Here is a 72,089-nt window from a genome sequence, read left to right as displayed (position 1 = left end):
TCTTAAACCAAAACAAAACCCTATAAATCTATGGAAATTGATTCTTGAAAGGGGGATATCTTTGGGATTTTGGGGGGATCCGACACTTTTTATATTTTCGTTATTATTCTAAATCTGGGTTTATTCGGATTCTGTTTTGTCAGAGTTTGATTCAGCCACCTTAATCCCTCTTGAAATATTCATATTGCTATCACTACATCGGAAAACACTCATTTGAAGTGTTAAATTATTCATCTTTTATAAATTCGGCTTTCACTTCGAGTTCGAGTGAAGATTCGAGACGTCGACACCCCGTTCGCTGCACCCACAAAAGGTAATCCTCTTTCTTTCGCCTTTATTATAGCATTTAATGATGTTTAAGTGTCTTTGTGTTAATTATGTGTTTTAGTTTCCTGTTTGCATGTGATTATGAGATTAAATTTGTTATTAGGATGATAAGTAGTATAATTGGCGGATATGTTTCCTGTTGGTTTATAACTATGTAATTAGTGCAAGACTTTATTAAGCATGAGGTTAGTTTATAATCATGTTCTAGTTAGTTAATCCTGTCTTAATCAAAATCATGCCACTTTTGTTTGTCATGTTTAGTTAGCATCCCATATCTATCTGCATTTTAGACCTGTTAAACATACTTAGTCTGATTAGCTATGACTGTTAGTGTGAAATGTTGGGTCTGAGTAATTGCTTAACTATACATATCTGAAATGGAGGTTGTTCGTTGAATCTTTTTTTTTTTTTTCTGCAAAATGCTTAGCTACATGTTTAGGCCATTTGTTTGTAAATATTATCTTTATTTATGGTTATTCGAGTCCACACTAGCTTGTGAGGGTCTTTTGTCATTAATTATATATCTAGGCTGCTTAAGAGTAAAATGTATGTTGTATGTGTGTAATGTCTAACCAGACCTATTTAAGGACTACAACTAGGTTACCTATGTGGATTATTCGTTCTCGGGGTAAAATATGAACTATCTACTTATGCTGTTTGAGAATGATTTTGAGTTTGTCATAGAAGGATATCACATTAGTGTGGTTTCTGTCCATTTCACTCTCTTTAAAGCTGTTTGTTTCTATGCTTGTATTATTAGTAGTATGTTTTGTAATCTGATAGGATTGTGCATGCTCTAATATGTCTGTTTTGATTAAGGTCCCTTGTTATAGTGGTTTAGCAATATGTTCTGTTTGAAGTGGTGTTGTAGATAAGAACTTAAGATGTGCTTTACCTGCCACCTGAACTAGGTTAAGAATGATATCTGATCATACTATTTGACCAAGGGCATATTAGTTTATGGGTTGCTAGGCTATGTAAATAAAGACTGCTGAAGTAAAAAAGGCTCAATACTTGTTTGTCTATTGTGAAGAACACTTATAAACACCAATAAGGCCCAGGTCAACCTGCATTCTTAACATGAACTTAGCTTTGCGTTATTTTAGTTTGGTTTGCCACTGGGTTGTATTCTTTGTTCAGTTACAGAGTGAACTTTTTTGTGTTCTATGTCTATTTTAACTACCTAATAGCCTTCTTCTTCGTAAACTGTAAATCTTTGTTTAACTCTTGTGTTGGGATTGTCTACTTTAAGGTTGGAATTCATTTAAACATGATCTTGTTTGATTGGCTAAGCTTGAGCTCACGCTGAACCTAAAATGTTCATTCTTTGCATCTTTACAGCATGAAACCCATCCCATTTAACGTTACATTGCATGATTGGGTTAATTACCAACTTGATTTGCTTTTGACTATCCCTGAAGATGCCATATTATAGCCATCATCCTGTTGCATCCATTTGCCTGCTAATTGGACTGTTTTAGAAAGCATGTTGACACTTCCACTGTCTTGAGCTCAACCTTTGTTAGTTGATACACCTATCTGGATATATTGCATATATTGGACTGTTTTAGAAAGCCTGCTATCTGTCTCATTTGCATATATTGATACACCTATCTGGATTTAACTACCTTTTGCTTAATAATTAAGGTTATTGTGTCAGTGCTACATGAGATGTTCCATTTGAAACTGAACCAGAGTATTGAACCTTAGGCTTTAAAGCCTTTTTCATTGTCCATTATGCTTGCTGATTGCCCATGTGCATCCCACATCCATGCCTCATTCTTTCCATTTACCATTACTTTGTCTAATATGCTTCCATTATGGCTTTCACTCTACTTGGCATAGTGAGTATTTGAGTTGCATTTGATCTGTCTCTTGTGCTGATAAACAGTCCACATCTTCGTTTTCTTCTTCACTTGCAGCCACTGCTATGCAGATGCTGTTCACTTTAGTATCTTATATAATTTCTTCTTGTAATGTGCACTGCTGCTACTGGGCAGATTGTGTTTCCTTAAATGTTATAAATGCTCTAATATTATTAAGGTACTGAGGTTGTATACCTACGTATACATAAGGTATATTTCAAATATACCAAAATATACGCAGCATGTATACAGTCTGTTGATCTGTTCGAGTTTATACCTCACATGTTTAACGTTATCCATTGATTGTCTACTAATTCTTTCTTTTTCATTTTTTATGCATGAACATCGCATACGAGTCCAAGGGGACTCGTCTTCTTCCGTATTCGACGTTGGGCTAAAAACCCAACGAAACTCTCCTCCTGTGTCAGCCCCGCCCGCAGCATAAATAGGAAACAAAATCTGGGCTGGAGCCCAATAGCATGAACAGTTCGCAGCATTCGGGTCTCAATAAATGGGCCTAACCCATTCACTCTTTACTCTCTTCCTTACTTTTATTGCTATGTATTTTATTTGCTTTGTATGACTAACATTTTATTTTGCCCCACTAGACTAGATGAACCGCAGTGAAGTTAGCGAAATTAATGAGTTTGATTTTAGTAAAATGGGTAGGAAGAACCAATGATTAATTTCATAAATTTCATTTTCCTCTTTTATGGTAAAACTACTTATAGCATCTATACTGTTATATTTTCTACTATTGGAATAATTGATTTGCAAAATGGCATGACGATATATTTTAAATCACGGGAATCATTTTATTCTCATAAACTTTCAAGACGTCATTAATGCATAAATATTAATCCGAGTGTATTTTTATAAACATTTTCAAGATTTATCCAATTATACATATTTTTAGCCGAAATTGGTTAAATAAAGAGTGACAAAAAAATAGAAAGAAATTCATGGACTTTTCATCGCATTTTCTATACCATCATATTCATGCAATATTATTTTTATCTAAAGATCACATTTGTCAAATCACCTTTTAAAAGGCTATTGGCAAATTACCCTATTTCTGCAAATATTATTTTAAACAACATTATCATACTTTCGTTTAAAACCTTAACAACATTTACAAGTCGTATTTTCAAAAATAGCATTAGAAATACTCTTTTATATAAATTATCATTTTTTGATAAGTCATATTTTGAATAGCATTCTTACATGTCTATTTATAACTTTAGCAATATTCACAAAGCTGCTTTCTTTTCTATAACGCTATATTTTACACTTAGCTTAATTAATTATAAGTCCGGTCGGTTAACCATTGTTAATGGGTCTTAAAGGGTGCCTAATACCTTCCCTTTAGACTAATTGAACCCTTATCCAGAATCTTAAGTTTCGCAGACCTTAAACACAGTTAACTTTAAACATAACTTTTAATAAACTTTAGGTGTCCTAATTCACCCTAAATAATTAGGTGGCGACTCCTTAACAAACCAACAAAAAAAGGAATCTCCAATATGTCGTACTTCTATTTTTAACCCTCCGCGGTTAAAAAGGGGTGTGACAATCCGTACCAGAGAGGATAAGTGCCACTATAAAGGACGGTCCGTAACTCATGTTACGGGCCGTAACGTGTACCGTAAGGTGAGGAAAAATTTCAGAAAGTTGCCTAAGTAGTGTCACAGGTTACGCCCAGAAAGACGGTTCGTAACTTAGGTTACGGGGCGTAACGTCATGGCGTAACGCATTGGCCACTGAAGACTGAGGCCATGATACGCTGGAAGATACAGACCGTAACCTGTGTTACGGTCCGTCGCAAGAAGCTGTGACAGTTGACCTAATCAAGCTGATAAAGTACGAAATCGAAGGACGAACCGTAACCTGTGTTACGGTCCGTAACGATGCCACGTAAGGGTGTTTTTGTCCAGAAACTTGGCACGATTTTTGGCCCTATAAATACTTAAAGATAGGGTTTTAATTGAGAATTCTGATTTTCTTTGGAGCATTAACTTTAGTCTTGAATTTTTGAAGTGGTTGGAGCATTTAAAGCACCAACTTCACTTCCATTCCATATTGTATTAGCATCGTAAGTATATTATGTTAACTTTTAAGCTTTCTTTGTTCACCAAAATGATGAGTAGCTAATTTTAATTCTAAGGTTGTGGATCCCATGATGGGTATTATGTGAATGGGTTTCTACTATTGATATATGCATAATGGTTGTTAGTATTTATTCTATCTTTGTGCGTTAGCGTCGGGTAATGATTGCAAGCATTAGCCTAAGCCATTATACTAACTTTTCTTGGGAAAGAGAGTCAGTATTGGTAAGATTGAATAACAATGACTCGGGGCATTAACCCTCGTTTAATAGACTAACTTAGGGATAAAAACAAGTCTAAATTGGCATTATTGGTCGCTCTTCGATTTCAACTCTTTTACATTTGGAAAAATCATAAAGAGGAAATACGGCCTAACTGTTGGGAAACATTAGGAAGACCTTAAGAGATCAAGTGCATACTCTTAGAACAACCATTAGAAATATATCACATTGAAACCTGAAGCATAATATCTAATCAAAATGGGGAACACAACCTTAGTCTCTCTCTTGCATTAAGTACAATTCAAGTCAAAGTATTCAATTACATTAATCAACAATTATTTCAAACTGTTCGGAATAGGATTAAAGCCTTTAAAGACTAGTATCGCATACAATTAGTACCCTTTTCTCTCCTTATTCCCTGTGGGATTCGACCCCAACCTTGTTTGGGTTACTATATTTGACAACGTCCGCTTTACGCCATTAATAGGTGTAATTTGAGCGTATCAGGTGTGCACTTCAATATTTTCAACTTGATCTAACTATCACTACTAAAAAAACTGTATTTTCCGACCTCAAAAAACCGAACTCAGTTGAGGTCGAAAAATAAAGTCGTAATATTTATTTTTCGATATTTTTAAAAATAAAACGACCTCATGAGGTCGGTAATATTGTACCAAAATTTCAAAAAATAAAGTACCGACCTCTGTACGTCAGAAATTCATTTGATGCTAAATAGTATAATTTTATTTTTAATTTAAAAGAATACCGACCTCACGAGGTCGGTTTATTAAAAATAAATTTTAAATAATTTTTAATAAACCGACCTCATGAGGTAGGTATTCTTTTAAATTAAAAATAAAATTAAAAAATAATATACATACTGACCTCATGAGGTCGGTATAATTAGTCAAATAAAATAAAATACGTACAGACCCTTCATCGATCTTTCCCCTTTGTCTCTCTTTTCCTCTCACCTTCTCTCTCCCCTCTCTCTCTCTAACCCTAATAACGACGCTGCCAGTCACGGTCGTCACCTGCCAGTCACGGTCGCCGCCGTCTGCCATTGTCGTCGCCGTCTACGGCCTTTTCCCTTTCTCTCTCTTTTGATCTCACGTTTTCTCTCCCCCTCTCTCTAACCCTAATAACGCCGCCTGCTAGTCACCGTCGCCACTCGCCAGTCACCGTCGCCGCCGTATGCCGTCGCCGGACTATCTGACAATTTGAGGTATGCTTTCTTTGTTTTCTTCTTCAAAATTGCAGGTCAGATTTTGAACGACTATTCTTCTTCCTTGTTTCTCGGTTCTTTTGGTTACCCAGATCCTTATTCTTGTCTTTTTGGAATAAAATTGAGTTGTTGCGAGATACCATATAAAATATTTGTAATCGACTACAAGGGTAGTTATTATAGTGGAGAGTGATTAAAACATTACATTGTCTTTTAGGTATATTTGGTTAATCTTATTTCGCGATTCTCTGCTTTTCTTGGGGTATCTATATTTTTGTTCTTTATTTTTACATTTCTATATGCAGAAGAGCTAGTAGGGAGATGAAGTAGATTTTGTTGAGAATCAACCATTATAGTATGATATGATTAGATATCAAGTGGGTTGCTACTTTTGTTGTTCTGTTATTTTTTACTTAGGTCTTTTGGCTTTATGAGATTATGTAGTTAAGTATATTTTTTTGCGTCTTTAGAAACTTTTTTCCTAATTTAATTGGTGATTATCAGGTTGGGTTTGCTCAAGTTTGTTGTTGATTTGCTATAGCTAGTTTCCTGAAATTTATGATTGGTTGGTTAAAAAATAATTGATCTTTTGCTCAATTTTTTGCAGCTGTATATGAACAATTTGCATTTGGTAGAATGTATGTTCATTTGGTTTGACAGAGATCAAGTGTCATTGTACACACATGTATAGCATACTAGTTGCCTATTGTGGAAGTGCACTAAAATGCTTTTAATGTTCAATTTTGGTGTTTGTTGGGGGGTGAAGCTGTTGGTGCAATGTATATCAAGTGTTTTTTGTCTGAGTTATTGTTTGAATGGGGATGAGTATTTTGCATTTGATTGAATGTATGTTCATTTGGTTTTACAGAATGTGTCATTGTACAAAGATGTCTATTATGGAAGTGCACTAAGATGCTTTTAATGTTCCAACATTGTAAAATTTTGGTGTTACTCTTGAGAATTGACTGAATATATAGTATCAGTGGCGTATGAATGTACATGTTGGTAATTTGTTTCTTTCATCGATGAACAAAATTTAGAAGTTGAATGACTAGAAGATAGTCCTAGCGATATCATGTTCCCATCTATGTAGTATTACTTGGGGTACAAAATATTTCCAATTTCTAACCATCCTATCATTTTCTCTGAAGTATAAGTATGCATTATGGAGGAAGTAGAGTAGGTAAAGAGTCTGGACACACCTCAGTGCATATCTTTGCTACTTTTAGAATGACTATATAATTAGATATGAGCTCACCTAATATTCCCATTGAAGCAGGAGAAGGATCCAAGGCAACAACACATGGAGCTGATATAGGACTATCCTTATTTAACTCCAACAAAATCTAATATTGTTCTATAAGTTTACTTCGTTTGATCTGCCTCTTAGTCTTATTCTTCTTAACCATAGGACATTCTGGGTTTCAAATGTTCTTATTCATTAGTATCCATAACCTCCCTTTCAATCCAAAAGTAGAGCTTCAAAAAGAATTTGGAGAAGATCAAATTGGCATACTTTAAACTACACAATGCTATCCAAATTCCAAAGCCACCATATAGCTATAATCCCAAAATACAGTGCCTAATGTATATACTAGTTAATACTGAATACCCAACAAAAAATCATAACTAGAATAAGGTTAATTTCAGTGATCTATATTTCATTCATTCAATCACTAAATCCATTTAACCAATGATAACTCAAAAAATAAAATTTAACCAATGATAATATAATTGCCCTGGTTCTCTTCTACAAAAGCAGAGACAACTGCATAGAAGAGGACAAAAAAAGGAAAGAGTACCCCAATATTTCAGAAATTTAACAAAGGACGTGCCCTAGAGTACCAGAGAAACTTCAAAGTACCAACATACTTGAGCTGAAAAGTTGTCCTGGTTTTCAATTAAACTAAAAGATGACTCATTTGTTCTGTATAATTGTTTGTTATACAGAGGAAACATCTCTATTTGCTCTCTTTCCAACTGGCCTTGAACAATAAAGAAGTTAATTGTATGAGTTAAAGTGATGAAAACGAAATATCCAAGAACCCACAGTATCTTCACATAAATTCATGTTGCACCAAGATATTACTTGCGCGTATAGAGAAGTCTTAGAACGGTTTGATTTTTTCATATTAAAAAAATCAAACCATTCTATGATTTTTCAATACGCTTAAGTAATATGTTGGTGCCACATGCATTTATGTGAAGATACTGTGTGTTTCTTGGTTTGATCTCTAAGACACATATTACAGAATGGCTAATGGATTTTTTTTTTAGACTGGTAACATATGGCTAATGGAACTTTTTGAAAGAGAAGAAGTGGTTAGCTCTTTTTTTTTTTTTTTTTTGTTGTATAATTGCGCCAACACATTACTTGCACTACTAGTTTTGATCTTTTCCTAGCTTGAAGTTTTTTTTACTTGGGTTCTAGTTTAGAATATGGTATACCGGATAGATTTGAATATGAGGTTCTTTAAGCAGCCAAATGTTTTGAACACAATTTCGCCCCTAAACTCAATGTTTCTAGATACATTGTGTTTTGGGATTTTCCATCGTACACACAAAACACTTTTACAGAAATGCAGCCACAATGGAGAAAGAGGAACAAAAGAAACCAAGTAAACACAGGATATCACTTTCTTCCATCTCCATTTTCGGTTTGACTACTAGAAAATAAGCTCAAACTTAGTAAGATGGGTACTTCAAAAAAATCAACCAGAGAACTGAAAGGTCCTCACATTTCAATTCTGCCTAATATAATCTCAAAGCATTAACGATAGACAGATAACCATTAGAAGCAGTAAGAGTATAATTAACAATCAGCTTCCTTCGTAGTCAATAGCAAAATAACTATTCCTCAATCCCAAACAAGTTAGGATCGATTATATGAATCCTCAATGACCATATTTCTTCCATAGTCAATATTTAGCTTAAAGTTGTAACCTTAAATATCAGCTTACAACAATGCATAAATTATTTATTTGAAGCATTTTGAGCTCCCTCATCAGTGAGTTTTCTTCCTGGTACAATTTACACTAATTAATATCTCAAAACTTCATCTAATTAGTGATTCATCTAAGTGACCCTAATTATATTCGATTTACTAACTTTAAGAAAGCATTGTGCTACTAGATTAAGATTAAATTAGTTCAACCATAATCTCTAATGCCTACTGATAAGTATTGTTATTGATGACGTTTTGAGCTCTGAACAAATAATTGTTTTAGGTTCTCTTTCTTAAATGCAACAGGTTTTCAAGAGAGTTCATTCTAATTTTCAGTTCATTATTTTTTTCATACATAATTCATGTTTCACTATCTAACCAAACAGAATAACCTAGTTAGCTAGTTAATCTTGTTATAAACATTCGAGACAAGATATTTAAACTAAAATTTTTCAGAATTTGATAGTTTTTTCTATTGAATACGAAATTTAAGTTGGTTGCTAATTTTACCTTTTTATTTCAGAATCAATATCAACATTCAAAGGCGGATGATGATGGGACTCACGTGTCAAACACACAAAGGCATGTTTGAATGTTAATGTTGTGGTGGATTTGTAGATTGTGTAAGTGTTTTATGGATTTTACGAGGGGTGAAGTAGTCTAATGTTGTAGACTAACTTAGTGTAGACTAGTTTAATGTTTTGTGGATGTTTACAAATGTTGAAGTAGTTTAATGTTGTTTTGATGTTTGCGAGGGGTGAAGTAGTCTAATGTTGTAGACTAACTTAATGTAGACTAGTTTAATGTTTTATGGATGTTTACAAATGTTGAAGTAATTTAATGTTGTTTTGATGTTTGCGAAGGTTGAAGTAGCTTAAGTCTCTTGTGAATGTTTGATTGATGTTTTTATTCAACTTTGAAGTAGTTTCAAATTAAATTTGATGTATTGGTGGTTGTAGTATATGTGTTGTAATAATAGTTTAATGTTTTATGTATTTATAGTAGTTTGGTGTATTGTTGGCAGCTATTTGAGCTGGTTTTAGTTGAAAGTAAAATTATTTTCATCTTAACAGGCGAGCAACTGGAAAAACAGCTAGGTGCTGCCATTTTTCTTGCAGGGTACCGACCTCATGAGGTCGGTTTTGGGGCCAGACACATATAAAATACAGACCTCATGAGGTCGGTTTTCTGCAAAATATTTCCAGAAATTGCAAATTACCGACCTCATGAGATCGGTTTTCTGCAAAAAATTTCAGGGAATTGCATGAGGTCGGTTTTCTGCAAAATTTTCCAGGGAATTGCAAATTACCGACCTAATGAGGTCGGTTTTTTGCAAAATATTTCTAGAAATTGCAAATTACCGACCTCATGAGGTCGGGTTTCTGCAAATATTTTGCAGAAACTGAGAAATACCGATCTCACGACGACTGAAATCTAAAACAATAAATTATATATTCATATAACTTACCGACCTCAGGAGGTCGGTAAACTAATATCATTATATTATTAATATAATTTACCGACATAATGAGGTCGGTATTTTATATAATTACTATCCGACTAAAAAAATATTACCGACCTCATGAGGTCGGTTTTTGGCGAACTCATGAGGTCGGTAATATTTCCGACCCACTCTTTTCCGAGATAATTTTGAGGTCGTTTTTTAGGTCGGTTTTTGCCCAAACCGACCTCATGAGGTCGGAAATGGCCCTTTTTTCAGGTCAGAAAATACAGTTTTTTTAGTAGTGTATATATACATGGGCTTCTAATTGATAATTATCCGTGATAAGGGTGAAGTTAAATATTTTGAATTCAAACTCAGATTATTTGAATAAGGCTTTTGCTATTTTCAAGTGGCAAAGACTCCTATATGGCTTGTGTTGTAGTTTTCCAGCTTTTTATTTGAATTTCAGAAGCTATTTTCAAGTGGGTAAGACTCCTAGCCTTACCAACTTTACTTATTTGAATTTTGTTCTTTTACTCTTTATTAAAAGGTATACAGAAAACAAATAAGTATAAACAAATTTTTTTCCAGTTTCATGTATATATGTTCCTTGTTTTTTTTAAACATTATGTTAGAACTCAAATCCAAAATATTTAATAGATGGAATCAAATTAGAAAATTTTATCTTTCAATATAATTTTAAGAAAACATGCTCTATGTTTTTATCTCAATTTGAAAAATATTTATCTTTCATTTAAATTCAAATATTTTTAATCTTAGTTCTATTATGTTTATCTATTAACTCAATTTTTTTTAATCCAAATTCAAAAAGTTTATTACAATTTTATTGAGTTTTTCCTAATTTTTGAAAATAAAAATTCTCATTAATTTACTTTTTAAAATACATTTCACCCTCACGGGTAAATATTTTTTAATGCTTAGGTTCAAATTTTCAAATCACGTAAGCTCAAATAACAACATAAATAACTTTTATACTTCCTAAGATACTTACCTTCAAATTCAATTTAGTTTGAAAACTTATTTTATTTCTTTCTATTCAACCTAAATACATGTTCTTAGTGCTTATCTCCTAATTCAAATTTAAAACATTAGCTTTTAGCTTTGTCCTAATTCTCATTAACTTTGTCTTAAATTTGCCAAGTGGCTTGTTATTAGCTTGCCACATTGCTTATACCTCTCCTATTTTATATACTAGTATTCGTACCCGCGCGATACGCGGCGGGTATCAAATGAAACTAATCATAGAAAATTATTATCTTATTTGTTTGACATAATAAAAAAATTATTATATATCATTAACATATTTAAATAAATTTGTGAAATATTAAATTAGAATTTTACTTATTTGAACATATTAGATTATATTAATTTAACAAAACTCCAAATCTTTTTATGTTAACCTTGTTCATCATACAATCCAGATTAATTATTGATTTATGACATATAAAAGTTCATATCATTACAAAAGAATATAATTTTTAATGTGGTAATCGAATTTATTTATATCCAATATTTTTAATTTTGGTTCTCTATTGAAAATATAATTTAAGATATTTTTAATTTCAAATGCTAATGAATCTTACACTCTAATAAGTTACTTCTTAAAAGTACTAAGGCAAACATTTTGAGTGAATTATGGCAATAATTTATTTCCTCATTTTTTTTTACCATTTTCTCAATAAATAACATCATCTAATCACCTCCAATTTGCATGATCTCCCAACGTTTCGGTACTATTTCACTTATTCTATTACAACAATGGACCAACAAATAGTAGTGTATTTTATTTTATATCACTTCCCCAGATAAATGACCGTAATTTTTTACCCAAATATATAGCTTGACATTGCTTTCCATTTTACTTTCAATATGAATGTTTATTTTAATTAATTAAAATCTCATATGTATTTAATTATATTTTAAAATTTTACTCTATTACTTGGAATTGTTTCATTATTCAATTCAATAAGTTCTATAATAATTCTATATTTTTACACTAAGTTATTAATTTTTTCCTACATCTGTAAGTTTTGGAACTTTCAAGTCTAAACTATGCATAATTATCTAATGATTCTTTCTTACTGTAGTCTAAAGTATTATCGAACACTTCTAAGGATCCAAAAAGTCTGCATCAAAGTTTAACAAAAAATAGAAGATTATGACCTGTACACTGAAATGGAATATTATTATCAATGTTTATTTTTTTTTCCACCAGTGTAACAGGAAAAATAACTAAGCAATATGACTTGCATTGTAAATTGAAATAGAAGATTCACAAAGAAGAGAACTTACTATATGATTTATCTGGAGATATCTATGAAAAGTTCAAGACGGTTAATTAACCTATGTAACAAAATGGTGGAGAAAATAACACAAATTAGAGCAAAAAATATTACATCACATGAGATAGCCACATTCAATCATTCATTTGTACAGGAACTATACAAAATTCTTCATTCGACTCTCACAAAAAGTGATGTCTCTGTCCTTTGTCATGACATTTTTATAACATGAAATACGATGAAAACCAAAAAATAACTTGAAACAAATGGTGACTCTTTCAACCAATGTACAGATAAATTGATAGATACTTCTATTCTATTAAAAAGGAAAGAGTGAACAACAAAAATCAACTTAAACCCCATTTATTTAATTTCTAGCAGATACCAACTATTTTTATGAGTGTTAACCACATAGTAAATCTTGCTTAACCACATAGTAAATCTTGCATTTGGATAAATTCTTTGTATGCTTAAAATTATTTATTCTTAAAAATATTAAGTATGTAACCTCCTTTCAAGTTATTCTCGTACATATCACAATTGATTTTATTTGTTTTTAAACCATATAATAATACACATCTCTAGTATATACTTACTAATTACTTAGTTTTGTTAAATTATAGCATATTACTGCAGAGTAGGAGAATTTAAAGTTGAACTCTCATACTCTTTAGTTGAATACTAATTATAGTTCATGATACATTTATGCGTGCACTTTAATTATTTTAAAAATATTATACTTCAAACATATCTATTTAAAAAAAAAAAACTATGAGTCAGTAATCTATATTAAAGGAACTTTTATAGGAAAAAAAGGGTTTATTAATAAAAAAACACGAACACGAATGAAAGAACGGAGAATATATCATTTTGAAGCATATATCCAGCTTCAGTATGTGCTTGTGCATATTGTTGCTTGGTAGCAAAAAAAATACCAAAAATGAAGTCTAAACATAAAAGGATTTTAATTGGGTATTCAATTTGCTGTAAGAATTGTCATCTAATTAATGAAACCACTAAAGTGCAGGACAATGATAAAGAATTAAAAAGGATATTTATCTTCAATTTAATTAATAGATAATTTATTTATTTAAGTAAAATCAAATTGCTTATAAGTAGGATAATGGTACAGAGTTTTAAAAAATAGTTATCATCAATTTAAATTCATATAAGATTTAATATTCAACAGATATTAAAATTGTTGATAAGTACGATGATTATAATGAAACAAAACGTATTTATCTTCAATTTAACTCATAAATATATTTTTTTTAACTCAATTCTAATTGCAAAAAAGTAAAATAATGATAAAAAGACTTCAAAAAAAATTATATTCAATTTAAGTTCATAAAAGGTTTATTTTAAATTCGATTTCAAATTGCAGATAAATATGATAATGAGAGAGAATTAGAAATATATTTATCTTCAACTTAAAGTCTCAAAAATTATTTTTCAGCTCAAATTGCGGATAAGTTTTAAGTACAGCAAGCATGATATGTTCTGTTATTCATTCATAAGTCATTCATTATTTCTGTCTTAATTCTATGAGAATTCTAATTAATTTAATACGTTGTAAATATCTAATTTAATATAAACTGAAATGTGTGCTAAATTTCCATATATCTATATCGGATAAGATTAGCAAGTATACACAAATCCAGAAAAATAAATTTAATGAAAAAAATGGGTGAAGTATTCCACTTTAACATGGAATTAAGAGGCTAGCACAGTTTTTTTTTTTTTTTGTGTCGATTACTACCTTTTAATATCTAATTAAATTGTATATTTTAATAAATAAAGATAATATAAAAATCTCTTTTTTATTTTGAGTTATTTATTTTTAAATATCGTATTGTGGATTTTTTTAGTATTTTAAAACTATATTCTTAGTCTTATAAAAAGTATAAGGTTTCATTAATTTTTAAATTTATTCTTAATCTTATCTTTATCATTTTAATCGTCTAAAATGTAGGTAATCCAACTTATTGTCATGTTAATATCGTATCAAGATTTTGAATTAAAGAGTTGAAGTAATGACTAAAAATTTCGTGATCCAAGAAAGGAAATTTTGATGTTGCTATATTCAAAGATTTTGAAAAACAAATAATACTGCAAAAAGACCGTATGTACGAAAAGTTAGAAGTTAACCTGATCTGCTTGACTTCTTCCCCTAAGAAGGAGATAAGAGTCAAAATTCTCGATTTGTTTCATACTGTCACGACCCAACCCCGTAGGCCGTGACTGGCGCCCTAGTTGGGCACCCTGACGTACTTATTCAATCGAATCACACACACAAATAGCATATACGGCCATAAATACTATATGCCGTCTAAAACCATATCAAACTGTTCAAACACATCTCAACGCAACCGTATGCGGATATATATATATATATATATATATATATATATATATATATATATATATATATATATATATATATATATATATATGTCAAAAAGTCGGCAAGGCTATCAAATGTATCAAAAGCCGACAAGGCTAACGGATGGCGCAACGGCCCAAAACATATACAAAGTGCACGCCGACAAGGCTGCCATGACGAATAGGGTCACACGAACACATCTGTACAGAAGTAGGCACACACACACACACAAATACGTCTACAGACCTCTAAACAGACCAGTCAAAACATATGGCGGGACAGGGCCCCGCCGTACCCCTAATCAAATATATACATACACAGCGAACAAAATATATATACCAAAATGTAGGCTCTGGAATGAGAAGAGCACTCCAAATAGCAGAAGAGGGTGTCCTAGACTGGTGGATCACCAAACTGTGCGTCTGTACCTGCGGGCATGAAACGCAGCCCCCGAAGAGAGGGGGTCAGTACGAAATATGTACTGAGTATGCAAAGCAGAATATACAGAAGCAAACCTGAGACATAAACGAAATAATAGTACAGAGAATAGGTACAAATCCATCGTATCAAAATGTTTACTTTAAAAATATGTAAGTCATGCAGAAGGTACAGAAGAATATGGTCGCCCGCCCGTCGATGGCGCCATAACACAGCATCACACCAGAAAGGTTTCAAATCTCTGAATCCCCGTCACATATCATAACCCAGCATAACGCCATACACACCATAACATCATATATAAGTGGAACCCGACCCTCTTTGGCGAGTAGCTCGGTGAACCATAAGCACAGCATAACTCCGGAGTATATCAACGTGCGCACGACAACAGAACCGGCCCGGGACTCGGCGAAGGGAATAACAGAATGCACGAGTAGAGTCGTGAGTAGTCATATGCATAAAATCATTATCATAACCTCAAACATAAGTAAAATGATCATACTTGCAAATCGAAGTAATAGTTATATCAAATTCTTTCAAAAGTTCTCCGAATTACATAAAAGAACGTCGCGGGACCCACAGACGGGTATTTATCCGAGTCGGGCCCGCCTATAGAAATCATACTCATCATAGGCCATGCAAACTCATACGAAAATATCAAAACAATCCGAGCCTTTATGCGAACGATATGGCATTCAAAAATTTCGAAATTCTTTAAAGTGAAACCTTTTTATACAAAGTTCGGAAGACGATTATTTCAAAGACATAATGGTTCATATTTCATCAAATCATACATAAGAGTGCCAAGAATTATATAAGGATCATATCATGCTCGGATTTCGAATTTGGAATTTCCTTAAGGCTCTAATCTAGCCTATGTAAAACTAAGGCATGCCAAAAGAAGGAAGGTTGCTTTACATACCTCGAACGCCCTCCAAGCTAGCCGATCTAAAGTTAATCCCAATCTACGCCTCGGGCTCCCCAAGGCCTACAAATATGCCAACAAATATCCAATATTAACCATAGGCACTTTAGCAATTTATTTATTCCAAACTAACTCTAAATTCTACAGAAAATTCGGCAGCATTTCCCCTGTAAATAGGCCAACCCGAGAATTTATCTCGCTCAAAATCAACAACAACAACCACAATAACCAACCTAGCAACATCGATAATCAATTCGAAAAGCAATATTACATTAATACTCTCTTTTTCATCATTCAACAACATTCATAATAACTAACTCGACGGCTTACATTCAAGCCACAATATCGCTCGTACATCCAATTATCAATCCGAATCTTTACCAACAATATTCAAAGACATTCTAAACAATTCGCAAAATTTTTCCAACAATCCGATAATTTAATCCAATGTGGCCGAAAACAGCCCCCAAAAACCGAGAACATCCCTCCTTTCACATTCCTCAATTTCAATTCATGTTTTGTATCAACAATCCACAATATAACAATGTCATTTTCATAAATATACAAATTACGTCAAACGCACAACAAGCAAGCAAATCAGCCCACACAATCTCAACATCAATCTTGAGTCATTAAAATGCTCATTTCCGACTAGAATTCATAACGGCGACAACTAAAACGCTAAGCGATATTAATGCGGTCTTCAGCATATTATATGACCCACATTCGTCCATACTACACATATACATATGTTGATGGTCCTCATAAATAAAGATTACATTAAGTGCACCAATTCTCCAAATCAATCCGCACATTTACCATATCAATTTTGGGACATTAAACTCTCATTTCCAACATAAAAGTCATCACAACAACCATTTCGACGCTAAGCGATATTAATTCATTCTTTGCTACAAATTGGAGGCTATATACACGGCTACATACCCACCTATATACATACATCGATAGTTCTCATTCATTTCTTCACCCTACAACAATCAACATACTAAATAGAGTTAATTCTTCACTTAGTCACAACACCCATTTACACAACTTCACACACCATACACGACCCAACTTCCAACATACTACATTTCATAACTTTCATCCATATTAACATACTACAACATGAAATAAGAGTTCACCAACACATAGGACAAGAGCAAAACTTACCTTTCTTCTTCAATACCACAAATGGCTAGGGTTTGCAATTGGACACAATGAATGGTTAGATGATCCAAACAATACTTCCACGCTACTTAGGGACCTCAATATAGTGGGTTTACACCAAGGAATTATTTTTGGAGTGGCTTGAAATGGTCTTGAATTTTTTTCTCCTCTTGGCCGAGAGAGGGGTTTGGGTGAAGCTCTCCAATGAGTTGATTTTTTTATCTAAGTGTAGAGTGGTGAGAAGATGACTTAAAGTCATCTTTTTAAGTTCCCAAAATATCTATATTGTCTTTGGCCCACACAATGTGTTGGACCATTTAAAATTGGCCACACAATGTGTGGGACCACCCTATTTACACGGCCACAATGGCCCTTTTTGCACAAGATTTTTAATTTCGATTTTATGAATTGTGGTCCCAATTTTTCCTAAGTGTTCATTACCAACAATTTCATATATAACTTATGTCTCAAAATAAAATCAAGGGTCAAAAGTCCCGACTTCAAATCCCGGAATAGTCTTGGCCTTAATTTATCATAGTTAATCCGGGTTGTCCCAATGTATAAAAATACGGGACGTAACACATACCTCCATCTAATCCAAGTTTCATCGATTCATTAAATAGTGCGCTCGAAGTATATGTTTGTCGAGTATTTCAAAAAATAAGGAAATAACGAAAATTTGTCGCATAAAATTAAAATAATAATTCAAGCTTAAAGTAGAACTCATGTAGAGAAATAAATAAAAAATCACTAACACACTGATTGGGCTTGCATATTTCATTCTTGCTCCAAAAGATAAAGCACCTCAAATGTGGCAAGAAAACTATAAACCTTCCAATAAAAAAGAAAAACAGTTCAGTTTTGATTTTACAAATCGAAGTAAATTATTTAATTTTTTTTTTTTTTTGCTTTCATATGTGTTGTAGGCTTACCCTGTTCAGTTTCTTTGCTCTAATCTTCCACAACTCCTTCTTCCATAATGATCTTATTTCTCCATTTCTATAGCTATGTTGGCAAACATGCCTCTTGAAGAAGTCTTGTTCAGCTTCTACAACATCAATCAACAATAAATTAGAGATTTTCGGAATAGAAAACAACTCTACAAAAGCTAGGCTTTTAAACATAGGTTAAATAAAAAGAATCAAAAAGAAAAAAACGAAACAATAAATAAGTTACTGTTTAACTTTTGAAAGTGCAAATCATCTTAACTCTAGCTAACTTTATATAGATGTATGGAAATATGGATAGATATTCAAGATAAGATAGATTCAAATTCAAAAAATCCCTGATAGAGTAATACTCTATTTTTTAAGTACTTAATCATTAATTATTTATGAATTCTGCCTATTATATTAATTATGTCTTTCTGTTTGAACTTCAAAACCAACATAACTATGAAGTGGTGAATTTTCTCCACTCTATTTATTTTTTTCCTTACCTTTTTTTCCCTTACTGTATATGTAAAATATCATTAATAGTTCATTATTTTTTCCCAACAATATCATAACAATTTATCCAAAAAAATGCAACATATATATTATTTACATTTCGGATTATGATTATTATTCTTGAATGTCACGTGAGTTTAGTAGATGATTACTATAATCACTTTGATGATTATTATCTTGTGGATCTTATATATAATATTTGTTTTTAATAATTAACTTTAAGTTCAAATTTGTTTTTTTTTTCCTTCAATTATCATGGAAAGTTAAAACATGTACTTTTTATTATATTTATTAAAAGAGAAAATTTAATTAATTCTGTTATACATCAAGTTTTTCTCACTTTAAATTTTGTTTATCTGGAAAGTACATGTTTTATATTTTCTTGATAAGCTTAATTTATATAAATAAATAATAAAGAAGCTACGGTTGATAACTTACCGCAAGTTAGAAATGTCATTTTCAAATCTAATGGCTATGGATTCTTCTTTATCGTTTAATTTAAATTTAAAAGATTTTATCTTCCAATTTCAAATTTCAAATCTTCTAATTTTAGTTTTTATTATACGTTATTACAGGAAAAAAAAAAGATTGTCTTAAAATTTCCAAGTGACTTGTTATTAGCCTGTCACTTGGCTTAACCACGTTGCTTGTACTTCTCCTATTTTATCTATATAGATATAGATACCCAACCTTCTACTTTTTGGTCTACAAATTCTAGGGTCCACTTTTTTGTAAGACAAAAAGTAAGTCTCACACGACTTGTATCCGTTGCGTGAGACACATAATAATAAGAAAATTAATATTCAAACACTGATGAGAGAACGTTGGACAGAGAACTTACCTTTTACAGTTTACCACAGTGAAGAATGTTATTAGATAAATGTGAAAAATTGAACTTGAATGGTAAGAATATTTGTAGTAAAGTTTATGTTCAAGATATTTGAATTATTGTTTCATGTTTGGTTTGATTTTACACAAATTTAACCAACTTTGCGTGTTGGGGGTTGGAGTAATTTTTTGATGTGTGGAAACAATAGCTTAGCAAGAAATCTCACATTGACAACACACGACTACTGGAGCTTTAAGAAATCTCTTCTTCAATTAGTAAGCTTCATTTTTTTGGCTTTATAGTCTTATCAACTGCAGCCTAAGGCAGACATGAACACATTAACCTAGGGATGGAAATGGGGTAGGGCAAGTCAAAACACATTTTCAGAAAATTATAAAATAGGACAGGGCAAGGCAGGACGCCTTTCAGCTGTACTAAAATACAAACTGAAAGCTTCTCATTTCTCAGCATAGTGTGGCACTTATATGCTACTATGCCTCTTTATTTACGAATTTAATGTGTAGTAGTAATTGATATCATGAATTGAGAAATCTATGAAGTGTCTCACAAAAATATGACGTGGCATGTGAGACAAAGTAAAATTTATCATCATGAATTATATAATTCATAGTTCAGACAGTATTTTAAATTTGAAAGCAATATTTACGCTGGCACCAGCAAAATGAGATTGCGTATCAATAACTTCTTAATATGTTATTCTTTTGTCCTTTTTCTTAATTTGTTTTTTATATTACTTTACTATTATATATAAGGGGCAATGTAATAAGTTTTGTAGTACTTAGTTACCTTGTAAATATTTGGTTGGCCCAACCAAATTGCTTTGCTCTTTCAAATTGTCCTTAGAGTTACTATTTATTGCTTAATGTATAAAAGTATATTTCAATAAATCAAGATACTTTGAAATCCTTTGTGTTAGCATATCTTTTTTCTATGTCTTATTTTTTGCCCTACTTTATTCAATTTTTACTTAGGTTGACACAATCAATTTTGAGCCCTTTAAAAATGCTAAAAAAATTATTAATAGTGATGATGTCATCTAATAAAAATAACTATGCACAAAGATAATCTAAAATGGTGATTATAATAACTTTGAAGAACTCATTTGGTACCGGAAGAGTACTCTATCGATCAAATTTTCTTTAGTAATTCTTAATTACCATTAAATTTCTCTTGATCTTAATTTTAGTAAAAAAAAAAAAGGTTATTCTGAAAATATAAAGTTAGATTTAATGATTTAACACAACTATACAATAGAAAATAAATTTTAATTTTTTTTAACAATTAATAGATTAAAATCTTGGAAAATAAAAGAAAAAGAACCTTTAAATTTTAATCAATTTGCTTAATTAAGTGGGACAGAAAAGATACTTACCAAGTGATCAACTCCTCAATCTCATAATTATTAAATATTGATAATCACATCATTCTTTTCTTGCAAACAATTTAATTTGTCAAAAATCATGTAATCCTTAATTGGTTGAGTAAGGAAGTTTTCTTTTAAGAATAAAGCATCAGTGAGTTAATGACAAACTAAATCAATTCTTAAACTTTGTTTCAAAGAATTCAATATATTTTGAATTTCTTCTAAACCTAAACTTTAATCACCATATTTGTTTTAGCATAAACCATCGTCACATGAAATTATGAGTAGTTAATCAATGAATAGCAAAACATGCTATTCCTACCTCTAACTAGAAATTATATGCTCACAAATTCATAAAATATAAAAATGTCCTTTTCAATTTATGACTATAGTCAATTTGAAATCATTCTGCATACTTTAAATTATGTTACTAAACATCAAGTTATCTCTGTCTCTTTGATATTTGTTTATCCCAAGCAAACTTGCTTTCTTATAACAATTCTTTTAGTAAATTATCTAATTATATGATCAAAAAAATTAACTAATGAATAATACATGATTAAGAAACGATCATTTTAAAAGAGTTGTGCCTAATAAAAGTACATAATTTTTTTTAATTAAAAACATTATAAAGTGCATTATTATCTTGATCTTGGGTCCGGGCTCAGCACGAGCTTCACTGGACTAGTTAGTTAAATATGGGCTCAAGTGTTTTACTACAAATCAAATGGCCCCAATAACATACAATTATCTAGGTAATAGTCTAACTTTATTAGTAAACCATCGGTGGCCCCTTGGAGTCCGCGACTTAAGTGGGTCAAAAAAAAAATTGGAATCAAAATAACACAAAAAAAAAGTTACAAAACTAAGTGTCACGCACAGAATCTGGGCGTGAAGTGTTTTACTACAAATCAAATGGCCCCAATAACATAAAATTATCTAGGTAATAGTCTAACTTTATTAGTAAACCATCGGCAGCCCCTTGGAGTCCGCGATTTAAGTGAGTCAAAAAAAAAAATTGGAACCAAAATAACACAAAAAAAAAAAAGTTACAAAACTAGGTGTCACGCACAGATTCTGTGCGTGAAAGAGGCTACCTTTTTTTTTTTTAAAGCTATCAAAATCACGTTTTTTCCATACTTTGGACAAAAATTAGCCACGTTTCAAAACCTCTAAATATCAGTATTTTATATAAGACTTAATATATTTTTTTGCTTACAATAATGTCGGCTCATTACATCAAGTATAACTAAACGTTTGGATCATAGTTTTAGGGGTTCTAACGTGCCCTGAAGTAAGTTTTGTTTGTCTGGAAACTTGTCTTCTTTAAGTTTAAGTGTCATATTTTATAGGGTTTTGATCTAAGTGTTTTATTATTTAGTCAAATCGAATGTACAAATAAAAATATTTTATTTAATAATAATTCATCAAATACTAGAGGTTTATACTTATTCCAAAATAATTCATTCCATTAAATTACAATACTAATTCAATGCAATACAATACTAAATTACAGTAACAATACAATCTTCAAGTTCTAGAGTTTCTATTACTTCGAGACGTGCTTGTACCACCACGGCCTTGTTGCCCACACGAACGCTTGTCATGGCCATATTGCTTACATGTAGAGCACTTGCGAGAGTAAGTTCTTTCACTAACATCCATTTGATTGGGTCTACGACTCCGTGAGTAAATGCCCAATTTCCTGATGTAATCCTTGTTAGCAACCATCGAAAATGGCTCGTTTGGCCAATAAGCTTCATTACCAAGTGGGTGGAATTAGCCGGAATATACTCTAAGGTCACTGTGGACCTTGTATTTCCCCGCCACATAACTTGTTACCGTTTTTTTCATTCTCTCGAAGCACTTTACAGCATGAGAACACGGTATGTGGTACGTTTATCACTTACCACAAGTGCATGTTCTTGTTGCCTCATAAACGGTATGCATGTTTACACCCTTATAATTGTAATAACCCGTCCTAACTTCATACACACATTGAATGGGGTCATGCTCGGTCATTTGGTGAAGCTAACATTTTTTTCTATAATGCTCCATCTTATTGGAGGGCTTTGACATCCATGTCCCGCCTTCGGCTAATATTGCTCCGTCCTGCCTTGTCCTAACCACAAATCGCTCCACAACCTGCTTGAAAGTCATTCTCACCATTGCGGTGACAGGTAGTCCCCGAGCAGATTTCAGCAAGCCATTGGTCTGAGCTGTTTGTTGTGAGCATGCCCTCTTTTTTGCCACCATCAGCATGAAGCGTCCATTTTTCAATTTCTAGCTTCATCAACCAAACGTATGTGGGTTCACTAACTGCCCTGATCAGATCCATTTTTTCAGCCCATTTTCTTTGTTGATGCTCCATCGCAGCCCCCCACATCAATTTGTTTAGAGTGTCATTGTGAAACTTTGATTGTAAATTTTCCTTCAAGTGCCTTAAACAATAGCGATAGTAAACAAGGGGAGATTGCCACCCCGGTAAATTATCCATATTGTGCAATATGCCTTTATGACGATCAGACAGCACACATATGCCCGTACGATCCTTAATAACATGAGTCTTCAAATGGGTCAAAAAGACCCCCATGTGTCGTTGCTCTCGTTAGCGACAATTGCGAAAGCAAGAGGGAATATTGACCCATTGGCATCCATTCCTACTGCAATTAGGAGCTTGATGTCGTATGCACCATATACATGTGTGCCATCTATGGATATCACTGGCCGGCAGTGAGCAAACCTAACAATACATGGTTTGAATGTCCAAAATACGAAGTTGAAAATTTTAACCTCTATAAGCCGCCACTCTACAACAGTACCAGCATTAAAATGTTGCGGAGCCTCCACATACCTTGGCAGCGATTGAAAAGAGGTATGCCAATTTCCAAAGATCATCTCAAAAGCGCGTCTACACCCGAGAAATCCCTTTCTGTTGCTTATAGTTTTACCATATGCGGTTTGAACGTTTCTAATGCAATCTTTGATGCGGATCCTGCACAACTTTAAACAAACAACATTTAGTAATGATCTTTTAATTGATATAAGACATACTCCCTCTGTTTCAATTTGTTTGAACTTATTTCGTTTTTAGTCCGTGCCAAAATAAATGACCTCTTTCTTAATTTGGAAACAAATTCACTTTATGAATGATTTACAACCACACAAATTTTCAAGGCTTATTTTGAACCACAAGTTTCAAAGTCTTCCCTCTTTCTTAAATGTCGTGCCCAGTCAAACGGGTTCATATAAATTGAAACGGAGGGAGCATAATGTACTAGGTAGGATAAGTTACCTTGGCGTTGCGGCAACGTCTTTAAGTAACACTTGAGCAATCATGTTTGTATCTAAATTATAATGATCTGCTCGATTGTCTTCCATATCACAAGTGTGTTTTTGGCGGAATTTGTGATAGCCCACATACCATCAGGCTTGACAATTCCCCGAAGCAACCACTCACAGCCTTGATACCGTCGTCTACAAACTATCCTCCATATCTTTGTGTTTGACTGATCAACCTTAAACTCCCTTATGTCCTTAAAACAATAAATTTTGACAGCCCGTTGCAACGCCTTTTTGAATGCGAACAACATTCCTTTTGCAAGGTAGCATTGATCTCTGTTGAGATCCTTTGGTTCAATCCAGGTTTTTAGGCGTCTATGATCATCTTATCTTGTGAAGACAAATGCATCATCACGACCTTGCAGGCTGTCAAGATAAGCACTATTGTTAGAATGCCACTGATTGGGCTTTCAAAAGTTGGGCTTTCCGCCATCGGTGGTGGTACGTGGTGGTGCATTGGTTTTTGTTGGTTTTGACTTTGAGGAATATTTTTGGTCATACCAACTTGAACATCATCATCATCGGTTACCTCTATATTATTAGCTATTTCATCGTCATCACTTGATGATGACTCATAATAATTTGGAAAATCTTCATTATCAAGTGCATTCCTCCTCCTACACGAAAAATAACATGTTTTAAATACCAACATCATATATATATATATATATATATATATATATATATATATAAGGATTATTTAATATCAAGGTGATGAACTTACTGTTGTTCATAAGCATTGTCATGGTGTGGAGAATGATCAACTCCACCGAACTGAGAGGATTCACCAACATCCCTATTTGGTACCACTGGCGAGTTTTGAGAATAGTTCCTATAAAGATTTGAAAAATGGTTATTTACCGATTCATACAACAAACACGTGCTACTACACACAATAATAATATAAAAATGCATATTTACCAATTTTCATAAGCTTGATTAAATTGCTGGCTTAGATTTTTGAGCGACACTTGACCACTCAAAATGGCTCCATAAGAACTAAAGTCCCCAATAGTGTTACCATGAATAGGCTGGACTGGAGGGACTTCTTCTCGAGGTATCTTTTCAACATACATCTCAAGAACATTAATGGATACTAAATCATTATATTCTTCCGGCGATCCCAAATAATCACTCAAAGATTCATCGTCGTTGATATTGTGCATGCCATAACGCACTACACTGTTTGATATTTTTTGTGGATATCTGCCTGTTATTGAGATTCCAAACTAAGTGGGTATAGTTTTCATTCTTTTATGCAAGTAACTGACTAGTGTTTCATAATTTAAAGTTGTTCGAAATTTAACATGGGCTTTTGGTTTGATATTATAACGAACGGAGTAATTATCCTTAACGATATCTCCATCCCAAAATAATGAAACCCTAACAGTTGAAGCATTTTGAGACATTTTTTCTATGAACTTTGATATTTTTTTCAATGACTTGTAAGAATTAGACTTGTGAAATTGATGAGTTTTTCACTCGTCCAATATTCATGTTAAATAGATTGCTTAACATGATTGACAATTTATAGAAGCATTCACATTAAAACGAGTTATCATGTCATTCTATACCCAATTTGGTAATCTTGATTCTATTACCTGTTTTACCCCAGGAAACATATTCAAAGCAATGGGTAGGACATGGGAACTAGATGATGATTTTTATTACTCAAATAACCCTAACATCAGATTCAATCGAGAATACAATAATAAAATGAGAGTGGAGTGGGATTGGCGTGTTAGGGAGGCTGCAGCACTGGAGCAAAAGTTAGCGTCAGTAGGGCTTAAATGCCTAAAAAAAACATGTTATGTCAATGCCTCGTGGAACTCCACAAGAGTTTAATTTTGCTCTTAACCGTTTTCGTGAAGAAAACAATCGAATGCAAATACGTTACCTTAGGGTAGAATATGGTGTACATGATAGCACAAGATTTAGATCCAAGTGGGATTCGGACTGTGAGATGTCCGATGAAGATTAATATTTTTTTTATATAAAGTAAGTAGGTAGGGTCATAAAGACCACCCCCCCTCCCAACTAGGGGTACATGGGGGTTTGAAAATATATAAGTAGCCCTTTCTTTTGTTATTAGACTACAACATATTCAATGTCGAGTAGTAGAAACAAAGCTTGGTCTTTACTCCTTCCAAAAGAACCAAATAGCAGTGATGATGAGAGTTCAAATCATAGCAATTTTTCGAGTGATAACAGTGATTTCAAACTAGACGAGCTAAATCTCCACCTTCTTATAGAGCGTAATGATGATTTTTGTAGTGTGAAATATTCAAATCTGCGAGAATATTATTGTGGTTTACGCCGAGAATGGTCACATTGGCTTGCCAAATCAGAACGTCTTGTTTGTGACTTGAAAAATCTCAACGCTCCAATCTCAACAAGGTACTCAATAACCATGCCTCGAGTAGGTCCAGAAACTTGCGAGCTTGCAGTACAAAGGATTAGAAAAGAAAACAACAGAATATTGGCCAGACGTTGTAGATTTTACGTGCTAAAGTTGGCCGAAGAACAAGCATCACCAACCGGTAGAGAACTAACATCTACTGGAAAAAAAACGTGTCTTAAGAAACCGCCAATATTTTTCTGAGGACGATATTGAGGACTTCTACTCTGATGAAGATTAAGGGTTATTTAAGTTTTTTTAAATTTCTGACTCATGCGGTTAATTTGTATTGTTAGTTTATGATGAAGTCATCAATAAGAAAAAAATTAGTAAGTTTTTAATTTGCTTTGATTGTTTAAGTCTATTATTAATTTCTAGAGTTAATAATCCATACAAAATTCAACAATAATAACTGCATTCACAAACATCGGGTTCTATAGCAAAGTTTGAGGTTTGGGAGCTTTGAGACATGTTTTTTGGGGTGCGAAAGTGTGTTGAAGGGGTGAAAATAGAGGAAATAAAGGAGAACAGTTTGCTGAAAAATGGCTAAGTGGGGGAGAGAAGGCACTCCATTTTTTTCCATGGAAGTTGGTTTGAACTCTTCAGCCTCTGGGTTAAGTGTTTTTAGCTGAAATTGTTGTTGTCATTGCTAAAATAATATCAAAGGTTTAATTAATATTAATGGCTTTGTTAACTCGTGCTCGAATTTTCTATGTAACACGGATGAATATCTTCCGATTGCTTTCTCTCCTCTGAGAAACAGTGCATCTAGCTTGACAAAGCCAATACCTATTGGCAAACTGGCTCTAGGTCCTCTGATTTCTTCTTCCCCTGCTTCGCCCAATGATGATTAATTAGAATCTTTGTTGCTATATAAGTTGAACCAAAATAACATTAACAAGTTTTTAAACAAATAAAACTTACTTCGGGGCACTTTAGAACTCCTAAAACGACGATCCAAACGTTTAGGTGTTCTTAATGTAATGAGCCGACATTATTATACGCAAAAAAAGATATTAAGTTCTATATAAAATATTGATATTTCGGCGTTTTGAAACATGACTAATCTTAAGTCAAAGTACGGAAAAAAGGTCAATTTTTTAAAAAGTTGGCCAAAGAACAAAGGGGGCGGTTTGTTACTCTTTCACGCACGAATTATGTGCGTGAAAGGACCAAACTGTATAGTTAAAAGTTTGGTCCTTTCACGCACAGAATTCGTGCGTGAAACCTACTTATGTAATTTTTTTTTTGTGTTAGTTTGATTTTTTTTTTCCATACTAAAAAAGTCGCGGACTCCGGCCCCTTGTGGTCATTCTAATTTTTCACGTAGACACCTCAACTAAATGTTATTCCATTTAGACACCTATCGTCGGGCTAGATTGTGTCATTTAGACACTTTTTGCTGAGTTGGCAAATTGTGTGATCTTCACCTAAAACAGGCGCGTGAAGGGTTTAATTTTACAATTATTTTTATTTTTTATGTCTTCTTCTTCCTTCTCTTTCATTCCAGCACTTCCTCCACTATAAACCATCACCTTGCCATCGCAACACCACCACCAGACAAGTTTTCTGGCATAACAGGGGGGAGAGGGGAGGCGCCGCTTCAACGACAAACGCCAGAGCAACACCAGAAAACAAACTCCGACAAAACTAAACAGTGAGAAAATACCTCAATTATGTCTTAAAATCCTCAAACCAAGAACGATGTTGATCTAAATTCAATCTCCATTGAAGAAGAAAGCTGAAGCTGCCATTGTTGAAGCTCAAAGCTTTGAATTGAATTTTCAGGTTGCCGCAAACAGGCTTCATTTTGAGTGGGTGATATCTCAAAAGAACCGGAACGTCGAGAGGAATTCGAATCCGAAATTTGGTGCTGTTTGGTTGAGATTTGAGGTGTGTTTTGGTGGATTCATAGCAGCTATTATGAAGGAGATAACGAACAAAGTTAGAGCTAAACTTTGAAGGTGAATCTATTGGAACTGGAAAATCGATTCAATTGCAATTGCGTGAACCTGGAACATGAAGAAGAACAGGGGTGCGTTTCTGGATAAAAACTTGAGGAATTTGCAGATGCCATTAACGTAACTTAAAGTTTCAAATTCGAAAATCGAATTTCTGCAAACGGGCTCCGTTTCGAATGAGTGTTATTTCAAATGATCGACAACGTTGTGAGGAGCTCATATCTCGAATTTAAGGATTTTAGGACATAATTGAGGTATTTGGGTGGATTAAAGCAGCAGATGTAGGTGGAAAGGGGAGAAGGAGGGGTGGGGTGGGGTTTAGAAAATAGGTAACTTTATCTATTTTTTTTGCTTCAAAAATAGTTTGCCACATGTCCTATTTTAACTAGTCATTATGCCACGTCATTTGCGAGTGCATTATATCCATTTTGTTGCTTTTATGTTTGCCCAACTAAAAACATGCAAACTGGAAATGGAGAAAAAAAAAAAGAGTAACAGGGCGGGCCAAGTTGAAAAGAGGAATATTGTTAAACGGGACAAGGCAGGTTAAATCTGTGGCAGGTCAAGGCATCACCCGACCCACCCTATTGTCATCCCTGCATTTAAGATAGTTTAATATTCCATAACCTTCATTTACATGACATCGTTTCAAAATATACAAGACGAGCCCCTAAACCAGAAGAGGGGGTTGGGTGCGGCAGAAGAGAGAAAAATGTAAACGCTTCTCTTCCTAGATATGGTGGTGTTTGGTTTATAATGGTCATGTACAACTGCACAAGTTTAGACTTTTTGACAATCAAAGTAGGAGTAACTACAAAATAAATGGCCATGTGAAACCATGCTCCTGCATATATCAAGCTCACTAGTCCTCCAATCAACTGCTAAAACAGAAGGCTTTTGTTAAATCAGGTGTCTTTCAGTGGTCATTAGGTTCTTCAACCAAGCAAAACTCCCCCGCAAGATGGCTCTAAAAAGAAAGCTGCTTCATCTTAATCACCAGATTCGCAGCCCTCTGACAGATATGCATTAGCAACCAGTTAAAACAGCATACTAGGTCGCACTCTTTCCATTTGGCATCATAGTATTCCTACTAGAATCCCGCTTTGGTCTGAAAACACCCCAGAGGTAGTACTTACCCTTAAATCCTGCCAATTGATTTTTTCAAGCAGCTTAACAATGAACCTCAGATAACAAAGGTAATGCAAACCTAGAAGACATGGTCATATTTAATCTGATACACCCTTAACTCAAAGTTTATATTGTCTCATTCGAGTTGGCACGCTTATAAAGGTAAATGTTGAATTTTATTTTATCATATTATACAAGTGGGTGCAAACTTCTTGGTAAATATTTTTTAGGAGAAATAATTTCCGTCAAATTTAAGAGATAGTTTTCAAAAAGCATTAACCCATTGGCAATATGACAAGGTATAAGCCTTCATCTTTGATAAGCACGAAAGATGCTTGTTTAATTTGTTTGCTTTGCTGAAAGGATATAATAAGAAACAACTCTCTAAAGAAACTGAATTGATCCCATATGAGCATAGTTCACTTTGCCCTGTGCTTTGGCTTGAGCAATGAACCATTCGAAGTCACCCTTTTCAAAGCCACAGGAAGGCGATGTCCCTCTGCCTAAACATTTTTTGGGAATTATACCTTCTGGAAATTCTAATTACCATATCTCCTATCAATTGACAAAAATTCTCCGAGTTTTCTTTAATTTTTTTTCCCCGTGAAGTTAACTTCGCCATCAGTTTGAACTTTTACTAACATAGAAGTGGACCTGAAGTGCTTTTTTAGCAATACAATATAGACTAAATAATAAGAAGCACAAAAAAAAGGGTCTCACTTTTAGCAAGCATATCATATTCGGGGGAAACCAAAATAGAAAGGATATGTAGACAGTGGAACAAAGGATAAAATAAAAACTCACTCCAGTATAGCATGGGCAGTTCTGTGGACGCGAAAACCAAAAGCTCAGAATTTGTTATGATTGCTCGTAGAGCAAGTTCTTCGGTGATCATGTGCTCCACCAACAGCTCGAACTCCTTTTCACATCTAAAGCAAGAAAAACAGGAGGATAACAAACCAAAATTTGATTTTAAAAAACCTGGTCAATGGTGAAAATATAAAAGTAATTACCTCGTGTCTAATGGAAAAAGAATACAATCTGATGTTATCATCACAGGGCTCTGACTTAGTGAAACGCTTAGGCCATATGTCAGATTTTAGAAGCATTTCCAGTTGAAGCAAAGCTGGAAACAAGCTTGCTTCTTCATAAACCTTTTGACATAGCTGGAAACAAGCTTGCTTCCTCATAAACCTTTTCACATGCTTTAACTGATAGGTGAGCTAAAAGTCCATCAAGCGTCTCATACTCTTTGTTCCATATGTTAAAACTACCCCTGTCAGATCAAGTCAGGTGAATTGCCTAAAACGTACTATACCACGGGTTCCAAACTATCGGATGATTGGTTCCATTCAAACATTTATGCCGCACATCAAGTCAAGTGATTTGCCTAAAACGAATACTAACTGAAAAAATGACACTAAAAGATTTGATTACTCAAAATGTAATTGCCAAAGATTTAATTCCTAACAATATACAACCAAATGACTGCAGGAATTTAGTGTTTAGGTGGCAATCGAGTAAATGGCATACCTCATATGGTCATCAACATCAGCATCTAAACTATCTGAATCCATGTTTGTGCTAGAATCTGCAACATCTTCAGCTTCCATGTCCTTCTCTAGAGCTGCAGCCCATTGATGAAGAGGATGCTGCGAGAGTAACGACGGCATTTTCAACCAGATGTTTCAATTCCCAATGAGATTTTCTACAGTAAGCTTCCTCCTTACACAGAACTACCAGATAATTTTTGCACACTCTACAATTTAACAGATGGCTGCATAGCCCCCACCATCCGCTGTCACCTGGGCACGGTAAGCATTCAACATCCTGTACAAAGTAATTATCAATACAAGGATGAGACAAAAGAACCACCAAATGAATCGAACTAATGGGTAAGGACACACAAATCCATGGATGCGAATAGCTAAAGGAATTCATCATTCAGGCAACTGAGTGCTTGCCATATTCAATGTCTTTGGTACATGGAATTATAACCCACTACAACCACCCCAACGGGATAAATAGGAAACAAAATTAGAATTTTGGTTGCAAGTCTTTAGGCAGGCTACTTATAGGCTATGTTGCTCGGACTCTCCAAAAATGCTGCCGCACCCGTATCGGATCCTCCAAAAATGCACTACTTCTGGAGGATCCGACACGCACCCATCAATAATTTTGAAGCGTCCGAGCAACATAGCTTATAGGGTAGATGTTTGGATGCAAGTCTTTAACTATCTAACAACAGAAATTAGGAAAATATTAGCAACAAGTGAACACCCCCATTTCCAGACCTTCTCCAACTGAAAACCCCCGCTGCACTTAAGGAGCCGTTTGAACATGATTTGAAATCAGTGATTTGAGATCATGATGATTTGAAGTTGGAGTTTTGTTTGGACATACAATATGAATTTTTTAAGTTGTATTTTCTCTCATGAACATAAAAAAAGCCCCAAGTTATGAAAATCATCAAAACTTTTCCAATTCTTGTACAATCTTACCAAATGAGCAAATCATAGTTCACAACAAAATTAATACGCTACTAGAAGGCCTTTCTAAAACATACAACATCAAGTGATCGAACTTTAGTTCAATAAAAAAGAAAATTGAACATGAGTTGTATAAGTAAACGCAGTTGGTAAGAGTAAATTTGTTATAAATATACTACCAACTTACAAATCTTTTAATATTTGATATAAATTGTTGGTAAACAAGGCAGGTAAATATATCTACCAACTTATGGATCTTTTCTTACAAAATATAAACTTATGGGTCAAGTTTTACATTTAAAATAATTTGAAATCATGATTTGGAATCCCAAATTATATCCTTTTGGAGAATTTGGGATTTGAAATCATAATATGAAGTTGAAATCTTATGCAAATTGCATAAACAAACGCTGATTTGAAATCATGATTTCATATCGCATGGCCAAACGCCTACTAAGACTACAACTACAAGAAAAAAGGATCATTTTCGACATATCTCTGTCCCCCCAACACCCAGCCAACAATGGAGCCACAGTGCCTAGCTACCCAATCCAATGTAACTATCTTGAATGAGGCATCTTCTGTAGTAAACAGAAACCTATAATCTCAACTTTCTTGTTTTCGCGGAAGAGCTCGGAATCTAGGTTGAGACAGCTCAAAGGAAAGAATAGTGTCATTTGTTCCTAACTAGCATATGCTTGGAGGGAACTATAGTAGCAGAAATGTTACATAGAGGAGTTTCAAACCTTAGTAGATTTTCGAACCTCAAAAAAGGGAAGATTCTTCTCTCTTACTTCTTTTTTTAATCTATACTAAAACGTGTGTTGCTTACTATATGTTCTTCTGAATGCTATCCAGGTTCTATTCTTCCAACTTGATATTCCACTGATCATAAATGCAATGCAATTACTACTAGGAGTGGCAAAACAATTGGGGAAAAGGAGTTGGTGAAAGAGAATGTGTTGGGTGATGAAGAGAAAATGGTTGAAGAACCCATGGTTATTGAAGAAGAAGCAAACCCAAAGAATATGCGGGCTGGTATTGAAAAGCCTATCGTTAACGAGGACCTTCCGGAAATCAATGATGCATCGGAAAGCAAGGAAGCGACGGAGGAGGTACCAAGGGCTTCACCGCCCGTTATGAGGCCTCCTCCTCCTTTTCCCCAACGATTGGCAAAGCAAGCGGAAGATGGAAAATTCCTCAAGTTCATAGATCAATTAAAGGGGCTCTCAATAAATATTCCATTGGTTGAGGCACTTGAACAAATGCCCGGTTATGCGAAGTTCATGAAAGATCTCGTGACCAAAAGAAGGAGTCATGGCATTGAAACATTGGGGGGCACTCATCATTGTAGTGCAATCGTCACCAAAGCACTGGTGCACAAAAAAGAAGATCTCGGAGCATTCACAATCCCATGCACCATTGGTAAATACAAGTTTGCTAAAGCTTTATGTGATCTTGGAGCAAGCATCAATTTGATGCCGCTTTCTATATTCAACAAGTTGGGATTGGGCACCCCCCGCCCTACCACGATGAGATTACTTATGGCGGATAGAACCGTAAAGAGGCCCATTGGTATTCTTTATGATGTGCTTGTACGAGTGGATCAATTTATTTTTCCGGCCGATTTTGTGATCTTGGATTGTGAAGTTGACTTTGAAGTTCCCATAATCTTGGGAAGATCATTCTTAGCCACGGGGCATGCCCTCGTAGATGTGGAAAGAGGTGATCTGAAATTTAGTATGAATGATGAAGAGATCACTTTCCATATTTGCAAGTCAATGAAACAACCGGCGAATATGAGTGTTGTGTCGGTTATTGACACAATTGATGAAGCAATGGAGACAACCATAGAACATGAGCATATAAGTGATATGTTGGCTGCGGTGATAATGAACTATGACTATGAAGGGGACGACGAGAAAGAATTTGAGGAGACGGTCAATGCATTGATTGGAATGGGGTCTTACCACCTCAATCCAAAGAGACTCGATCTTGACTTGGAAAATCGAGCAACTCCTCCTGCAAAACCTTCAATTATTGAGCCCCCTACTTTGGAACTGAAACCTCTTCCTTCATATTTGAGGTATGAGTTTCTTGGACCCAACAACACATTGTCCGTGATTATATCTGCCCGGTTGAGCAAAGAGAGAGGTTGATGGTGATCTTGAAAAGATACAAAAAAGCTATTGGGTGGAGTATTGCTGATATTCAAGGGATTCCACCCGATATTTGTACCCATAAAATTCAGCTTGATGAAGACTGTGAGCCAAGCGTTGAACATCAAAAGAGGTTAAATCCTCCTATGCAAGAGGTTGAAATAATCAAGTGGTTAGATGCTAGAGTTGTGTACCCCATTTCGGATAGCTCATGGGTGAGTCCGGTTCAATGCGTACCAAAAAAAGGTGGGATCACCGTGGTTGCGAATGATAAAAATGAGTTGATTCCCACTCGCAAGGTCACCGGATGGCGAGTTTGCATGGATTATCAGAAGCTGAATAAGTGGACCAAAAAGGACCACTTCCCAATGCCATTCATGGATCAAATGCTTGATAGGCTTGCGGGCAGAGATTATTATTGCTTCCTTGATGGGTATTCCGGATACAACCAAATCACCATTGCTCCCGAGGACCAAGAGAAAACTACCTTCACTTGTCCTTATGGGACCTTTGCTTTCAAGAGAATGCCTTTTGGGTTATGTAATGCACCCGCAACATTTCAACGTTGCATGATGTCTATTTTCTCCGATATGGTTGAGGAGTCCATTGAAATCTTCATGGATGACTTTTCCGTGGTTGGGGATTCCTTTGATGAATGCTTGCAGAATCTTGCCCAAGTATTGAAACGATGTGAAGAGACAAATTTGGTTCTAAACTGGGAGAAGTGCCTCTTCATGGTTAGAGAAGGCATCGTCTTGGGGCACAAGATTTCGGAAAAGGGGCTTGAAGTCGATCAAGTTAAAATTGAGGTTATTGTTAAGCTTCCCCCTCCAATTTCCGTCAAAGGTGTTCGTAGCTTCCTGGGGCATGCTGGGTTTTATAGAAGATTCGTCAAGGACTTCTCGAAAATAGCCAACCCTCTATGCAAATTGTTGGAGAAGGAGTCGAAGTTTGTATTTGATGATGCTTGTTTGAAGGCATTTGAGGTTTTGAAAGAGAGACTCACATCGGCTCCTATCATTATTGCCCCGGATTGGTCTTAACCCTTTGAGTTGATGTGTGATGCAAGTGGATTTTCCATGGGGGCTGTTCTTGGCCAAAAGCGTGATAAGATCTTCCACCCAATTTACTACGCAAGCAAGACTCTGAGCGGTGCCCAAACGAATTACACTGTCACAGAACAAGAGTTGCTGGCTATTGTGTTTGCCTTCGAGAAGTTCCGAGCTTATTTGTTGGGCACCCATGTGATTGTTCACGCCGATCATGCAGCCTTACGTTACCTCATGACAAAGAAAGATGCAAAACCGAGGTTGATACGTTGGGTCCTTCTCTTGCAAGAGTTTGACTTTGAAGTCAAAGATAGAAAAGGGTGTGAAAATCAAGTGGCGGACCACTTGTCTCGTCTTGAAGAGGGTGGGCGTCCATTGGATGGCCTAGAAATCAATGAGTCATTTCCGGATGAACAAGTAATGGCGGGGTCGCATGACATGATACCTTGGTATGCCGATTTTGCTAACTTCCATGCAAGTGACATTATGCCGGTGGATTTGAACTTCCACCAAAAGAAAAAGTTTTTGAGTGATGCCCGGAAATTCTATTGGGACGAGCCATATCTATTCAAGGTTTGCGCCGACAACATCATAAGGAGGTGCATACCCGAAGTAGAAATGATGCCCATCATCGAAGCTTGTCACTCATCACCTGTTGGTGGACATCATAGTAGCTCAAGAACGGCAACCAAGGTTTTTCAAAGTGGTTTTTATTGGTCGACAATCTATCAAGATGCTCATGACTTTGTAAAATCTTGTATTCAATGTCAAGGCATGGGGGCATATCAAGAAGGCATGAGCTACCAATGACACCGATTCTCGAAGTTGAATTGTTCGATGTATGGGGCATTGATTTATGGGTCCATTTGTAAGCTCCTATAACAACAAGTACATTCTTGTGGCAGTAGACTACGTGTCCATAATGTCACTTGCATGGAAGTTAGCAAAATCGGCATACCAAGGTATCATGTCATGCGACCCCGCCATTACTTGTTCATCCGGAAATGACTCATTGATTTCTAGGCCATCCAATGGACGCCCACCCTCTTCAAGACGAGACAAGTGGTCCGCCACTTGATTTTCACACCCTTTTCTATCTTTGACTTCAAAGTCAAACTCTTGCAAGAGAAGGACCCAACGTATCAACCTCGGTTTTGCATCTTTCTTTGTCATGAGGTAACGTAAGGCTGCATGATCGGCGTGAACAATCACATGGGTGCCCAACAAATAAGCCCGGAACTTCTCGAAGGCAAACACAATAGCCAGCAACTCTTGTTCTGTGACAGTGTAATTCGTTTGGGCACCGCTCAGAGTCTTGCTTGCGTAGTAAATTGGGTGGAAGATCTTATCACGCTTTTGGCCAAGAACAGCCCCCATGGAAAATCCACTTGCATCACACATCAACTCAAAGGGTTAAGACCAATCCGGGGCAATAATGATGGAGCCGATGTGAGTCTCTCTTTCAAAACCTCAAATGCCTTCAAACAAGCATCATCAAATACAAACTTCGACTCCTTCTCCAACAATTTGCATAGAGGGTTGGCTATTTTCGAGAAGTCCTTGACGAATCTTCTATAAAACCCAGCATGCCCCAGGAAGCTACGAATACCTTTGACGGAAATTGGAGGGGGAAGCTTAACAATAACCTCAATTTTAACTTGATCGACTTCAAGCCCCTTTTCCGAAATCTTGTGCCCCAAGACGATGCCTTCTCTAACCATGAAGAGGCACTTCTCCCAGTTTAGAACCAAATTTGTCTCTTCACATCGTTTCAATACTTGGGCAAGATTCTGCAAGCATTCATCAAAGGAATCCCCAACCACGGAAAAGTCATCCATGAAGATTTCAATGGACTCCTCAACCATATCGGAGAAAATAGACATCATGCAACGTTGAAATGTTGCGGGTGCATTACATAACCCAAAAGGCATTCGCTTGAAAGCAAAGGTCCCATAAGGACAAGTGAAGGTAGTTTTCTCTTGGTCCTCGGGAGCAATGGTGATTTGGTTGTATCCGGAATACCCATCAAGGAAGCAATAATAATCTCTGCCCGCAAGCCTATCAAGCATTTGATCCATGAATGGCATTGGGAAGTGGTCCTTTTTGGTCCACTTATTCAGCTTCCGATAATCCATGCAAACTCGCCATCCGGTGACCTTGCGAGTGGGAATCAACTCATTTTTATCATTCGCAACCACGGTGATCCCACCTTTTTTTGGTACGCATTGAACCGGACTCACCCATGAGCTATCCGAAATGGGGTACACAACTCTGGCATCTAACCACTTGATTATTTCAACCTCTTGCATAGGAGGATTTAACCTCTTTTGATGTTCAACGCTTGGCTCACAGTCTTCATCAAGCTGAATTTTATGGGTACAAATATCGGATGGAATCCCTTGAATATCAGCAATACTCCACCCAATAGCTTTTTTGTATCTTTTCAAGATCACCATCAACCTCTCTCTTTGCTCATCTGTCAACCGGGCAGATATAATCACGGGCAATGTGTTGTTGGGTCCAAGAAACTCATACCTCAAATGTGAAGGAAGAGGTTTCAGTTCCAAAGTAGGGGGCTCAATAATTGAAGGTTTTGCAGGACGAGTTGCTCGGTTTTCCAAGTCAAGATCGAGTCTTTTTGGATTGAGGTGGTAAGACCCCATTCCAATCAATGCATTGACCATCTCCTCAAATTCTTTCTCGTCGTCCCCTTCATTGTCATAGTTCATTATCACCGCAGCCAACATATCACTTATATGCTCATGTTCTATGGTTGTCTCCATTGCTTCATTAATTGTGTCAATAACCGACACAACACTCATATCCGCCGGTTGTTTCATTGACTTGCAAATATGGAAAGTGATCTCTTCATCATTCATTCTAAATTTCAGATCACCTCTTTCCACATCCACGAGGGCATGCCCCGTGGCTAAGAATGATCTTCCCAAGATTATGGGAACTTCAAAGTCAACTTCACAATCCAAGATCACAAAATCGGCCGGAAAAATAAATTGATCCACTCGTACAAGCACATCATAGAGAATACCAATGGGCCTCTTTACGGTTCTATCCACCATAAGTAATCTCATCGTAGTAGGGCGGGGGGTGCCCGATCCCAACTTGTTGAATATAGAAAGCGGCATCAAATTGATGCTTGCTCCAAGATCACATAAAGCTTTAGCAAACTTGTATTTACCAATGGTGCATGGGATTGTGAATGCTCCGAGATCTTCTTTTTTGTGCACCAGTGCTTTGGTGACGATTGCACTACAATGATGAGTGCCCCCCAATGTTTCAATGCCATGACTCCTTCTTTTGGTCACGAGATCTTTCATGAACTTCGCATAACCGGGCATTTGTTCAAGTGCCTCAACCAATGGAATATTTATTGAGAGCCCCTTTAATTGATCTATGAACTTGAGGAATTTTCCATCTTCCGCTTGCTTTGCCAATCGTTGGGGAAAAGGAGGAGGAGGCCTCATAACGGGCGGTGAAGCCCTTGGTACCTCCTCCGCCGCTTCCTTGCTTTCCGATGCATCATTGATTTCCGGAAGGTCCTCGTTAACGATAGGCTTTTCAATACCAGCCCGCATATTCTTTGGGTTTGCTTCTTCTTTAATAACCATGGGTTCTTCAACCATTTTCTCTTCATCACCCAACACATTCTCTTTCACCAACTCCTTTTCCCCAATTGTTTTGCCACTCCTAGTAGTAATTGCATTGCATTTATGATCAGTGGAATATCAAGTTGGAAGAATAGAACCTGGATAGCATTCAGAAGAACATATAGTAAGCAACACACGTTTTAGTATAGATTAAAAAAAGAAGTAAGAGAGAAGAATCTTCCCTTTTTTGAGGTTCGAAAATCTACTAAGGTTTGAAACTCCTCTATGTAACATTTCTGCTACTATAGTTCCCTCCAAGCATATGCTAGTTAGGAACAAATGACACTATTCTTTCCTTTGAGCTGTCTCAACCTAGATTCCGAGCTCTTCCGCGAAAACAAGAAAGTTGAGATTATAGGTTTCTGTTTACTACAGAAGATGCCTCATTCAAGATAGTTACATTGGATTGGGTAGCTAGGCACTGTGGCTCCATTGTTGGCTGGGTGTTGGGGGGACAGAGATATGTCGAAAATGATCCTTTTTTCTTGTAGTTGTAGTCTTAGTAGGCGTTTGGCCATGCGATATGAAATCATGATTTCAAATCAGCGTTTGTTTATGCAATTTGCATAAGATTTCAACTTCATATTATGATTTCAAATCCCAAATTCTCCAAAAGGATATAATTTGGGATTCCAAATCATGATTTCAAATTATTTTAAATGTAAAACTTGACCCATAAGTTTATATTTTGTAAGAAAAGATCCATAAGTTGGTAGATATATTTACCTGCCTTGTTTACCAACAATTTATATCAAATATTAAAAGATTTGTAAGTTGGTAGTATATTTATAACAAATTTACTCTTACCAACTGCGTTTACTTATACAACTCATGTTCAATTTTCTTTTTTATTGAACTAAAGTTCGATCACTTGATGTTGTATGTTTTAGAAAGGCCTTCTAGTAGCGTATTAATTTTGTTGTGAACTATGATTTGCTCATTTGGTAAGATTGTACAAGAATTGGAAAAGTTTTGATGATTTTCATAACTTGGGGCTTTTTTTATGTTCATGAGAGAAAATACAACTTAAAAAATTCATATTGTATGTCCAAACAAAACTCCAACTTCAAATCATCATGATCTCAAATCACTGATTTCAAATCATGTTCAAACGGCTCCTTAAGTGCAGCGGGGGTTTTCAGTTGGAGAAGGTCTGGAAATGGGGGTGTTCACTTGTTGCTAATATTTTCCTAATTTCTGTTGTTAGATAGTTAAAGACTTGCATCCAAACATCTACCCTATAAGCTATGTTGCTCGGACGCTTCAAAATTATTGATGGGTGCGTGTCGGATCCTCCAGAAGTAGTGCATTTTTGGAGGATCCGATACGGGTGCGGCAGCATTTTTGGAGAGTCCGAGCAACATAGCCTATAAGTAGCCTGCCTAAAGACTTGCAACCAAAATTCTAATTTTGTTTCCTATTTATCCCGTTGGGGTGGTTGTAGTGGGTTATAATTCCATGTACCAAAGACATTGAATATGGCAAGCACTCAGTTGCCTGAATGATGAATTCCTTTAGCTATTCGCATCCATGGATTTGTGTGTCCTTACCCATTAGTTCGATTCATTTGGTGGTTCTTTTGTCTCATCCTTGTATTGATAATTACTTTGTACAGGATGTTGAATGCTTACCGTGCCCAGGTGACAGCGGATGGTGGGGGCTATGCAGCCATCTGTTAAATTGTAGAGTGTGCAAAAATTATCTGGTAGTTCTGTGTAAGGAGGAAGCTTACTGTAGAAAATCTCATTGGGAATTGAAACATCTGGTTGAAAATGCCGTCGTTACTCTCGCAGCATCCTCTTCATCAATGGGCTGCAGCTCTAGAGAAGGACATGGAAGCTGAAGATGTTGCAGATTCTAGCACAAACATGGATTCAGATAGTTTAGATGCTGATGTTGATGACCATATGAGGTATGCCATTTACTCGATTGCCACCTAAACACTAAATTCCTGCAGTCATTTGGTTGTATATTGTTAGGAATTAAATCTTTGGCAATTACATTTTGAGTAATCAAATCTTTTAGTGTCATTTTTTCAGTTAGTATTCGTTTTAGGCAAATCACTTGACTTGATGTGCGGCATAAATGTTTGAATGGAACCAATCATCCGATAGTTTGGAACCCGTGGTATAGTACGTTTTAGGCAATTCACCTGACTTGATCTGACAGGGGTAGTTTTAACATATGGAACAAAGAGTATGAGACGCTTGATGGACTTTTAGCTCACCTATCAGTTAAAGCATGTGAAAAGGTTTATGAGGAAGCAAGCTTGTTTCCAGCTATGTCAAAAGGTTTATGAAGAAGCAAGCTTGTTTCCAGCTTTGCTTCAACTGGAAATGCTTCTAAAATCTGACATATGGCCTAAGCGTTTCACTAAGTCAGAGCCCTGTGATGATAACATCAGATTGTATTCTTTTTCCATTAGACACGAGGTAATTACTTTTATATTTTCACCATTGACCAGGTTTTTTAAAATCAAATTTTGGTTTGTTATCCTCCTGTTTTTCTTGCTTTAGATGTGAAAAGGAGTTCGAGCTGTTGGTGGAGCACATGATCACCGAAGAACTTGCTCTACGAGCAATCATAACAAATTCTGAGCTTTTGGTTTTCGCGTCCACAGAACTGCCCATGCTATACTGGAGTGAGTTTTTATTTTATCCTTTGTTCCACTGTCTACATATCCTTTCTATTTTGGTTTCCCCCGAATATGATATGCTTGCTAAAAGTGAGACCCTTTTTTTTGTGCTTCTTATTATTTAGTCTATATTGTATTGCTAAAAAAGCACTTCAGGTCCACTTCTATGTTAGTAAAAGTTCAAACTGATGGCGAAGTTAACTTCACGGGGAAAAAAAATTAAAGAAAACTCGGAGAATTTTTGTCAATTGATAGGAGATATGGTAATTAGAATTTCCAGAAGGTATAATTCCCAAAAAATGTTTAGGCAGAGGGACATCGCCTTCCTGTGGCTTTGAAAAGGGTGACTTCGAATGGTTCATTGCTCAAGCCAAAGCACAGGGCAAAGTGAACTATGCTCATATGGGATCAATTCAGTTTCTTTAGAGAGTTGTTTCTTATTATATCCTTTCAGCAAAGCAAACAAATTAAACAAGCATCTTTCGTGCTTATCAAAGATGAAGGCTTATACCTTGTCATATTGCCAATGGGTTAATGCTTTTTGAAAACTATCTCTTAAATTTGACGGAAATTATTTCTCCTAAAAAATATTTACCAAGAAGTTTGCACCCACTTGTATAATATGATAAAATAAAATTCAACATTTACCTTTATAAGCGTGCCAACTCGAATGAGACAATATAAACTTTGAGTTAAGGGTGTATCAGATTAAATATGACCATGTCTTCTAGGTTTGCATTACCTTTGTTATCTGAGGTTCATTGTTAAGCTGCTTGAAAAAATCAATTGGCAGGATTTAAGGGTAAGTACTACCTCTGGGGTGTTTTCAGACCAAAGCGGGATTCTAGTAGGAATACTATGATGCCAAATGGAAAGAGTGCGACCTAGTATGCTGTTTTAACTGGTTGCTAATGCATATCTGTCAGAGGGCTGCGAATCTGGTGATTAAGATGAAGCAGCTTTCTTTTTAGAGCCATCTTGCGGGGGAGTTTTGCTTGGTTGAAGAACCTAATGACCACTGAAAGACACCTGATTTAACAAAAGCCTTCTGTTTTAGCAGTTGATTGGAGGACTAGTGAGCTTGATATATGCAGGAGCATGGTTTCACATGGCCATTTATTTTGTAGTTACTCCTACTTTGATTGTCAAAAAGTCTAAACTTGTGCAGTTGTACATGACCATTATAAACCAAACACCACCATATCTAGGAAGAGAAGCGTTTACATTTTTCTCTCTTCTGCCGCACCCAACCCCCTCTTCTGGTTTAGGGGCTCGTCTTGTATATTTTGAAACGATGTCATGTAAATGAAGGTTATGGAATATTAAACTATCTTAAATGCAGGGATGACAATAGGGTGGGTCGGGTGATGCCTTGACCTGCCACAGATTTAACCTGCCTTGTCCCGTTTAACAATATTCCTCTTTTCAACTTGGCCCGCCCTGTTACTCTTTTTTTTTTTCTCCATTTCCAGTTTGCATGTTTTTAGTTGGGCAAACATAAAAGCAACAAAATGGATATAATGCACTCGCAAATGACGTGGCATAATGACTAGTTAAAATAGGACATGTGGCAAACTATTTTTGAAGCAAAAAAAATAGATAAAGTTACCTATTTTCTAAACCCCACCCCACCTACCCCACCCCTCCTTCTCCCCTTTCCACCTACATCTGCTGCTTTAATCCACCCAAATACCTCAATTATGTCCTAAAATCCTTAAATTCGAGATATGAGCTCCTCACAACGTTGTCGATCATTTGAAATAACACTCATTCGAAACGGAGCCCGTTTGCAGAAATTCGATTTTCGAATTTGAAACTTTAAGTTACGTTAATGGCATCTGCAAATTCCTCAAGTTTTTATCCAGAAACGCACCCCTGTTCTTCTTCATGTTCCAGGTTCACGCAATTGCAATTGAATCGATTTTCCAGTTCCAATAGATTCACCTTCAAAGTTTAGCTCTAACTTTGTTCGTTATCTCCTTCATAATAGCTGCTATGAATCCACCAAAACACACCTCAAATCTCAACCAAACAGCACCAAATTTCGGATTCGAATTCCTCTCGACGTTCCGGTTCTTTTGAGATATCACCCACTCAAAATGAAGCCTGTTTGCGGCAACCTGAAAATTCAATTCAAAGCTTTGAGCTTCAACAATGGCAGCTTCAGCTTTCTTCTTCAATGGAGATTGAATTTAGATCAACATCGTTCTTGGTTTGAGGATTTTAAGACATAATTGAGGTATTTTCTCACTGTTTAGTTTTGTCGGAGTTTGTTTTCTGGTGTTGCTCTGGCGTTTGTCGTTGAAGCGGCGCCTCCCCTCTCCCCCCTGTTATGCCAGAAAACTTGTCTGGTGGTGGTGTTGCGATGGCAAGGTGATGGTTTATAGTGGAGGAAGTGCTGGAATGAAAGAGAAGGAAGAAGAAGACATAAAAAATAAAAATAATTGTAAAATTAAACCCTTCACGCGCCTGTTTTAGGTGAAGATCACACAATTTGCCAACTCAGCAAAAAGTGTCTAAATGACACAATCTAGCCCGACGATAGGTGTCTAAATGGAATAACATTTAGTTGAGGTGTCTACGTGAAAAATTAGAATGACCACAAGGGGCCGGAGTCCGCGACTTTTTTAGTATGGAAAAAAAAAATCAAACTAACACAAAAAAAAAATTACATAAGTAGGTTTCACGCACGAATTCTGTGCGTGAAAGGACCAAACTTTTAACTATACAGTTTGGTCCTTTCACGCACATAATTCGTGCGTGAAAGAGTAACAAACCGCCCCCTTTGTTCTTTGGCCAACTTTTTAAAAAATTGACCTTTTTTCCGTACTTTGACTTAAGATTAGTCATGTTTCAAAACGCCGAAATATCAATATTTTATATAGAACTTAATATCTTTTTTTGCGTATAATAATGTCGGCTCATTACATTAAGAACACCTAAACGTTTGGATCGTCGTTTTAGGAGTTCTAAAGTGCCCCGAAGTAAGTTTTATTTGTTTAAAAACTTGTTAATGTTATTTTGGTTCAACTTATATAGCAACAAAGATTCTAATTAATCATCATTGGGCGAAGCAGGGGAAGAAGAAATCAGAGGACCTAGAGCCAGTTTGCCAATAGGTATTGGCTTTGTCAAGCTAGATGCTGATGTTGATGACCAATGTTGATGACCATATGAGGTATGCCATTTACTCGATTGCCACCTAAACACTAAATTCCTGCAATCATTTGGTTGTATATTGTTAGGAATTAAATCTTTGGCAATTACATTTTGAGTAATCAAATCTTTTAGTGTCATTTTTTCAGTTAGTATTCGTTTTAGGCAAATCACCTGACTTGATGTGTGGCATAAATGTTTGAATGGAACCAATCATTATTTATGGTACGACGCTTACAAGGAATGACGCCCATCATAACCAGTCAAAAAGGGAAAGGGGGTAAGGGTAGAAAAGAAAAGGCGCAGAATTTTGGTTGCCGCCATTTAATTGCTCCATCTAGCAGGAATATATATTCCTTTTTTATCTTTCTGATATTTTAGATAGAAAAACAAACAGGTAAAGCTCAACTCTTTTTTCTGATTCAAATGTCCATTAGCTGGACAGAAAAAGCAAAGAGACAACTGAAAATGAGGGATAGATTTAGGCAGAGGACAGGCGGATTCAAGATAATAATTTGTTATGATTAATTACCTTTAATATTGACTAGTCTACGTACCCGATCGTAGTAAAGAAAAGAGTTTTATCGAGACGATGGTGTTAGGAACAGCATTGTAGCACAAGATCTATTAAAACAAACAAAAAGACTCCATCTTTTGAGATTTAGCAGAGCCTTCATAGAAATTCATACTCTATATAATATCGCACTAAAATTCAAATATATATATCCCTTAGAGAAATGCAAATATTGTTATACTATTTTCAAGATTTAGCAAAAGTTACTGTGTCTATTGCTTGATACAACTACAAAGAATGATCTTTATACTGCAGTATATTGACACATACACAGTGTAACCAAGACCGACTTTAAACATAGTTTAAGCTGTTGTAATTTACATAATCTAGCAGGACAAAAAGTGCTAAATTCCAACATACCATGAATAACTGTTGAAGTATTCTTTCCATTGAGAAAATGTATTGGCATATCGCTGTGATACCTGATAAAGAAGAGGGGGCATACCAGATATAACTATCTCAAGCAAAAAATTTAAAAAAAAATAATTGGAAGATGACACATTTGATTATTTGAATACGGTAACCAATACGAACGTACAAATAACCAACATGTTTGTCATGAGAAATAGAAAGAGCAGTCGACTGAGCTTCTAATAAAAATATAATGCAAACAATCGCTATACACGTCTTATGTCTTATCTACTATGATAGACTATTAAGAAGAAAAAGAAGGATCTTATAAGAAAAAAGCTCGGAAAATAAGCAGGGTCACTAATTGGAGAAAAGTAGAAAAGTGTAACTTTGTCTGCATCAACTTCAAGCATGATCTCATTCAGTCCACAAGTGAGCTTGTTTGGACTCGTCACTTGAGATATGAGCTTCCAACTGTTACTGGACTTGGTTTATCCATTTGTGGTTAAATACAATAAATTCATTATTACAAATTTTACAATATATAAGAAAGAAAGACTAGAGATGTTTAATATGCAAGGTAAAATCAACGCCACCCACAATTTTTATTTTTATTTGTTGTATAACAAAGTGCCAACAACAACTTAAACAGAGAGCTGCAATCATCTGGCTATCATTGTCATAGGAGTTCTACAAAACTTGTTCTAACAAAAATACTACCAAATCTTGACTGCATATAGTATCAAATTTCTCTAATGGGCATCTATATAAATCAAGCTGTCAAAGACTCCTGTTTCTATGAAAAATTTGGCAAAAGATCGTGTAGGATGCCATCTTACCGAAACTAAATTTGATTGTAACGTAATCAAATAAATACAAGCTTTTGGTGGTAATTTCTCGACAGTGGACAACATGGAATTTTACCACTAATTTGATAACAGTAATGTCAAGATGAGAAAACACACATGTTTAATTTCAAGCATGAAAACAAAACAAGTACATTGTTTTGTGTATTCTTTTCTTTTCGCATCCTCGTTCCTCCCTGTCCTCTTGCAATTACTACAGTTCTACTGCAGAGCACTAAATAAGATGTAGCACATACAAAATGATACGCCGGAAAGATGCTAAGCAGCTACTCGGCTAACACAAAAGATAATATTATGACCGTTTCATCAAACAGTTCAGGCCACATTAATTGCAACATATACGCTAGCATACCAGAATATCAAATCTAAGGCATGGCACACCATTTGATAATGTCTTCCTCCACAAACAACGTCAACTAATTCCATTAAGCTAAAATCGAATCAAGTATAACTAATAAAGACTGAAAATGCAATAAGCCAGAGTAAATTATACCAGTAGACAGAAAAGAAAAGGAAGGAGAAGTTACATGAAAGAACTCGATAAAAAGGAGAAGACATTGAAATCTATCTCCGCATCCAGTCTTCTAAATTTAATAGCAACATGATCATATGCCCTGAAATTAATAGGAAAATGTAATACTGTTATTTGACAGAGAGAGCGAGAGATATTTACCTCATGCAGTTAAAAATACAAATTAAGAGGAATGGATAAGACAATTAGAAAACTATACTAAATTACATCTATTCAGAATTTAGGAAATAATGGAACTCAACTCATCATAGGACTTGAATTGTACTAAAGGTATATATAAGATCATAACTGGCTATCCTTTTACTCGTTCTACTCAGCAGCAAAGGAAAGACCCCAGTGGATAGTAGAAACACGGTGGCAACTACTACACAAACAATTAGGACTATTTGCTTTGACATCCATCATGCCCTACATCAACAATTCAAATTCAGCATTAACTTGCATAGTTGAATGCATTAGGATACCTCCAGAGAAATCAACACATGTGCAATACATTACCAAAAGATCTCATCCAAAATTAATGTTGGGGCTTCTTCCATTAGTTTGACGAAAGTGAGCCAGCACTTTCCTGACTCTTGGAAGCATTGATTCAGTTTTCCTCAGCTTAACAATGAAGTCATCATTCTAATTTTTCAGTAAATTGTTCACTTCCTGTGACGAAGATATAGAAGTGATGGTAGATTAGTGATGCAGCAAAAAATACAAACTAACATATTTATAATGTTGATTTTCAGAGTCTGGCAAGTCTAAGCATAATAATAAATAAATAAAAAAAGGTAACTGCTGTAGCTTTCCTACTTTCTTCCAATATTGGCCCCAAAGTTAGTCTTTTTCATTCGTTCTTTTTGTCCCTACATTGCTAAAACGCGCATGATCATAGCCTTCTAAAAATCGAAAGAGAAAAGAATCATCCAAGAATAATATGACGTAACTATCATTTAGAATTATCCAGGTGAGAAAATCTCCACTCGACTACTATGATTTAAGAAATTAGCAGGCCCCTCAAGACACAACTACAATATCAAAAGTATAATGAGTTCAACGCTAAAACTCTCAAATACTGGACCGATCAAGCTTAAATGCTACATCCGCCTCTATTCACAATATATTTCGTATCACACATATCAACTTGTTTTCACCATATGTACAAAACTATTGTGGCATTAGTTGAAGCAGGCATGTTCTAAAGAAGAGAAAGAATCGATTTTTACCAGAGTCTCTTTGTCATTTTCTATAGTGATGACAGAGAAAGAACCCCGGGCTTGATTTTTCTCTCCTTCTTCTCAAGTTTCAAACTTTACTACAACAGATTAACCCAGAGATTGTTGTTAAACTCCCTCTGATTTGCTCCCCATAAAACTCATTCTCTCCATTGTTAAAGCCACCAGTACTCATCCTCCCCAAATGGGCAGCGCCAGGTTTCATTCGATTTGTTGTGGATTGGATGATGGAAAAACCAGCAAGCTACAGCTTCAAAGCTTACCTTATTTAGGAAAGGAGAAAGGGCGTTTTTATAGATATTGAGGTTGAGTAAGGGGGGCGGAGCTTGAAGAACGAGGAGAGCCATGCTAGCCTAGCAACGTTTTTCAGTAGCAAGCTATAGTCTAACGACCCCCTAACCTGGGTTGGGGCAAAAACTCCAAAATCCAAAACGTTGGTTAGGGTTCCAAACCTTTCTCTAATAATAAGACAAGCTTTTAAGCTAGTAGATTTCAAAATCCTACAGCAAGTATTCAATCAGTTTATACACTTCTGCAGACAATCAAAAAATCAACAAACCTACAGAATTGTGACTTATTAATGGATCCAAATCAAGTAGGTGTATTCTAATCCCAATAAAGTGAGAAACTATAGCATATCTCTAAGCAGCTAAGAGAAGTATAAAATACATAAAGAAAATATCACTAATTAAAAAGAAGTGGTCAGTGACCCATATTCAACTAGCATGTTTGAAAATTCAACATGGAATTCCCATCACTGAACTATGTAACTTTTGTTCCACTTGTTCTGTTATAAGATTATGAACTAACACATTATGTGCTCTAAAATATTAAATGCATTCTGAATAACAACCTCTTTGCATTATAGTTTTGCTGAATGTATGCACAATATGACTCAAAGATGAAGAGATATCTAAAATGAGATGTCTATCTTGTTACCTATAAAAGGAGGTATTTAATAATCAAAGTAAAGTTTACCGAATTTGGACTAATATGTCTTGGCGTTTCGGGGGCATATGCAAAGGATGTTTACATATGCAAAGGAAAACTTAGTGAGTCATATCTGAGAAGAATTGTGCTCCTCTTATGCTTCGTCTAGCCTATGCTCTCTTCCCACATCTGACCTTGCATTGCGTACTAACAGCAGAAAACGGAGCCTAAACATCCCCGTCCACTACTCTTATAAAATTCACAGAGTGCACAAAAAATTCCCAATAAGAAAAAAAATCTAATCTTTCACAAAATGCACAACAAATTTCCCCATAAAGAAAACATTATTCTTGCAATTAAAAGAAAACAAAAAGCCTATTTGATCAACAAAAAGTAGCAGTACAATTACACTCGATCAGGCAAGAAAAATGGGAAAATACATAAAGACAAGTTAACCATACCCGGAAGCATATTCCAAAGATAGAATAGTATATGCAATTATCCCCAAAAATTCATCACCTAATTTCAAAGTTATTTTCCCTACACACAAAAAGAGAAAATATCAAATTTCTAAGTAATACACTTTTTAGTTGTTGATTGAAATAAAATCAGAAGTTACCAACTTCAAAATCAAGTAATTGAATCACAATCAGCAACGGGTGCTACGATTTCGGCAGTGCCTTGGTGTAGGTCTTCCAGTTGGCGCAACCACTGAAAACACAACTATACAAAGAAGGTGGAGAAAGAGATAAGAAACTTCCATTTTATTAGATTATGAGGTCAGCGGTTTCGACCGAGAGAGAGCATGGTTTCAGATCGTGGGATGAAACGGTATTTTTAGTTTTAGGTAGGTTTCTTTCAAATAGTAACTTCCTATTAAAAATAGACCGAATCCCCTTTGTATGCAGTAAAAACCTCTTTCTCATGGTACCTTTCCAATTTAAAATAGAATATTTAAAAGTTATAATTAAATATAAACAAATTAAATTCAGATACAATAACTAATATTTAACTAATTAACTAATTTTTGTCAATAAAACTATCTTCTTTTTAATAATAGATAGATGTGCATCGCGGGTTCTAATATTTGTTTTAGATAAGAAAAACAAAACAGGTAAAGCTCAACTCTTTTTTTTTTTTGGGAATGGTCCATCAGATTCTGATTTACAGATCAAAGGAGGGGTTCGGAATGGCCAAAAACAACTGAAATAGATAAGAAGAATCAACAGATAAAGTAACAACTTATACCAACACATGTGCACCCTCATTCTGCAGTCACCACTTCCCTCTCCTATTTGAATGTTGCCCGTGTCCGCAACAGCGATAAACTTAGCTGTCCAAAATCAATGCAAACAGAAACCAGGTTACTGTTTACAGGGCAGATTAAGATTTGGAAATATTAAAAAAGGAAACAAACAAAATGTACCTTCTCCATAAAAGTTAGTTCCAACTCTGCCCTAGCAGCTGCCTTCACTTTGGCCATTGAAGAAATTCATTTGCTCAACTGACTCAGGCCAATGCATGTGAGTCACATGATGTGACTTCCCAACCAGCATCTCTTGGTTAGTTGGTGTTTAAATATGCAAACAGATACTCCAAAGGTACCTCAGTTCTGTAATTTTCCATCAATTTCACGCATAAGCAACGTGGAATTGTCAAGCACACGCCTACTTTCATAGATAATAGACCGGAACAATTCATGCTTAGGTCCTGGCTTATAGGACGCAAGTTCAACAAGGGGATTTTTAATGTGCGATCTCTTGCACAACTCCTTTGCTGGCTGGACATGGTTCCACCAGAAGTCAGAAAGTGCAATCTTCAAGAGTTGCCAATATTCTCCATCGCGATGCATCCTAAACAAACTGCTTCCTTTGGTAGTCCAAACATAATAGTCCATCCAGTCTCGATCCAATATTTCCATTAAACCCTGAGCTTGTGGAACATAATAAATGGGAATTCTTTTCCAAGGAGTCGCCTTAGTCATATCACCGTTGAAGTACGGGCACTTGATCTCCAAAACCCCTCTGGATGGTAAATGATAAACAAACTTGTCAACCACACCATCTGCGGAAGCTCCAAGCCAGTCAACCCCCTTGTTCATTTCCCGATAGACGTTAAAATTAGTAAAAGAGATAGGATTTCCAGTAATTAGCTTATATCTTACAAGAGCCTCCTGTTCCTTGATGTTAGTCCAAGCTGTGGAATCATTACCCCAGAAGGGTTCAACCGCCCCAATTTTCTCCAACCAGAGTTGGACTCTACGCTTAGGCCAAAAACCAACAGCTTGACCAAAAGTGCTAGCTGTAAGTTTATGCTTTCTCAATTCATTCCAATTCTTGTACCAATGCTGAAGACTAGCGGATTTATATATTTCATGAGAGTCGCACGAAGAAAATCTCGAAGAAAGTTCAGCACTACTGCTGTTGTACCTAGGAAATTGTGAAAGAGAAACAACTATCTTCTTAATTTTGCTACAACACTTGTCATTTGATGTAGCAAAATGCATGACCTCCACTGCAAAACAAGAAAGTTTCCAACTTTTCAGTATATCACCATATCTAAGGGGGAAAATGAGTTCTTGTTTTTAGTTAGTGGTCAAAAATACACCTAAACTACCCCATTTTCGCGAGTTTCATACCTTCCTAAACTATCTCTCCCTTTGTATAAAAACACACCCCGATGCTGAGTTGGCCTCCACATGCCTGTGATCCATTGATTACAAATATTTGGTCAACTCAGCATCGAGGCGTGTTTTAATATAGTTTAGGTATATGTAAACAGAACAACGGAAAGTTGAGGTATGAAACTCACGAAAAAAGTGATAGTTTAGGTGTGCTTTTGACCATTAACTCTTTTTTTTTTCGTTTTGCAAGAATCAGAATGCGTGATAGAGAAACTTGTGAATTATTTCTAATGGTCCTCCAAAAAAGTTCTCTATGCTGGTAAGGAGCTTAAACAGTTTAAAGTAATTGTCATATTTTCAATTCAAACAACACCCACAAGGATAATTTCAAGAAACAATCCAAGTAATACCCTCCTTAGGCCGTACCAAGAAAGTAATAACAAGTGCAAAGAATGAACAGAAAATTAGAAGATACAAAAATGCAAACAAACTCATGGACTCACCTTGCTAGTCTCCACACAGCAACAAAGATGTTAACAATATATATATGCGCAAGCGGAAGTAGAGGAAAGTAGTATTTAGAAAGTGGGAAGTAACAAGGGTTTAAGAATAGCTCTCTCGGATTAGACAAGGGTTTAAGGTTTAGCTGTTACAAGTTTAGTCAAAATTATCCTCTGTTTTAATCCTTCAAATATATCTTTCAGCATCTCCAATCCCTTAAGTTTGTTAAAGTGAAACATCTTTGACTCAATTAACAAAATGAACTTAAAAACGTCTCAATTTAAGTATCTTAGGACCCATTTGGCTATCAGAATTTTTCACTTTTTTCCGGAAAATTATTTCACTTTATTTGAAAATTAATGTTTGGCCATGAAAATTCCAAATACAACTTGAAGTTGTATTTACCCTACAAGTATGGTTTATAGTTTAAATTTGCCCTCCATTAAAGTTTAGGATCAAATTTGCCCTCCCCGTTAAGATACTTGTTATATTTGCCCTTTTTTGGATGGAAGTGTGACTTGGACTAAAAAACTAGCCACGTAAGCTCCACGTAGACTCCCAAACCTAGTTATTTTAACCCATGACCCGCGGTCCGTTTACCCATCATATAAAATAATACAAACTTAATCCTTTTATTTTAGAAAAGAGAAAAGAGAGGGAACGAAAAGCTCTACTGCTGTCATTTAATAGCTGGATTTTGGAGGCAAGACACAAGCCAATTATCAGGATGCTTGAAGATATCAGGCTATAGGTAACACTTGTCCATTTTAGCTTGTCTATTGAGTTTTGACACATAAAACTAACACTTTAATATCGTGTAGGTAATGGACAAGTAGGTAGCCAATGAAAGTGAGGTACACAAATGGGCTACTTGTTATACCCTATTTTAACCGAGGAAAGTGAGCCAATGAAAGTGAGGTACACAAATGGACTCAATTTAACAAATGGTGAAGGATAGACAAATACAACTTATACAGATTTTAAGGAGTTGAAAGAGGGGATCATGCAAAGTTCAAGTTAAGACACCCTTTCATTCTCTCTCAAACAGCACTGGATTTATACTTATTCCTTTTATCCTTTCCAAAACCAATTTTATCTTTTGCGCACAGAAACTGAAAATAGTTCAGTTCGATCCTCATGCTTTACACACACATATAGCATAGATCTTATTGATCAAATGCTCAACAACAAACATATTCCTCCAACAATGAAATAGAGTCGAACACAGAGGTATACTTCACAGATTTGAGTCACATATGAACATACTAAGACTGCCAAATATCCATATACATCTTACAGGCTGTTTTAGACTGCTGAAACCTAAAACAACACCTGATCACCCTGAATCAACTAGATCAAATTCTGGTTCTAAAAGCTAATATAATGCTGAAAATTCATGGGTTGAACTTTTAGACTCAAAACTATTTTTGGTAATATGAAATCTTAAGACTAGCTGAAGTAAGGACAAGAACTTAACCAAAATAGAACTTTGAGAAGACATATATTGATATTCTGTCAAGTAACAAGTACTACAACAAACTCTCATTCAAAACTAAAAAAAAGGCCAATTACTTCTTTAGTTCCTAGGCAAAAGAGGAAGGAAAATCCGTGAACCATGATTAAAGAGACATCACTATTGCAGATTTGAAATTAGTATGAACTCGACTAGACAGGCATTCAGGAGGCACAAACTAAACCAAACACAGCAATAGTATCCAGTACTGCCTGAACTAAACTAAGACACAATAAAGACTAAACTAATGACTAAACAGCAAACCATGACTAGATTTGACTATATTATACACTCTACTTGAATAACTTATACAATAACCAAGTTTTAGATTCAAACAAAATATTCATGTTCATACTAATATTATTCAAACAACATAATGAGGACCAGATTATCCATTAGACAACAGCAGCATACTAAACCTAAATCAAACAAGAATTAAACCAACATGCCTAAATGTGCCTAAACTAGTAGCTGAACACATAATCTGGCCGAATAGGAAGAGCAATTAACACAAACATGCATACACTAGTAATTCGGCACACATAACTATCAAGTAGGTAAAGTACTAAAATAAACTAGAAGGAAGGAAGGATCACCTTGTTCGGGTGCAGTGAACGGGGCTGTAAATCTCCGATCTACACTCGATTTCAAAGCAACAGCAGAATCGAAAGAGTAAACCCCTCAATATTTCAAATGAATATATCCGAGATATAGTGATGAAAAATATAGATATTTCAAGGCGGCTGAAAAAGAACTCCCTCAAATGGGTAACGAAGTGAATATTTATAGTAGAATCCCTAGGGTTTGCTATGGTTCGAATTGGGCGGGATTTTCTGGTATAGGATTCAAATCGAGTCAAATGGACCATTCAAATCTGAACGTTGAAAGTGTTTTTGAGCAGATGGCCACGTGATTCGATTCGGTGTTACCAAAAATAGTTCGACTATTCTCTGATTTTGAGGATCAACGCGTCTTGAAGTAAAAAGGGGAAAAAAAATTCTCTGTCAACGACAGAAAGCTCAGGCGTAGCGACAATTTCGGTGTGGAAATGGCATAGGCAAAACTGTCATGGCTAAAGGGAAGTAGGGTTTTGCTAAATGGGGCGGAGAGAGATGAAGATGAGGAGAAAGGAGAGAGAGAGAGAGAGAGAGAGCAGGGTGCGGCGTTCTCTTTTCTTTAGGTTTAGGAGATGAAAATGACGACGTGGGCCGGGTCGGGTAGAAGAAGTGGGCTGGATCGGGTGAGTTGTTTAAAGGATGTGGGCTGATTTGTTTTAATGGATAATGGGCTTGATCGTTTGGACCGCGGATTGGAGCATATTGGTCCGAAATTAATCACAAGTATGGGCTCACTTTAAAATAAAACGTGGGCTGGTGGGATCCGAATTTTGGTCCTTTTCCATTGGAATAAACATGCAATCAGTAATTAATAGTAATAAGCTACAATATAATGTTATAAATTTACTAATAATAGAGAAACTATAAATATATAGGTAAGGTAACAATAAAGTAGAAATATTGTCTAGGTTAGTTTTACGATTAATAGCAATGTACGATGTATTAATAAATAATGGTATTTAATAATAATAATAATAATAATGTAGTGATAGTAAAAATAAGATATTTAAAGTATTAGAAACTCAAGAAAAATAATGAATCGGAATAAAAGAGAGGCAAAATTGGGTGTCAACACTACTAACTACAGTCCTACAGCAGTAGAGCTTTACAAGGACTATGAGGTTATTGCTGAAAATTGTGAGGTCCATTTCAATGGTGATGTTGGGTATGAAGTGTCTGAGGGAATTCGTTGGGCTGGGCGTTCGGTATTCGGTTCGGTATTTTCAAAGTTCGGGTTCGGTAATTCGGTAATCGGTAATTCAAAGTATATACCAAATACCGAACTTTCAAACTTCGGTTCGGTAATTCGGTAATCGGTAAATCAAACTTCGGTTCGGTACGGTATTCGGTAATGCCATATTGAAGTCGAAGTCCACTGTATTAGAATGCAAGTATACTGTGCAAGGGGTCAATGTAATTAGTAACAACAGCAACATATTCTTAAAATAATTTGGGCAGAAATTGTATACCAACTGGACAAAAGTTCCAGAATTGAAGACATTCTAGTTAGATCTTCACAGTGATTAGTTAGCAAGTGTATGTATATCTGCAAATATAAGCACGCATGGTAAAAAGGAAAACTGTTTCGCAAGAGTATATGATAATTTATTTTCATCTTAAATGCAATACCAATTTTAACTATATAGGAACTGGTCCTTTTTGTTGTCTCGGTAATATTAATATTGAAGCATACAAATAAATTAGCCAGCCTCTACAATGACTAACTCACCAAGATTTCACTAACATAAAAAAATTATGATCACCTTCAGAAACATAGAGCACCTCTATTGCAAATTAACAATGTTTTCGTACATAAAGAACCAAAATCAGGCATAGCACTATTTCCACCAGTAACCTTTTGAGTTTGAGTTACCTCAATTTATAAGTTTGATCTACACAGACTTACAACAGCTCATTTTTTTTCAGAGTAGAGCTTCATCCAGAAAGTATAATAAACTGAGCCCAAGTGTTACATATTTTCCACATATAAGGTAGAACCACAAAGAACCTCTTATTCAATTGTTTGAACTCTCCACATAGAAGATAGAACAACTTAGTGGACATGGTTCTACTTTATCTTGAAAAAGTGATTCATGTTCCTTACTGGATGTGCAATGCCCTGCACCTTCTCTATTTTTTGTCACATCAGCTGCTCAATGACATACGTTTCAGACACTAATTTATCATAAACCTCACCATAAAAGTATTGGTATCTCAGTGAAAATGCAGAATATAAAAGCAAAAACATCAAGTTAGCACCTAGGATTGAAAGTAATGTTTAAAACCTTATCATAATTACACCGGAGGCATACTAATTTATCATAAACCCCAAAAACAACAACAACGAAGCATTGGAAGTGTAAAACAAAATCAAAAAATACAATACGGAAGCTATTAAAGAAGCTTAAATAAGTTCTATTTTCTAAATTGTTATACTATGTTTCTCCTATGTCCTTTCTTCAACTTAAACAAAAAGAACCAAAACAACTTAAATTTTCTGTGTGACTACAACCATATTCCCCGATGCCCTTCCCACATCAGCATGAACAATATATGAAATACAAAAATAAAACGAATTGAATAGATGACTACCCTAAGGCCCAAGCTCCCAACATGAACCACAAGATAAAAAAAAAACAAATCAAGAAAGGACCCAAGTAAGTAGACAGAGAACCAGTTACCTCACGGAAGATGAAGAAGAAGGAGGTACGAAGATGGAGCAGAATCAGAAATTAAGATGGAGAAATCACAGGCTTTGGATGAAAAATTTGGATGAATAGAAAGGGAAATGAGATGAAGGTGGTGAAGTACTGAAGTAGTGAAGTGAAGTGTTAGGGTTTAACTCTTAATACTCTTAGGGGTCGTTTGGTAGATTGACTCACGAGTCCCGCGATTATAATCCCGGGACTAATTTATCCCATCTATTGAGATTATTTTATACCATCTAAAAGACGGTATAAGTAATCCCAGTATAAGTGGGATAAGAAGGTATAAGCTGGAATATACCAGCACTAATTTTTGTACCATGTTTGGTACAAGGTATAAATTTATTCAGAATAAATTTGTACCTTGTACCAAACATGGTATAAAAATTAGTGCTGGAATATCCCAACTTATACCTTAAACCAAACGACCCCTTAGGGATTACACTTGATTTTTACGGATTTGGGCTGGAATTAAAATATTTTTACAATGGGCCTTTAGCCCTTTACTCCTTTAGGCCCTACAGACGTATAGTATTGGTAATTTAATTTCGGTATTCGGTATTTACCGAATATCGAATGGTATAATTGTAAATACCGAATACCGAAACTGAAATACCGAAGTTTATATTTCAGTACCGAATATCGAACCGAATTACCGAATACCGAAATACCGAAATAGCCGGTTCGATTCGGTAACTCGATTTTCGGTATTTTATGCCCAGCACACACATGTTGTGGACCCAACCTTGAAAAAATGCACCTATAAAGCAGTAGAGCTTTTCGTTCCTCTCTTTTCTCTTTTCTAAAATAAAAGTATTAAGTTTGTATTATTTTATATGATGGGTAAACGGGTCATGGGTTAAAATAATTAAGTTTGGGAGTCTACGTGGCTAATTTTTTTAGTCCAAGTCATACTTCCATTTAAAAAAGGCAAATATAACAAGTATCCTAACGAGGAGGGCAAATTTGATCCCAAACTTTAATGGGGGCAAATTTTAACTATAAACCATACTTGGAGGGTAAATTTGACCCTTTTCCCTTTGAAAAACACCAAAAGTGTTAGTTTTCACTTTCAATACATTCAAACAACCAAATATTCTTTGCAAAAACTATAACCAAACACAACTCCATCTTCAATTTCAACTTCAACTCCAACTTCAGAATTCCAAATAAAGTGAAAAATATTTAGTTTTCATGGCCAAACGCCTACTTAATTTGATTAGGCACGAAGATTAAGAAGTAAAGAGAGACTTTTGAATCTTATGGTTCTAAATTAAAAATGTATCTAATGTACTAAAATGTTCTTTGAATCTTGTGGTTATAAACTTGTCATTTAAGATGTTTGAATTGTCAACTTACTAAATATAGAAAGAGGCATTCTTTCTGGGACAGACCTAAAAAAAACACTTAAATTGGGATGGATGAAGTATAAAAACACGGCAAAAATTTGAGCGAAAAAACCCGGCCGACTTTCGAACCGACCGACTCGGTTGGTTTGATCCAATATTTTTTTACTTTTAAAAAAAAAAATGACAGAGCTCGATTAGTTTATTTTAAAAAGTTTGATGGGAGAAAGCATCGACTGAGCTGGTCGGGTTTTCGAAATAATTTTTTATTTTTTAGTAAACTCGAACGAGCTCAGTCGGCTATACCAGAAATGTTTTTGGTGAATATTTAAAACTACTTTCTCGTTAGTAATTAACTAACAACGAAATAAGTGCCAAGTTTATATATTAAAGAACTCGTGTTTCATTTTATTTGAGGTTTATAATATAAAGAAATGTTTTTGTTTTCTTAGGTTTATTTGATGAAAGGATTACGAGAAAAGAAAAGAAAACGAAAACAAAAGAATCCTAAGGATGCAACATAATCCAATTGTTTAATGCGAACATCATTTTAGAAATTTCATGAATTAATTATTACGAGATGACCAAGTAGATATGCAGCCTCTTAAAGTTGTCATAATTTTTTTTTTGGACACTCCTATTAGACATTTTAACATCAATCAAAGTGTACCCATTAGACACAAATGAATGATGTCTAACAGTGTGTGTAGCTCACCTGCTCTAGGAGCGTGAAATGCCAAAAAAGTTTCTTTTTTTTTTTCTCTTTCTTCTTCCTCTTTTCTCCTTCTACCTCTAGCGAGAAAGCGCCATAAATAGTCCCTAAACTATGGCAGTAGGTCTAAAATGATCCCTTAAATATACATTTACCGATTTTAGTCCTTTAACTAACCAAAAACTTAACATATTTGGTCTCCGTCCATTTTTCATACAAACAGCGTACACAACCCATAAGACTATTGTTAAACATCCCCCACTTGTCTCTCTCTCCCTGTTACTTTTTTCTCGAAGTTCCTCTTGTGAAAAAAATCTCTAACCTCAACGTTTCAACATGATATTTTCGAGAGAAAGGAGACACAAGCCCTAATTTTATTCAATGGAGGAAAACTGAGGCTGGAGACCATTTGGTGGAATTAAAGAAGAAAATAAAGTTGAAATCGAGAAACAGAAAGCGAGGATAGCTGGGAGTAAAAGTAAATTGATATGGCAAAAAGGATGTTGACAGATATATGCTTGATCTTGATTATAAATTGTTGCGCAATCGCGTATCTAATCTTTTCGCGAATTACTTGAAGTTGGATAGGTGAACACTTTCATCAAAATGGTGTCCTTTAGATTCATCTTTCGATAGGCGAACACTTTCATGTGAGACCATTGCAAGGAAGGTTTTTCCAAAGGATTCGTAGTACGACGGAACTGAAGATGCACATAACGCGCAGAGGCGGATCCAGGATTTAAACTTTAGGGGTTCAACCTTTTAAGATTCTTCATTATATTTAAAAAGTTATGGGTTCATGTCTACTATTTATTGCGATTTGACAAATTTTTACACATAAATTTATGCTTCGCATTGAAAGTTATGGGTTCAATTGAACCCCCACCTAATATGCTACATACGCCCCTGATTATGCATACAAAGTGAGGGATCGTTTAAGGAAGCAAGTTCTCGTTCCCTTACGCAAAGCTCTCGAATTACCAGAGGTTTATATAGGGCAAAATAATTGGGGTTCGATATAGTTTGACTCGACGCATAGTTTACGAAAAAAGACTTCTCAAACGTGTGGTCTAATAAGCCATAGATATTAAAAGGGGAAGTTTTTAAGTTAAATTATTTATAAATATAGAAATGTATCATCATTTTTAAGAAAAACTAAAAAGAAAAGTGTGTCACATAGGGAGTACTATTCTTATTATCTTTAATTTTTCATATGCGAAATTTAGTTCGACACACATTAATCAGGACACACGAAAAGAATTCATGGAAACAAAAGTGTGTTCTATCAAAAAGTACATTAAAATAGTTGATCTATATCATGTGAAAATTAAAATATGTTGTGCAGCATTAGTATTTTTAGAGGCGTTTTCTGGGCGAGTCCGGGACGGGGCGTATAAAAAACGCTTGAGGGCGCAAATGGAAGGCTTTGATCCATAGGGCGTATGCCCAAGGATTTGGGGCGTAAGTTCCGAGCGCACAAGTTAAGCCCTGGGAATAAAGGCGTACGCCCCCTGCATTAACTTTGGTTTTTATTATTGTTTTAAAATTATTTTTGCTATGAATTATGATCTTTATTATTGGGATAATGATAATTATATTTTATGTTATCATGATGTAGAAAATAACACTGTCATAAATAGTTTTTAAAGATGATTGTGCCTGAAATTGAAGAGATAGAGATTTCATAGCCCTATGTTCGTGAAACAACTTTATCCAATTTTTGTCATTGCTCTTATACTTTTTGCCCTTCTCCTTCTTTGAATTGAATATATAAATAAAAGGCATTGCAAATATTAGTTGAGAATAGGAAGGACTAATAATAGATCTGGAGATTGATGATGAAGTGAATGATGATTATCTAGGCTATTATCATTTTTGTGTTGTTACCTTTCTCAAATAATATTTATAATAATTCTTTTTATATTATTGGAATTTATTTGCAGAATTTTAATGAAAACTTTACTTTTGCTTATTTTTTAGCAATAAAATTATAAAATTGAAGATACATGAGACATAACATACGTCCCGTGTTTTGGGGCTTACGTCTCGCCCCGTGCTGTGGAAAACGGTTCGCCTCGCGACCCTGCCTCTTAAAACACTGTGTAGCATTTTTACATGGTTGATTTTACATAATACTAATTATTCTAATTACGTATTCGTCTTTGTATATTTAGACGACATCCAATTATTCTAAATTCTAGTATTAATATTAATCTCATACCCAAATTTAAAAAATAGTTATAATTTTTTTCAAACTTAATTTGTATTTTGTAGTTCAAGAAAATAACTTAGCACAGTTAAAATTTATTATTTTATACAAATAACTAATTGTAATTAAAATATTACTCCCTCTATCTCAATTTATGTGATACACTTTCCTTTTTAGTCTGTTAAAAAAATACATTTCCTTATTTGGCAACAATTTAACTTTAAACTTTGTCTTTCATGCTTAACGAGATGATCTATAACCTCACAAATATCCTTAACTTATTTTAGACCACAAGATTTAATAATCTTTCTTTATTTCTTAAATATCATGCCTAGTCATTATTGTAGTTTCTTATTCTCCAATTTCAACCCGTAAGTAATTTAGTGTCCAGAGAAAAAAGAAAACTTCAGGAGAAAGAAGCGAAAAAAAAAAAGAAAAAAAAAACCCTCCACCTCCTAAATTATAGACAATCTCGCGCCATAACTCTCCACTCGCGCCATTATTGTAGTTTCTTATTCTCCAATTTCAACCCACGATCAGCATATCAGTACGTCCTTATATATAAATTTCAACTGAAAATGATCTCAAGCTACAACATTTATCTGCTGCTCTTGAATACTAAGTTTCACTATCCTTTCTTCTAACTGGTAAGTATTCTGATCATGATTTCATTAATTATGTATTTATTCATCTACATGTATCTTTGAAATCGCAGATATGGCACCGAGGGGAGGTGGACCAAGTAGATATTCTGGAAAAAGGAATGCAAATCCACTGCCATCTTCTCCTATGTTGACTCCCGCACCTAATCAAACACCAGTATCACCTAAATCGTCGGCACCAGAAACGCCACATTCAGTCGCAGCAGTCAATGGATCTGTACCATCATCATCTTCTGAGCTTGATACACCTAGAGATGAAATAGTATCAACAAGTTCTTCAAACACAATTGATGGTACTCATATCCCAATTGAAATTGTCCTCGGAGGGTAAGAGTACCAAGTGCCACACTATTTACATTTTGTATTATATTTTTTAAATATGAAGTAAGGCGACTGTCGATATGAGTAAAACTAGCTAAAGAAATTAACTCACACAAAATGATACCAAACATGACACTAATTTAAGGACATACTACAAAGTAAATGTAAATCAAGGTCGAACATCTAATTAAGATAGGATAAGTTTTCCTCTTTAGTTGTTCCTATCTGTTAGTACTCAACCTAAACTTTTGTACATTCTGCATAAGCAGCAACTTGACATTCTGCATAAGTTGAAATAAGTATGAAGTGGTTTCACAACCATGGTTTAATTCTATTTACAACTCTTTATCAACATCAAATTATATTTTGCTGAAAATTAATAGTGCGATAGTATCCATTTATGGATCTTGTCACTCATATTTGAAGATACACAAGCTCTTTGAAGGTGAATTAAACAGTTCTAGACGTAAATTCGATAAGAAAGACATGTCATAAACAAAGAATAAGAAACTAAAGTAAAGTTAGTCTAACAGGTTGTTAGAGTAAGATCAAACTTTTCACGAACAACTAATTTGGGATCTTTCTAAATATCTTATACAGTAAAAAAAATACACAATTTCTAGAAAACTTTTCTAGGGGAATCAACGCTCGTTTGAACTTATATTTGTGCATAGTCAGGAAATACTATTGAAAGAAGTAGGTGTGAGAGGAGTATTAATTTTTGTAATTACTCCTGAAGGTTCATAGGGAACATTTATTTCTTTAGAATTGTGGTTGAGGAATCCTAGTAGGTGTTGAAAGATGGGGTTCTGATAAGAAGTTTACTGGTAAGTTTGAAAATGTGATCCAAGTTTCTTTTTGCACTCTAACTTGATTAATTCCCATAATAGAATTACATATTTTTTTTGTCAGATGACTTCACCTTCCTTTTGGTGTTAAATGAGCAAATGCTTCAATAAAAATATGCTTAACTAGCTTAACCCTCAGGGGTTGGCCTGGTGGCAATTGGCTTGAGCCTTGGGGTGCTCCCTTTCAAGGTCTCAAGTTCGAAACCCACTGGGTGCAAACAATTTCTGAGGGCCATCAGACTGGGTAAAACCCTGAATTACCCGTGGTGCACTTGCGGGAAACTCTTTGTCGAGGGCCTGTGCACCCCCGGGATTAGTCGGGGCTCAAAGAGCCTCGGACACCCGGTGCTTAATAAAAAAAAATATGCTTAACTAGCATCCCATTGACATACCTTGTGTTTTTTTTTCAATTGTTTGTCATAATCATTATCACCAACTAAATCCTAGTTCATAGCAGTATCTGGTAACTTATTGATTTTCCAGTGTCCTTCTAAATAGGAAAAGATGACAAAAAGGTCGATGGATTTAACTTATATGCAATGACATCCACTAACATTGTATTTTAATTTGTAGTAGCAAGTAACGTGCCTTATTTTTTTCGCTCATTGTGTTATCTTTTAGCTAACTTGAAAGTGTAAAAATTGTTATGTTTATCACTTATTCAAGCCTGGAGTCGAGTAATAACGTATCTCGGGCAGTCACAAAAATCTTCAAGGAGAAGCTAGATTATGAAGGACATAATTGGAAGTCTGTTACACCAGAGACAAAGGACTTCTATTGGGAGGAGTTTAAGGTAAATTTTTGCTAATTATCATTTCACTAATGAACTTTGTACAATTAAAACAACGCCTTGTATTGTTTTTATTTTGTTCTTTTAAAATAGAAACGATTCCGATGGGATATTGCAATCGAAGGTGCCATAAAGGATGCGTTTATGAGAAAATGTGCATAACGATACAAAGGTATGTTATCTGAAGCAAGAGCCTCTGAGAAGAAGCGCAAACATATCCCGGCATCTATTTGGGATAGCTGGAAGCCTCATTGGGAGACTGGCGCTTTTAAAGCCAAGTCCACACAATGTTCAAAAAATCGATTAAGTGAGAAAGGTGGCGAAGGATCTGGCCCCTCACGCCATACATGAGGCTCTAGAACTCACTGAGAACATGCATGACTACTGGTATATTCAATTTTAAATAGCCAAGCTATAATTTCTTCAAAGCTAGTCCTTATGTATTAATCTGGTAAATGCAATTTCGATTTTAGGGTCTAGAACTAAGAAGACCACCTCATCCACATGAGCTTCTGAAGAAGACACATCTAAAGGCGAATAATGAGTTTGTGGACCAGAAGTCTAAGAGCACATATGTAAGTGACGTAAGCATTGCTATTTTTTTTCCTAGACGTAAGCATTGCTGTTTATCTTCTAGATTTGTGTCGATTTTTTGGCTTAAATCATCCCTCATGTTTAATCCTAACTTGATCATGCAATTAAACCATTAAAAAGTAGAGCTTTTGACAAATTTATGATCTGAGTTTTAATTTGAAATATGCTTGATATCTGATTTGGATCAGTTACATAATTGCTCGTGTAAGCTATAGAACATGATCCAGGATAGACTTCTTAATCAAAATGCCTAAAGGATTCCCGAAAAAGGGAAGAAAATACTTTATGAAGATGGTGAACCTTTCATTTACCACTTCTTTATACCTTTCTGGAAGTTTGTTAAACATTGTTTCATCTGAAAGGTGTGACAAGTTGACGCCAAACAAGTAATGCAATTCGTATGGGAAAAGTTAGATGTTGTTACATCAAATAATTGTTTCCTTAAGGTGTTATTTTAACATTTAATGTTTCTACTTTGTTGTATCTAATTATTTCTTGATGGTTTTTCTTCGAAAATATTATTATAATATTCATGTCATAATTTGTTGCTTTCAGGATGCCGTAATGTCTAAGATTGCATCTGCATCGCAGCCTGAAGATGGATCCGATGAGCATCTAACAGTTGATTTCTCAAAAATTTATTTGGATGAAGTTGGCGGGATTAAGAAGAAGCGCATTTATGGTCTTGGTACCTCTTTATGGACATGTTGGCGCATCCTCCACTTCAACATCTCGACATCCAGATCTAGACTTTGATGCTCAGGTGAATGAATGTGTCGGACAACGTATGCAAGAAATGAAGGAAGAGATGAAGAATGAGATGAGAGCAGAGATCAGAGAAGAGATTAGACAAGAAATGGGAGAAGAAATGCGTGAAGAAATGAGATCAGAAGTGCAGCAAGAGGTGACTGAGCAAGTTGATCAAATACTCCAAGCACGTATGTCGCTCATCATAGCCGGCTTACCTACACCTCCTTCTCGTAGACGCGACTCTTCGTCAAATAATGACAAGAGGACTATTTAGATTTATTTAGAGTCTTTTATGTTAAGACATACTTTGGATTGTTTATTAACTTTATGATGGATGTTATTGTTTCAAAAATAGCTATTTTTGTTCGTTTTATTCACGTTTTGCAACTTCGATGGAGGATTACTTTACGCTCATTCTCACGGTTTTGTTTATGGTTGGAATGATTGGTGCATATTTGGTTGAAGTGGATTGGCTTAGAAGCCATCAAGGGTAATTTTGGTGAATTTGTTGCTAGTATGCAGAAGGGGAAAAATTTGATGCTGCTTGTATCACTGATCCTAGGTACTTAGGAGATGATATGGGATTCTCAGGACTTGGTATTTGTATGTTCAGGCAATATGGAGGTTATGTAGAATTGTTGGCACTTGCAGCAGGCTTTTGTTGAGAAGTTGGGCTATGGGGAGAATGAAACTATTCCTGCTGGTAGTTTTGAAGATGGTTGTTGGTGGTGGGATGAAAACAAGACCTTATCATCATGCTCAAATCCTATGGGAGAAGAGTATGGTGATAAATTTTTACACAAACGCTGTTTTCTTTTTTTGCCGGTTTAAGTTATGCAAGGAAATGCAATTTCTTCAGGAAACCAGAAAACTTGAAGCATGACTGTACCACTGATATGGTGCAAATTTGTTTTTTGAAAGTACAACTGTTACCATTGATTCTATTCAATAATGATGTGGTACAAATTTTGTTCATATTTGGAGATGGTTGCCATTCCATTGATCCTATAGCTAGAGGAAATGATATGGGAATTGCTGGTTTGTCATTACAAGAGGAAACAAAGGCTGCAAGTACTGGCAGCTGGTGCTTTAGAAGGCTGGGATACTCAATGGACTGCTCACTCCAATGGATTTTGGCTGCTGGTGTGCTGATAATAAGTGCTTTGGGCATATGCTGGTGTATTTCAAATGGGAGCAGATATTGCTTTGGAAGGATTGGGAAAATTTGTGCAATAGCAGGAATTGGAGTTGCTGCTATGACTGTGCAGCTGGTTTTTCACAATACATGATTCTATTCAAAGGTTATACAGTGTATGCATGGAAATACCAAAACACCAGATGTGCAGGACATTTGAATTTTGTTTGTCATTTAAATATCTATTATGAAAGACTTTAATTAATTAAGTTTTTACTTTTATTTAATTAAAATTTAAAAGTACATATTAAAAAATTTCAATTAATATATTACATTGATGCCTATTATTATTGTTGTCTTGGCACCTTTTCTTGAGTCGAGGGTCTATCGGAAACAGTCTTCCTACCTCCCAAGGTAGGGGTAAGGTCTGTGTACACTCTACCCTCCCCACACCCTACCATGTGAGAATATATTGGGTATGTTGTTGTATAATACTTTGATAAACAAAAATATTAAATATTGTTATGTAGTCAAAACATTTATAAACAACACATATATTCTCGGAGTTCTTCTAGTCTAAAAATTCAAAACAAACTAACTGCAATTTGAGTTCTGAATTTTTTTACTAATACATGTAGTACTACCTGTTATATTAGCATGCTCTGTTCATTGATTTATTGTCACTATGGGTGTGTTTAATAAGAAGAAAAACATTTTTGTTATAAAATGAAGCTAAAAGAGTCACAATATTAAAGGATGAAAACCATAGAAATAGAATGACAAAAGAGGAGAGATTTTTACAATTCTTCCAAAATGTGTTACAAGTGTATCTCATATGAAAATTGATGCCTCTATTTATAGTGATACATATGTATTTAATATATGAAATGGTGGAAGAAAATGGGAGAGCCATTAACATGGTGGAAGAAAAAGGAAGAACCATTAACATGGTGGAAGGAGCATTATATTTGAGAAATGGACATTCATAATTTCATAACACTCCCCCTTGGATGTCCATAGATGATGTGCATCGTTAAAAATCTTATTGGGAAAAACCCTGTGGGAAAAAGCCTCAATGAAGGAAATAGAGTACACATATCTAGTAATACGCTTTGAGAGTTGCCTCATTAAAAACCTTACCAAGAAAACCCAATGGGACAAAACTTGATTAAGGGAAAAAGAGTACAATGCGTATTTTCACTCCCCCTGACGAAGACCAAGATTCAGATGTCGGAGTCTTCGCATTCCAATCTTAAATATCATCTTCTCAAGAGTTGAAGTTGGCAAAGATTTGGTGAACAAATCTGCGGGATTGTCACTTGAACGAATCTGTTGTACATCAATATCACCATTCTTCTGGAGATCATGTGTGAAAAATAACTTTGGTGAAATGTGCTTCGTTCTATCTCCTTTTATAAATCCTCCCTTTAATTGAGCTATGCATGCAGCATTATCTTCATATAATACTGTGGGTATTTTTGTATCATACTTCAAGCCACATCTTTCTCTGATGAAATGTATCACTGATCTCAACCACACACATTCTCTACTTGCTTCATGAATAGCTATTATCTCAGCATAATTCGAAGAAGTAGCAACAATGGGCTGCTTTGTGGATCGCCATGATATAGCAGTACCTCCGCATGTAAACAAATAGCCTGTTTGAGATCGAGCTTTATATGGATCAGATAAATAACCTGCATCTGCATAACCAACAAGATCTGTACTACCTTTGTTAGTATAAAACTGACCCATATCGCTAGTTCCCTTCAGATATCGCAATATATGCTTAACTCCGTTCCAATGTCTTCGTGTAGGAGAAGAGCTATATCTTGCTAGCAAATTAACAGAGAACGCTATGTCAGATCTTGTAGCGTTAGCAAGATACATAAGTGCACCAATTGCACTAAGATATGGTACTTCAGGACCAAGAAGCTCTTCATTTTCTTCTTGAGGTCGGAACAGATCTTTGCTCACTTCAAGTGATCGATCAACTATTGGAGTACTTAAAAGATGTGAATTGTCCATGTAAAATTGTTGTAAAACCTTTTCGGTATAAGCAGATTGATGGATAAGGATCCCATCTGTCAAATGTTCAATCTGCAAACCAAGACAAAGTTTTGCTTTTCCCAGATCTTTCATCTCAAATTCTTTCTTTAAATATTCAATCGCCTTTTGGAGCTCTTCTGGAGTTCCAATTAGGTTTATGTCATCAACATAAACAGCGATTATAACGAACTCTGATTTTGCTTTCTTAATAAAAACACATGGACAAATGACATCATTTATATATCCTTCTTTTACCAAGTACTCACTGAGGCGATTGTACCACATGCGCCCTGATTGTTTTAGACCATACAATGATCTTTGTAATCTGATTGAATACATCTCCCGAGACTTTGAGTTAATTGCTTCAGTCATTTTAAATCCTTCAGGAATTTTCATATAGACTTCATTATCAAGTGATCCATAAAGGTAAGCCGTAACCACATCTATCAGATGTATTTCAAGGTTTTCATGTACAGCTAAACTGATGAGATATCGAAATGTTATGCCATCCATAACGGGTGAATATGTTTCTTCATAGTCGATACCGGGTCGTTGAGAGAATCCTTGTGCAACAAGGCGTGCCTTGTATCTCACAATTTCATTTCTCTCATTCCTTTTTCGCACAAAAACCCATTTATGGCCAATTGGTTTTACACCATTAGGCGTTTGGACTACAGGTCCAAAAACCTCACGTTTGGCAAGTGAATTCAATTCTGATTGAACTGCCTCTTGCCATTTTGGTCAATCATATCTTCGTCGACATTCTTCGACAGATTGGGGTTCCTGATCGTCAATGTCTTTCATAATATTTAGTGCAACATTATATGCAAAAACATTATCCACCATAATCTTCGATCGATTCAAATTTATCCCATCACTAGAAGAACTTAATGATAGTTCTTTATTTACTTGAGTCTCGGGTTCCCTAATATCTTCAGGAGTATCGGGATTAGTCAGATCTTGAATATCTTCATGATATTCTTTCGTAATGTCATTTTGATCATTTTTCATGTTTATTTTTCTAGGATTTTTATCCTTAGAGCCCAATGGCCTACCACGCTTCAGGCGTGTATGAGATTCAGAGGCTATGACACTAGTAGATTGTCCCTTTGGGACATCAATTCGGATAGGCACATTCTCTGCAGGGATATGTGACTTAGTTATCCTTTTCAAATCAGTAAATGCGTCTGGCATTTGATTTGCTATTTTTTGCAAGTGAATGATCTTCTGGATCTCATGTTCACATATGGGGGCACGTGGATCAAAATGAGATAGTGATGGAACTTTCCACGCAATTTCTCTTTTAATTTCTTTTTTCTCTCCCCCTAATTGTGGGAAATTTGTTTCATCAAATCGACAATCTTCAAATCGGGCAGTAAATAAATCTCCCGTCAATGGCTCAAGATAGCGAATAATAGAGGGTGATTCAAACCCAACATATATACCTAACCTTCTTTGGGGGCCCATCTTAGTACGATGTGGTGGTGCTACAGGCACATATACAGCACAACCAAAGATTCGGAGATGAGCAATATTTGGTTCATGACCAAATACTAATTGTGATGGGGAGTATTTATTATAATGAGTCGGTCTGAGATGAATAAGAGATGCTGCATGTAAGATAGCATGTCCCCAGACGGTAGTGGGCAACCGTGTTTTCATAAGCAGTGGTCTTGCTATTAATTGTAGTCTTTTAATAAATGACTCAGCAAGGCCATTTTGGGTATGAACATGTGCTACATGATGTTCAACTTTTATCCCAACTAATAAACAATAATCATCAAAAGATTGAGACGTAAATTCTCTGACATTATCGAGGCGTATAGACTTAACGGGATGGTCTGGACACTATGCCCTTAAGCGTATTATCTGTGCTAATAATTTCGCAAACGCCAGGTTGCGAGAAGATAGGAGGCACACATGAGACCATCTTGAAGATGCGTCTATTAGGACCATAAAATATCTAAATGACCCACAAGGTGGATGAATAGGTCCACATATATCCCCATGTATACGTTCTAGAAAAGCAAGAGATTCAATGTCAACTTTCATTTGTGATGGCTTATCTATCAATTTACCCTGATAACAAGCAGCACATGAAAATTCACCACTTTCAAGAATCTTCAGGTTCTTAAGTGGATGCCCATTTGAATTTTCAATAATTCGTCTCATCATTATTGATCCAGGGTGACCTATTCGGTCATGCCAAAGCAAAAAAATACTTGAATCATTAAACTTCTGGTTTACGAATGAGTGTGCTTCAATTGTACTAATTTTTGCATAATACAGTCCAAAAGATAAAGTTGGCAATTTCTCCAAAACATATTTCTGGCCGGAGACATTCTTTGTAATAGCAATATATTCATCATTTATTTCGTTTAATGTCTCAGCGTGATACCCATTACGGCGGATATCTTTGAAACTTAACAAGTTTCTTGGGGATTTAGAAGAGAATAATGCATCTTCTATAACAAGTTTCGTCCCCTTAGGCAGAAATATAGTAGCTCTTCCGAAGCCTTCAATCAATTTCGAATTGCCAGAAATTGTATTAATATTTCTCCTTTTTCTACGCAAGTTAGAAAAGTATTTCTCATCTTTGAATATGGCATGCGTTGTTCCACTATCAATCACACAAATATCTTCATGATTGGTCATTGATCCAAATAAAATTTGAGGAATTTCCATAGATTCTTCAAGAATGAAATAATAAATAAAGTGAACATCGAAGTAGATATTATGATTAGGGGTGGGCGTTCGGTTCTTCGGTTCGGTTTTTCAAACTTCGGTTCGGTTTTTTCGGTTTCGGTTTTTTGAAAGTGAACACCGAACACCGAACCGAATTAGTTCGGTTCGGTTCGGTTTTTTGAAGTTCGGTTCGGTTCGGTTTCGGTTTTTTAATTCGGTTTTCTACTTGTTGGAGACTGGGATACTTGATTGATTGGTCGTAGCAGACAATACTATATACAATTGTTTCATGTTTTGAGATGTCACGAAACAGGAAAAATAAGTAGCAGATAGCAGCAGCCAAGGAAAAATAGCAGCAGCCAAGTAAGTAGCAGCAATGAAAATCAGTAGCAGCAGCGAAAATCAGTAGCAGTCATAGATACAAAAATCAGTAGCAGCAGCCCACAGTGATAAGCAGTTCAACAAATACTCAAGCTGCTGAATTATTGCAATATGGTATACAATTGCTGCAGCCCAAATAGGAATTATCCTTACAACACATTTAGCTTCTTGCACTTGCTGCA

At 35.4% G+C, this 72,089-nt stretch overlaps 2 protein-coding genes and 1 long non-coding RNA gene across 20 annotated transcripts; 1 reads left to right on the top strand and 2 right to left on the bottom strand.

Annotated features, from left to right (window-relative positions):
- Positions 1-22,458: 22,458 nt before the first annotated feature.
- Positions 22,459-25,831, bottom strand: LOC132634170 (uncharacterized). The gene is made up of 3 exons (XR_009580065.1): positions 25,078-25,831; positions 24,307-24,970; positions 22,459-24,006 (listed from the first exon to the last, which is right to left on the bottom strand). It is a non-coding gene; the product is annotated as an uncharacterized LOC132634170 (long non-coding RNA).
- A 3,390-nt stretch (positions 25,832-29,221) lies between these two features.
- Positions 29,222-55,264, bottom strand: LOC132632470 (uncharacterized). 18 transcript variants are annotated; one of them, XM_060348413.1, is made up of 12 exons: positions 50,893-51,073; positions 50,715-50,799; positions 50,090-50,189; positions 49,928-50,006; positions 47,815-47,967; positions 47,559-47,724; positions 47,312-47,398; positions 45,928-45,989; positions 31,581-31,670; positions 31,374-31,492; positions 30,645-30,769; positions 29,222-29,857 (listed from the first exon to the last, which is right to left on the bottom strand). In XM_060348413.1, the coding sequence occupies exons 7-12, from the start codon at positions 47,340-47,342 to the stop codon at positions 29,763-29,765; spliced, it is 522 nt and encodes a 173-aa protein (XP_060204396.1). In that variant the 5' UTR covers positions 47,343-47,398; positions 47,559-47,724; positions 47,815-47,967; positions 49,928-50,006; positions 50,090-50,189; positions 50,715-50,799; positions 50,893-51,073; the 3' UTR covers positions 29,222-29,762. The 18 variants fall into 18 exon arrangements, 8 of the variants coding, with proteins under 8 accessions (XP_060204396.1, XP_060204402.1, XP_060204403.1 ...); XM_060348419.1 differs by having other exon boundaries at positions 29,222-29,820; XM_060348420.1 differs by having other exon boundaries at positions 29,222-29,724.
- On the top strand, positions 33,177-43,266 carry LOC132633772 (uncharacterized). Its single transcript, XM_060350244.1, has 6 exons — positions 33,177-33,187; positions 33,246-33,582; positions 40,818-40,907; positions 40,996-41,114; positions 41,719-41,843; positions 42,631-43,266. The coding sequence occupies exons 1-6, from the start codon at positions 33,177-33,179 to the stop codon at positions 42,723-42,725; spliced, it is 777 nt and encodes a 258-aa protein (XP_060206227.1). The 3' UTR covers positions 42,726-43,266.
- Positions 55,265-72,089: the final 16,825 nt, after the last annotated feature.

Source organism: Lycium barbarum, chromosome 3 (genome assembly GCF_019175385.1).
Source record: "Lycium barbarum isolate Lr01 chromosome 3, ASM1917538v2, whole genome shotgun sequence".
Classification (NCBI taxonomy): Eukaryota; Viridiplantae; Streptophyta; class Magnoliopsida; order Solanales; family Solanaceae; genus Lycium; species Lycium barbarum.
The sequence above is the reverse complement of the archived record's forward strand: the minus strand, read 5'-3'. Positions and strand labels throughout refer to the sequence as shown.

What these genes read in the sequence shown, in the direction of transcription:
- LOC132633772 (XM_060350244.1), top strand. An exon ending in TAAATATTCCATTGGTTGAG is followed by an intron (nt 33,583 to 40,817) that starts GCACTTGAACAA and finishes TACTTTGTACAG; the next exon opens with GATGTTGAATGCTTACCGTG. An exon ending in GAGTGTGCAAAAATTATCTG is followed by an intron (nt 40,908 to 40,995) that starts GTAGTTCTGTGT and finishes TTACTCTCGCAG; the next exon opens with CATCCTCTTCATCAATGGGC.
- LOC132632470 (XM_060348417.1), bottom strand. Translation starts at nt 47,342, where the DNA reads ATGTCTTCTCCTTTTTATCGAGTTCTTTCAT. An exon ending in TACTTCAACAGTTATTCATG is followed by an intron (nt 31,671 to 45,927) that starts GTATGTTGGAAT and finishes TACTTTGTACAG; the next exon opens with GATGTTGAATGCTTACCGTG. An exon ending in ACTGCCCATGCTATACTGGA is followed by an intron (nt 29,858 to 30,644) that starts GTGAGTTTTTAT and finishes ATCAATTGGCAG; the next exon opens with GATTTAAGGGTAAGTACTAC.